This window comes from Pollicipes pollicipes, unplaced genomic scaffold (assembly GCF_011947565.3).
Source record: "Pollicipes pollicipes isolate AB1234 unplaced genomic scaffold, Ppol_2.1 Scaffold_3087;HRSCAF=3621_pilon_pilon_pilon, whole genome shotgun sequence".
NCBI lineage: Eukaryota > Metazoa > Arthropoda > Thecostraca > Pollicipedomorpha > Pollicipedidae > Pollicipes > Pollicipes pollicipes.
The window spans coordinates 42,677,888-42,749,106 of NW_023596225.1; the positions used below are offsets into that span (position 1 = coordinate 42,677,888).

At 53.9% G+C, this 71,219-nt stretch overlaps 2 protein-coding genes across 2 annotated transcripts; both read left to right on the plus strand.

The window, feature by feature from the left end:
- Positions 1-11,518: 11,518 nt before the first annotated feature.
- On the plus strand, positions 11,519-43,314 carry LOC119090199 (AT-rich interactive domain-containing protein 5B). Its single transcript, XM_037212987.1, has 10 exons — positions 11,519-11,591; positions 13,316-13,573; positions 35,384-35,588; positions 37,642-37,723; positions 38,728-38,882; positions 40,154-40,266; positions 40,648-40,843; positions 41,518-41,668; positions 42,653-42,833; positions 42,979-43,314. Exons 1-10 carry the CDS (start codon positions 11,571-11,573, stop codon positions 43,312-43,314), a joined length of 1,698 nt encoding a protein of 565 aa, XP_037068882.1. The 5' UTR covers positions 11,519-11,570.
- A 21,863-nt stretch (positions 43,315-65,177) lies between these two features.
- Positions 65,178-66,063, plus strand: LOC119090200 (uncharacterized). Its single transcript, XM_037212988.1, has 2 exons — positions 65,178-65,717; positions 66,037-66,063. The coding sequence occupies exons 1-2, from the start codon at positions 65,178-65,180 to the stop codon at positions 66,061-66,063; spliced, it is 567 nt and encodes a 188-aa protein (XP_037068883.1).
- The last annotated feature ends 5,156 nt before the right edge of the window (positions 66,064-71,219 follow it).

Sequence of the window (71,219 nt, forward strand, 5' to 3'; positions counted from 1 at the left end):
AGTTCTCCTGTTGTATATTCTTAAAGTGCGTGATACTTGTGGCGGCCTCGTTTCATTTGTGAGGCATTTCCACCCGTTCCACCTCTCCCACCCCTCAGCCTGACCTCTGACTGGCCTGCGGAGTAAGACGCCCATCCAACACGGCGATGGCTGGGCGCGCCAGTCCATCCATAGCGAGGCGCCTGATATACATTTTATTACCCCGAACGTGAGTGACGTTCTATCTCCCAAAACGACGACAGGTTTTGCAAAAACTAAACTTATTCCTTTACAGCTGTAGCGCATCACAAATGTTTCGCATCGCGTTAAGGATGCCAGCGTTTTCTTCATACGAGCAAAGTATATGCAACCCAAGTATTCTGCATACAACAGCGCTGTTAACATCAACAACTTCTATATTGATAACGGTAAGGAAAAATATAATCCCAACAGAAATTATCCGTATTCACCCGCAAGTGAAACAACGCGAAGCATCCCTTCTGAAAGTATTGCGGTTTACAAAAACACTGCGAAGTCAAAGCGCTGCATACTTTGGCTGCAAACGAGTGGAGGGCGTCTAACCCAGGTAGGCGTTTTAACCCACTCCGGGCTTATACCAGAGGAGTCAACTGGCATCAGCCCAGTGTTGAGTAGGGTCAGTAGCCGTAATACATAAAGCGGCATTTCAAATAATGGTATGACCTTGTTGTAGATCAGGTGCGTGACAAGCATTTGCTCCAGGAAACGGTGGCAAATTTATCCTCAGGGGCTTTGACGCAGTACAGATTCTGATGGGGAAGAAACAGGATCCTTCATGCTAACGTGATGCGTTTGCCGACAAAAAAGGAATGAATTTAGCCCGAAATCTTCTTTAATCGAGGGCTTATTTGACGAAATACTCTTGAGTCAAATGCGCATTGGACGAACTATGCCTTAATCAAGTACCAATTAACCGGAACGTTCCTTGGCCGAATACTCACTACCGAAACGTGTTTTGGGTGAACGCTAATTTGCCGATCTTATCTATTGTTAATCAGCTGAACATTCTCTATTAGAATGCCTATGCATCGAAATATCGTTGTTGGACTGGAAATGGAGACCCCTTCTCCTCGCCCCGTATGCGGTTTTTCGCTGCCATCCTGCGAGGGGGGGGGGGGGGTGGAGCTCAGCATTCCCCTTGGGATCTCAGAAACCAAGAAAGCTAAATCGACGGGAATCCACTAAAATCACGGACGTTGCTGGAAAGCTCTCGCCAAAACCGCATCAGATGGATATTACCGGAAAATGGCGAATGTAACTTTTAACGAGTTAAATCGGCTCCACTGTTCTAGTCACCGCAAAAATCTAAGCATGCAATGGCAATACAGAAAACATAAATGCTTAGCTCTTGAAAACCTCTGTCAGATGGGCTCTGGTGGACATCGACGGGTGACATTTAGCACGCACCCGGGTGGCCGGATGAGCACCCTTCGCTCGGGTGGGGGTCAATTTGACCCCTATGAGATCTCAGAAACTGACGAAGCTAGACACATCGAATTCACAGGGTGTGTGTTAGCCTGTACGTGAACCCACTTGTGTCAAAATTTAAGGTTCTTGGGTCATGACCTTCGGGTCAAATAAGGTAAAACAAAAACGCTAGCTTTGTGTCCAGTGTCCACAGAACCTAGATAATCATTCTAAGCAGAAGGTCACTGGTGCTCATTTAAGTTCAGTGACATTGTTTGACCTTTCAAAGGTCATGGTGATCATGGTGATCATACAAGACAGTTTCGGGTTTTGCATTTGAATCAGCGTGAAAGATTTCCCAAGACAGTATGTTCAAAAAAGGAATGTTAATCTGGGTCATTTTAGGTCAAAAGCCTACCCTGAACCCTGGAAAGTTCATGGAAGATGTAGAATGCGATTTCTGTCATCAGTCAATTCGAAATGAGCACCGGAAACTACTCCATACAGCAAGCTCCAGGGTACCAAAACAGGCTGGTTTTGACCTTGCCCGACCTTCATACCTAACCCCAGGTGAATGGAATTAAATAATTCAATTGTTATATTTTCTAAGAACACTCTCAGAGATGTATGACTTCTCTAACACTCGGTACTTGCATCAGATTGAACGATTCCCTACAAGTTGTCTTCGCTAAATCTATGGTCTGACTTTGACCTGCCATCGGCCAGCGGCCTTGTCAGATACACAAAAGTTGTTGATTCCAAACTGTCTACTATTAAATTATCTAAAACTACCCAAAATTTGGTACGATTACGTCGCGCCGTTTCAAAAACTATTCCGGAAAAAAATACTTCGAGTCCATTTGGCCCTTACCCGAACGAGCGTTAATGTGTCAATATAGGTAAAAAAAGTGTTGGCTACTGCTTCATGGACTCGACAAGCTATATAAATAACAACGCTAACTAAACCAAATCAAATTATTGATGTCAGTGGTAATAGGCACCGGCTGCACCCCACCAGCCCTTTCCCGTCATTGCGTAGCACAATTTTAGACCGCTCTCACGGTCTTGAGCATTTGAGAACTTGAACTTGAGCACTTCAGAGAGTCTCCTGTAGCTCAATTTCTATCCCACCAAAATGAATTCAGCAACTTAATTATTGGACTAATTTAAGTTGGCACAATTATCATCTGTTCACATTTTGACATAAGACAGTCGGTAAATTAACCGTTCTGTGACTTTCCATCGCTCCCCCTGCCATCCACCTAAATCTCGCATGGCAAAATTGCGTATTCGGTTAAATATTAGTTTGACTTAACTGCATTATAAAGCAGTTTATTGTTTGCTTGTTTCAAAACGGCTCGTAGAAAATGCGGTTCTGGTCGGCAGGTGGTTCGATTTTCCGAGTGCCTGACTGCGGCCGGAGGTAGAATGGTGGTTGGTTGTGGATCTGCGTCATGTCCAATGAGGATCTATCTTGCTTGCCACGTCCAAAATATTTTTGCTGCCGAAGCTGTTCGGTACAGTACCACATAAAGACACACCTCAACACGCGCACGTCCACGCACAGATTGCGGTGGTGTTGACGGACAAGGCCGTTTGTTAATACCAAAAATGTCAGCGCCTGACCTAAACAAGCGACTTCATTCTAAATGACAGTTAATCATTGTGTGTATTCTGAAGGAGAATAAGGGTCTGTTCAAAGTATATGAACTGTAGTTCAAAGGACATCTTTCTTGGCATTGCAGTCACCGGATGCAATGCACTGTCGGGTGGGAAACAATACCAGAAATTTTTCTTCCGCCATGTTTTCACTCGCGTTTAACGTTTACCGGACATTGTGAGTGGTGCGGCCTGCCGCCGCACTGGCTTCGGTGTAACCGGCGGCCGCTCTGGACTCGGTGCGATCGACAGAGCTGTCCCTGCTCCGGTGAAGCCGGGCTTCGGTGTAACCGGCGGCCGCCCTGGACTCGGTGCGATCGACAGAGCTGTCCCTGCTCCGGTGAGGCCGAGCTTCGGTGTAACCGGCGGCCGCCCTGGACTCGGTGCGATCGACAGAGCTGTCCCTGCTCCGGTGAGGCCGGGCTTCGGTGTAACCGGCGGCCGCCCTGGACTCGGTGCGATCGACAGAGCTGTCCCTGCTCCGGTGGGGCCGGGCTTCAGTGTAACCGGCGGCCGCCCTGGACTCGGTGCGATCGACAGAGCTATCCCTGCTCCGGTGAGGCCGGGCTTCGGTGTAACCGGAGGCCGCTCTAGACTCGGTGCAATCGACAGAGCTGTCCCTGCTCCGGTGGGGCCGGGCTTCGTCAGGTGGGCCGAGCCTCGTCTTACATGCGGTGGGACCAGCCGCAGCGCTGGCTCTGGTGGGGTCGACCGCCGCGTCGTCCCCGGTAAGATCGCCCGCAGCGCGGGCACCAGTGCGGTTGATCGTCGCGTCGTCCCCGGTAAGATCGCCTGCAGCACGAGCTCCAGTGCGGTGGACCGCCGCGTCGTACCTGGTAAGATCGCCCGCGGCGCTGGCACCAGTGCAGTCGACCGCCGCGTCGTCCCCGGTAAGATCGCTCGTGGCGCTGGCTCCATTGCGGTCGACTACCGCGCTGTAGCTCTGGTGGAGCCGGCCGCTGCGCGGTCGCTGGTGACCGGCCGCTGGGCTGACTCCGGTGAGCCAGGTCGTTGCCGTGGCTCTGGCGAGTGGCTGGTGCGACCATCCCCCATGGCTGGCCCTGCTTGGGCGATGCCAAAAGATGTGCCAACCTAAACAACATGCACACAGCGATATGGTACATAAATCGCAGGACGGCACAGTATCACCTTATCGCCCCTATCGCCTCTGATATTGAAGGTTGTGTGTTTTATCAGGCATTAATTGAACCAGCGCCGCGTCATTAATTGTCGTCTAGGGACCCGTGCACCATCTAGAGCCGTCAACAAAAGGCTGGTAGGGACAACAGACGGTGTAAGCTTCCAGATTGGGAGTGCTTTAGATTCCAGATTGGGACGGAGAAAAAGCACCTAATGAACAGAACGTCAAAAACGAAAATGAAAAAGAGTTAAGAGGCTTTAAGCGACCTTTTCTTTTGTACGATGACAATGACACCAGGCGTGTAGCAGTTTGGTTAAACCGAAAGGAAACTATAGGTCCGAATAAAAGCTTTTAAAATCCTATGAAAAGGGCCACCCTGATGCAAATACGTATCAAATACCAACGCCACAACACAGGCTGCTAATGCCGATCAAATACTACGCTTCATAATAGTTCACTTCGACATCACAAGCAGAATGCAACGCCCTTATGGACATAACGAAGCCACTCTTGGAACAACTCATGGTCAAATAGACCCTTCAAGGAGGGCGCAGTAAAACGTGCTCGGCCTCGTCATACGCGAATACGACGGCTCTTCAATCCTTGCGTTCAGCCATTTGTTGCTGACGTTATGGCGTATACCAACCACCGTAGTACAGAAACACCGTGCGACATCTTAGACCACAGAGCAAACCCTGGGTCGTTCAGGTGATTGTGCGTCATCACGGTCTCAAGCTAATATATGCCGCCGCATAACACTTCTTGGTAAGTCAGTCTGCCGCAAAGTGCACCAGACGTCGTAATAAACCTCGCCGCAAATACACCGTACATAGACGTGGAGTTAAACTGACGTCACTGGGAAACCGAATCTGGCATTACTGTACACCATTTCCAGTCTAATGCAAAGTCAATGGAGTTTGAGCTTGCGCTTTCCGTCGCCTCGTGTCGATTTGTAACATGCATCGTGCACTGGCGTATGAAGTAGCCATACGGCTTTCCCAGCCCGATGTCAAAGGGGCGCCAATTAGGGATCATTTAGAAGATCGTACGTTGTCTTTGGTCCAGCGCCAACGTAGCGCTTTCGCGCCAATGTATCGCAGGGTTGTCGGGTTAACCAGACTGAATATTCATGGTCCATGAAAGTCAAACGGCCAAATCCCCCACCGTGGCGCTGGGCTGTCTTCACACATCATGAAGAGTCTTGCCAAAATTTCACGCTAACGCATGGCTAACCCAACACGCTTCGGAATGCGAATATAAATGTCTCGTGGAAACCACGGACATCTTTGATCATCCAGCGGTCCCTGTGCCATTTCAAGCTCCAGCAGGCCACTTGGTCGTTACGAATCACCTTTCGTCTGTCGGATCACGTCAGGCCGTATCAGGGCCCGTCCCCTCCCGGAACTCTTCCAGGGACGGTACCCTCTTGGGCCCACTGGACGTCTAACGGCCTCCTAATGCCAGTGTCGGGAAGCCCAATGGCCGTCTCGGGCGCTCCAAGGGTGTTTTCCAGGGATGCTGCGAAATCGGAGAGCGTTACACATCTCAGGGTAATAACCGCGACCGTCCACCGGCTCCCTGGCCGCCTTGGACCCCCGCTCGTTACGGGTTTATTGCTCGCCGTAGTCTGTTGACCATCCCGGGCCCCAAACAGCGCCACAGCCAATTATGTTCTCCTGGTCTCGATAATGTTTCGGGGTTTTCACTGTCTTCAAGCTACATAGATGAGACAATAGCAATAGCCTTATCTCTCGAAGAAAATCCAGGAGAACGGAGATAAAGATGCGTTAATATTTCGGCAAAATGCCTTTATCGGAGCAGTAGCAGGAGTGCCATTGTGCTATTCCAGTAGCGCTTCTGCTTTGTTTCGATAAAGGCATGTTGCCGAAATATCAACGCACCTATACCTCCATTCTCTTGGATCTTCTCAGAGCAGCAAGGCTATTACTAGTGTTTTATCTATGTCAATAATGTTCCTCGCAAATGCACTTAACAACTTGCGTAACGTCTTCAAGCCACTTGAACGTTTGGAAGCCACTGGGTAGACTTAGGTGTTCCGTCACCATCCTCGGACTTCTCGTGTTGCCGGGACTCCTCGAGAGCCCAGAGCCATCTTGTCCATTGGTTACTGACCTGGCACATGGCCGGAGGAGGCGAGCCTGTGCCTAAGAACCCACAGACTTCCCAGGCCACTGCGGTGGTCTTCTCAGGAGGCAGCAGCGGGAGGCCCGCCACACTGACGGACTTCCCAATCTAACTCCATCCCTCTCCGCCCAGTGCTTCCGTCATCGACGTTGCTTCAGGCGCCAGTCCTTGTCGACAGAGCGCCAAAATAGCCGCCAGCGTTCAGCTGACGCGCCGCCGGCCGCAGCGGTGACGTCAGTGCCGGCAGCTGGTAATTGGAGCGAGCGCGGTCCGGGACCGATCGGCGGGGATGAGCTATTTCCAATCCCACTGCGGCAGACCGGTGCCTTCGCACCTAAACAACGGGTGCCTTGGCACGCACCACTCGCAGCCGGCTTGCCTGAATGATGTGGTCACTGCCCGCCAGTTGTTCCTCAAGCTCGTGGCGCTCCTGCATCATACGATGCGGCAGCGATGCGCTCATAATTTGAGGAGGGGAAAGTCTTCGGTCAGGGCGCTTGGCATAACTGTGGCCGGCGGCCAAATGCAAGGGGAAATCCGGTTTTGGGGTGAGTTAGGTCAACCTTATCGGCTCCGCCCCTCGCCCTCCTCGACCGATCTTGGGAAGTGGCACACCTGCCTGACTCCGAGCAAGCTGGCACTGTGCTTGCTTTTGCCTTGTTTGCTGATAGCGGCGCTGCGCGTTGAAACGTGAGCGTTCCGGGGTTTTGCGCTCTCTGGAGCGGCCCATGATAGAGGTGTCCATGACCACGATTGACAGGTCACGTCCACGTTTGTCAGTACAATGTGCAACACAGCGAAGTACGTAGCAGTAAAGCATCGAGAGCAATTGCGAGGGCCGAAGCAAAATTGACGATTTATTACGATCTGTAAAAGCCTGGGTACCAGGCAAACGATACATGATTGCACCAGTTTTATTTCATTGTTACCATTCGTTCTCCGAGTCTGAAAAGCCCTGAACTAACACGCCATCAAAGCACGAAGACTGATTCTATCTCCATGTAAAAAACGAAGACTTGGTCCATCCCTGTGAAATCGCGAAGGCTGGTTCCATCTGTTCGGTAGCTGCGACTTAACACATTCCAGGTCAGCTCAACAATGATGCGAGACGGTCCTGTTTCAGCATACCGAGAACAACATTAACAGCGACGGCTATTAAATCAACCATCGCCATGTCATAAACACCCATCGTCATGTCATGCACACCCACCGTCACGTCATGAACACCCATCGTCACGCCACAGTAAACGGTGCCACGCATGCACTTCTCGAGCTGGCGAACGCTGGAGCATCGAGGATTCAGCATTGCCGCCAAAGCGCGGTCCGGGAAGCGCCCCCAGTGGAGGAGCCGGTCAAGTGAGCGTCAAGATCAAGTTCTGAGGTAAGAGACCTTCAGGTTTCTGTATTCATGAAGTACATCCGGGTTTTCACTGCGCGTGCTGAGTCGTGATGCCGCCGGCCGGGATCTCAGGCCGGGGACCCCAGCAGCAGGTTTGTGGCGTCTCTCCTTTCCGGCCAGCAGGGAACCCTCCTCAAAGAGTCGAGAAGGGGCGTCTTTCAACGGGGTCCTCCTTGAAGGCTGGCAAGGGCCTCTGGTTCAAGTTAGCCCGGGCCGTTTTTAGCCGTCAGCGCGAAGGCCACTTTGTACGCCGACAGAAGCCCATTTAGGGGCCAACAGGGGGCCCTACGTACATGCTGCAGAGTCCGTCCCACTCCGTCGACCTTCTCCGTCGACGTTCTCCCTCTGAACTCTTTCGGTTCCCTCTTATTTCAGGTCAAGTCTGGGTCGCTCAGAGCTACGAGTTGACGGGAAACACACAGTTTCGAAAAGCACGCACCCCTCTTACTGGACAAAAACGGCTTGAAGCACTGAATCAAAACAAACATTCACTGAGACAGATGGGCCAGCGCGAACAATAGTGACTGCTCGTTTCGCACACTTTGTGGCACCCTCCATTCAGCCAAGTGGATGCTGCTCTCCGCGCGACTAACTTTTTGGGGAATGGGTCTTTCGAAAATCCGATACACATATTTTGAAGGCTGTCGTCTTCCGACAAATGATGTATTTCATTTTGCAGGTTGCTTGGTTGCTCTTTTGGTTGCTCTTCTTGTTGTTGCTCTTGCTTAGTTGCTCTTCACGCCTCCGTAATTCCGCTCATTTATGCTCGTAACACGGACTCAGCTGGAAGCGCATACCACCTGATGGCAATTTCGTATGGTAGCACTTAAGTAAATTTAGTTTTTGTAGTTTTAGAACACTTAGTTTCAGTCCACCTGCTTGGTTCAGACCAACGGTAAAGCCGAAATGTGTGAACATTACAGGTGTTCATGCATGATTTATTGGGGCTAAAAAGTGTTTTACAATGCTAATTTTTAAGTTTTCCTTCAATCCCTCGCAAAAGTTCATGCTTAAAGAGAGAGCGTTCCCCATTTTTATGAGGGTTTGAACTGAAATAGCCATCTTGAAGACCTTTCGGTGCTGTTACCAATCCTGCCCTTCTGAAGACCTTAGCCCCTCTAGTGTGTGAGCAACACGCCCCCAAAAATGGGAAAAGGTATATCGGCGAAAGTATTTCAGAATCATCCTGGCATTCATGACGCCATGATAACATCACTGAAATCCTGGAATCTCAAAGTCATGCAGCGAGCACGGCCGATGCAAATATACCTATCGAGGCGTTCATACGGTTCGTGAGCCCGATTTCCAAGTATGACGGCCGTCAATCGGCTCGCAATCAATGTTGTGCAAGGCACGATGACGTGATCAAACCATAACACATTGAGGAGCATATTTACTGAACATATAATTGTGCTATCCAGGGCAGTCTTTCCCGCGTAAAAAGCATACCAATAGTTATTAGTGAGAGGGCCTTTTTCATCATATCTGATGCATTCTTCAGTGTCTTCAAATGTGCAATATTCCCTTTAACAATCCTTTTTGGGTGCTCTGTCCCCCAATGCAGCTTCACTTATGTACCGCCCATTATGCTACTTTTAAAGGAGTCATATTTTTCTCCGCGTGCCGCACGGAGCGCCATCTGAGAATTCACGTACATTAGCGCCACCTAGCAGAAGAAATGAACATGGACTAGTAGCGCCCTCTACAACAGGCCAGAGTGAACGAACAAAGACCTGTTGGTCACAAGCACACTAAAACTTATCTATTTCAGCTTCAGTGGCGCAGAACCGTGATCATATTGCACCAGCACCAACCCTTTATGTCAGTTTCATGCACAATAATCAAACACATAATCATGTGATCTTATAGCAATAACAAGTGTCTTGAAATAGAAGTTTGTGCTTGCTTCTACAACACATCATTAACTGAAGAAGTTCACACAAACCTAGTGGTTGCAGCACACATATATTTTGCTAAACCAGATTTGGGCACAATGTGCCTGCTATACAGCACATTCCACTTGCACCCTGAAAGTACCACTCAAGCAGTTTTAACCCCTCAACAAATAATTTTGCATCTAGCCCCTCAGTTTGACCTCACAAATAGACATTCCATGGTACATATGCTTATCAGCAGCTCTCACTGATGTAACATGATCCAACACCACAACACATCACAAGAAGGCAATTATGATAATTTTCAGAGATCCCAACATATATTGCCCACACCCAGTGAAACATTTTGGCAAGATGCAACCACATGCTGCAGCCATGGGGAAAAAGTCATCCAAACATCCAGCAGCATGAAGAAATGATGGTGCATGCAAGCAAATATTGATCTAGCTCTAAAGATCATGTTCACATGATAAAGAAGTTACCATATGCAACTTGCATGATGACATTAATCATGGTTGGTTTTTTGGCAGGTCAATTACATGGTGAAAGGTGTTGAACATTAATTCTTTATTTTCCCACTTCCAAAGCAGTTACTTGTACTTGATCACAACACCAGCCTTACCCATACTGCCTCACAGACACATGGTATAGTTACCTCTAAACATCTTGGTGATGCACCAATGTCATGAAATGTGCCAAATATGCTATAAATTTACTTTATTGCAGCAAAGCTTCTTATGAACAGCTAGAACCAGCCTCCAACCACCCCAGCTAGCAGATGCATGGCAGACTTGCCTCTAACCTATTAATGATGAATGAATGCTACAAAATATGCAAAATAGGCTAAAAAAATCATGAATTTTAAATGTGCATGCTGCCTTTATATTCCAGAACATGTGATGCAAGACATTAGTATATTATTAATGCACATGGGAATGGGTAGCACTGGACACAACATAACCTCAAAGTTTACAGGCTCACAAAAAATGGACATAACTCTGATGAATGCTTGGGTCATCTAATGTCTTGACTCAATGAAGATACAATCTGTTACATTTTGGAGCTCGGACTGTATAATATTAAGGTTTGCAATATATGTGATAAAATATCACATCCTTGAGTATTGTAAATTTTCCTGGGGATAAAGACAAGTTAAGACAAGGCAAGTAATTCGGTCAATGCTTCATGTTTTATCAGTGATTTTGCTGACTGATCTTTCTACTCCTAACTGCATTCCAACATCTGCCTGTTTTAGCTCATTTTGGAGCGCGGCAATCCCGCACGGCTATCAAAAATTGATCAGCGTCCACTATCAGCCGACCTGAAGAATGGCCAAATATTTACGTTGCCTAATCATGCAAGTCTCTGAATTACAGTATCTTCTAAGCACCAATACAGCAAAACAAACACGTTTTTTGTCTGCTGAAACTTCAAGCGGTCAGGCGTAAGGTATCTAGGAGATGCTAACACCCGCCCAGTGATTCACAGCAGCGTTACCACTGATTTTGTACACGTCGCACGTGCGCCGAAATCATACATCTGTCTTTCAAGGTGGGCAGACGAAAGATGTTACACTCGGTCTAAAACAATTTGACATTTCAGAATTTTAATGACAAAAATGTAACAAATCATCGTAAAGTGACGCAGGAAATCGGAGGCCAATGTTTGAATTGTAACTAGGCAGTGTAATGAAAACGCTGTTTGTAGACGAATAATTTATGCAAGTGATACTTTTGTCGAATGATGTTGCGATTTCAGCAGTCTTATCACTAGTGCCATCTACTGTGCATTTATTGAACTAGTGGTTCTCGCGTGACGTCATGTAATTACAGTAAATAGAACCGGGGAGCGTGCGCTCGCGCCGATTGTGCTATGTGGGCGACTCTGCATTGAAATTGATTTTAAAATGTCAAATCAGCACATACAGGTAAGAGTTCACGTTCATTCGATAGCTTAAGTCTCAGGGTATGATTTGACGTTATTTCCTTTTATTTTTGGTGGTCGTAGTGGAAGACATGGGCGAAAATATTCTGCAGGTGTTTCCAGCTTACAGTTTTGCCCTCGACTTCACTGGACCTGAGAAGCGGGAGAGCGGGGAATTCGCACGGCGCCTGGGGAAAGTCGGCGGGGAAAGGCGGTGTGCGCATATTTGCAGTAATGTTTTTGAGTGAATTTTAATTTTGTTTGCGACAAAGGAGCTGAATGTCATTGTAGATGTTTTGTGTGATTTGATTGGCTGATAGCCTAGTTAAATATAACACGTCCTTTGATGACATCGTGCCTGAGGCTTTCATTATTGATCGGCATTTGGCGGTACTGGACCTGTGGTCCCAGAATGCAGCTTATTGCATCGTTTTAACTTTGAGGGGTTGAAATGAGATTATTTGAATGTGTTGGTGTCATTGGCTGCTGTTCGATCGTGACGCATTCTCGCCGAAACTCTCGAGGACAAAGAACCACATCGTCAGTGATGGCGTAGAAGGATATCAGCGGCGGACCCAGGGGCGCGTTTTAGTGGGAGTGAGTGCTCGCTGAGTTGATAATTTCGCTACTGGCGTAATCTTTTCTTGGATATGATGCATTTAGGGCATTGACGTACTTTTGGGTTTTAAACAGATTTTAATCGTGACATTTCACATGATGCTCTTAAGAGCTGTACGGTCACCGCGATGAATTATAAGTGCATGACAGTTAATGTCAAGCTTTGCGAGATTCGTTTTGTTTTCCGGTAAGTTACACATGTGTCCCCTCTACGTATAGAGAGTCGTTATCTTACGTCATCTGTGAATTCCGTTTGCTGAGTAATAGCCAGGGTGGTGACGAAACAAAACGAAACAATCTCAGAGCTGACGTTAGCAGAGTGCGCCGTAACGAATTGCGAACCGGCGCCATCGACTTCATTGGCCGTTGGGCTACATTCCAAATACGTCCCGAGCGCTACAGCTCGAGGTCAACGTTTGTTCATTGTAGGAATTATGAAAGCCGCCCTTCCAAGACATGTCGAATTGTTCGCGGAACTGAACCGAAACTGTATTCAGACAACTTGCATTGACGGGAGGTGAGGACGAAACGAGAAATGGCGATAGCCGCCGTGTCCGCTGGAACGATGACACCACAAGAGAGGCGATGCAACATGACTCGCTTGTCTCCGAATGCTCAGTGCCGATGTGTGCTTAGCGTCCGAACTCAAAGTGCGGTGCTCCTGACGTCCGCCCACAATTCGCACGCCGAGGACAGGCAGCGTGAACCCCTCGCCCTCTGCCGGGATGATACTGACCATTGTGAGCCCCGTCGGAGGGCCACATTGGAGTGGCGCCGCATACTTCCCGACGGGATTCGCGTGCCGCGCTGCCGAGAACTCCGGTGGCGTTGCCATGCCAATGACCTTGGCAGTTGGTTGCGACTATTAATAATACATTCTGGGCTCAGTATTAGTCGGGGAAGTCGTTCGTCCTCGTGGGTCGTCTCGGGTTGGATGTTGTGGCGCCCGGGGTCACCTGGGCCTGACGGGTGCCGGGGCGCGCGTGGGCCCGCTACGCCCTGAGCAGATGACCGTCGAGTACCGTGCGCGGCGACTTTTCCGTCCCCATTGAGCGTGACCAGACCGGCCCGTGTGAGCCGGCGTTCGACGACCTCTCCCTGTCGCCGCAGGTGGTGGGGGCCTCGTGCGGCCAGCACGGCTCCTACGTCTTCTACAAGGCGTTCAGCTTCGCCTGCGCCGGGCGGCGGCGCGTGCTGGCGCTGGGCGAGTTCTTCTTCGTGAAGCTGTGGACGGGCCAGGATCAGGTGTGCCTGGGTGAGCTGCAGCTGATCTTCGAAGAGGGCGGCAGCGGCGAGCGGCTGGCCTGCTTGCGGCTCTACTTCCTGCCCGAGCACACGCCCGACGGCAGGCTCGAATGCCACGGCCAGGTAGGCATTGATCCCGGGCCGGCCGCCCGCCCGGCCGCCCGTCCTGCCGGCCCCTGACGCCGCCCCTGGGTGGTGTTCCGGCGCAGCCAGGTGGGCGGTTCGGGTGCTTGGGAAGTGCAATGTGCCGTGCAAGATATTGATGTTTTGTTTCTGGTGCCTGTCGATATGTCTACTCTCTGAAAAAGAGTATCCTGTTATGTACATGTTTATGCACTAACAAGACGATTTTGGACGGATTGTGATATTTGTACACGATGTTAGAATAACTCAGGAGGCGTCGAAGCTCGAGTCCATGTTTAGAATAGGAGCGATGGCACTCTACGTAGCATTCGCTTAAAAAAAAACTTTAAAAAATCGCCTTTTATGGACTGCAAGATACCATGCCAGCATTATCTTGTCAGCCACTACCGTTGCTGCATCAGAAATCAATAGGTCCGCCATCCACGTACAGGGACTATCGCTGCCAGGCGCACCGAGTTTGCATTATTTCATGTTTAATTGTAACGCAGTGGTGCGTTGTATTGCCCTCTATTTGTTCTTACTTCTCGGCATGCATTTATTTTTTGTAATTTCAAACTGCCAAATTGTCATTTCATTATTGATGTCTATTTCCCCCTTCTCAAGACCGCTGCCGGTAATATCTGGAGCGCCGTATGCAGTCAAGTTTGGCGGGCTGTTAAGTTCGCGTTGGGAGTTTAACTGAATATTGACGCATTACGTGCTTGTATTTGTAGTGTCATTTGGCGTTTGGACATTTTAAGATAGTATCTTCAAATGGAAACAGCTTTTCAAAAAAAGACAACTTATGCTTGTTTCCAATTTGAATCGACCCCGGTTGTGTGGAGACCAAACTGATTCGGCGAGTTACACTGTAACAGACGGCCGGCGCGCCAGAATTCCGGAATGGCCATTGGTGTGGTACCGAACAGAGATGCCATGGAAAATATTACGTTTTTAAAAAAATAGTCTAAAACAGAAGCGGAAGCTTCGTGATTTTTCTTATTTTGAATTTGTGCCCGGCATTTCATCAGGGAAAAAAGGTAGACGTCACCGCAGGGAACGTCTCACGGGCATTGACCTCCCTTTTTTAGGAATGTTGTAACAAACACTGATCTGCCCGCAGTAGGAAGCAAGGATGGTTTCCTTATCGCTATATGTTTGCATATATTGTTACAACGTTGTATTTGTCTAAGGAGGGAGCGGCCTGGGTAAGGGCATCAACGAGGACAATAGAGGTTCGTCGCCGCCTCAACCTGGGATGATTGGACCCGTAAAAAAATATTTGCACCTCAGAAGAATACAAGGCCGTGTTGTTTGAAGTGTTTAATGTGGTCTTGATCTTAATCAGCATTAAATGGCTTTCCCCTATGTCTTGTGCCGCAGAAGCATTTATTTTAGCTTTGTTACTGAAATCTGTTCGGTTACCAAGCTTGCAAGCGTCAGTTGGTTGCATAGTTCCGATTCGAGCTGACTCGGTTGTATGGAGAACATAAATATTGAATTCACTAATGAAATTCGTAACATATTGGCTGACAGTTCGGAGACGCGTTTTTCGTAAGTGTGATCTGAGCTATCCGCTCTCGGGATCCATGATTTATGCGGTCCCATGTCCGGCGCCGATACCGTACGCGCGCTTTGCTCGTCATTTTTTCTCGTCTCGTTGGTGGCAGAACAGCGTTTTTTTATTCAGGAAGCTTTCGGCTCAGCTATCGACGGCCAACTGTCAGATTACAAGTCCTGAAGTGCGAAGTACCTTATCGTTCGCTAGTCCTGAAATTCGTGAAGCTTATGCCGGACACGACCTGGCGTGCTACGCCACCTTAAAATGGTTGCGCTTGCCATGTACAGCTGCGCACATTACGCGTTGTAAACACGCCGCCGGCCCACGTGTGCCGAGGGGAGTTCCGTTTCTGCGGTCACGCACAGTCGTCACTTGCGGCTGCGAGAGCGTGCCGTGACCTCGACCCGGCGCGGGCGGCGTCGGCGGCGGGGCTGCCGGCCGGCCCGGCGTGTCGTGTGCCGACAGCGGCGGTCCGGGCAGCGCGTACCTCGCGCTGCCGGGCGCCGCTGGGGCGCCGGTGTGCCGGGCGGCCGGGCCTCGGCTCCGAGCGGCCGGTGCCGGGGCTCACCGGCGGTCGCCCGCGCGGCGACGGCGCCGTGCTTCCTCCACCAGCCGCCAGGTGTCTCGCCCGCCATATTGGCCTGCCGGAGATCGTAGGGACACAGGGCAGGGGTGGGGGCGGCAAGGATGGATGGTTATGGGTAATGAGATTTGTAATTGCTTTGTGGCGGTTCGGGTCATAACATCAGGGGTAGTGATTTCGGAATGGAAATGGAAGGTAAACGCTATTTAGCACATTTAAGAGAAACTGCGTTTACTTTACGTACTTAAAGCATGTTTGCATGAAATTGAATCCATATAATTACAAAGATTTGAAATTCAACGCTAAGCTCTACGGATTGGTTGCAATCTTATACAACTCACCGTATTATTTTATGCTAATTTAGATATGTCGATCAATTATGGGAAGGAAGACATGACAAGCTTAACTAAAATGGGGGAAATATAAACCACGCACTCATTTCAGACAACATACGCTATACTTCAAGCACGTCGAAAAACCTGCCACTGTGTCTGAGCTCATGGCAAGCCATCCCGCGGATCGCCAAAACCATCACACATCAACATCAGAATAGCTGTCGGTTTTGTGCCTCCGAGTGCTGTTTGACTCAGCCGTCACATCTGGTCTCGGTTAGCAGCGCTGTCGACGACAAATGAAATGGGCGCGGGAAATTAATCCGCGATAGGAGCGTTGGCCGCGCGGCCCTGTTTAACGGCCCGGGGAGCGGCCGCGGCGGTCGGTCGTCGCCGCCCGTGTCGAGCGGGCCGGCGCCCGATGACTCCGTCGATATCGCCATATCGCGAGTGCAGGGATGGGTTGCCGGATGTGGATAGCCCTGGTGCTTGTATACGGCGGCGATGGCGGGACGTTATCGCTGAGCTCTTCCAGCGCGTCCGACCGGATGAAGCGGTTTGACCTCATGGAGCGGTTCGTTTGACGGCGCTGGGCGGCTTGTCCGACCGGAGGGGTCAAGTGTGACATTTTGTGGTTTGATGGCGTGGTTATGGCATGCGGTACGACAAAACACGGGGTACAGGTATGACATTCTGCTACGAGGCGAGCCGGCCCGGTGGGTGTGTGACCTGCCTGTCGGCATGGTCCGGCCCGCCCCAGCGGAGTTAGATGTAGTCTGGCCATCTGCTGTCCCCAACATCCTGCTTCTGGCCGCTGTGTGAGGCTCAGGCGGGGCGCAGAGGTTTGATCACGTGGTCGCCATGTTGATTTTGAAGGACATTTACATTGCTGATAAACACAGTCATTCCGAATAGCTCAGCTCGCCGAATGACTAAGCAGCCGTCCCGATAGCTCAGTCGGACAGTCAGAACGCCTACCTTCCGGTTCACCCGCCGGTGGTAGGGCAGGTTCAAACTACTTTAGGCACTTGTTCTTTATTTCTGATTGCGATGACATGCGTTCCGTGGCAGCGACTACGCGAAAGAGCAGGTGTCTGCGCCTTATGCGTTCGCCGCAAAACTATGCCTCGACCCAAAATTTCACGGCCGGAAAGTGGGACGGGGCCTCACGCAACACGCATTGCCAAGCGTGGGCGATGGTCCCAGAAATGCATCCAATCAAAAGGTTTGGACTCATCCCAAGCAAGTGGGCCGCGCAAGCGGATTAGGATTCCAGGTACCTGCTAAGTAAAAGATGCTGCCCATACCTAGAAGCCTCCGCCCACGTTGCGAAGACCACTTAAGCAGATAGATTTCCGTCGGCCTTTTGAAGGGAATGTTCCTTCGTTGTAGATCTTGAGGCAAACATCAGATATGATGAAATAAACTTTCTTATGACTGTTGGTGTGCTTTAAGTGAAAGACCGCCCTAGAGAACACAATTTCGCCTTGTAGTAAATATTCACGTCAAAGCATCATTGTTTGTTTGCGTCATGGGACATTTGTATGACGTTGAGGTACTGCCAACCCAGCCGTGCGAAACTGCCACTTGCTTGCGGTACTTCAAACTCGCCGAGAGATGCCAGCACTGGATGGAAATGTTGGCTCGACCAAATATCGTTATGTGTTCGTGTCTTGACCCTTTCTCGCGGTGTTTTGCATATTTATCTGCGAGTTTAAAATGTTTATGGATGTTCACGTACGCGGTCTTGACGCTGTCATGAACTTGTTCAATTTCAAGCCGTAGGTTAGCAATAACTAGCTAGTGAAGAAACTGTGCCCAACTTGCTATGTTATGTGGCACATAACGCGATTCGTGATTGAAATCTACGCAGCTTGCTGAACATTGTATGGGAGCTAATTGACGTCCAGGACGTTTGTAAATCGCACTAATGGACGCCAGATCTGAACAACTGGATGATGCTGTGCTTCCTGGCGTTGACCGCCGCGTGGCGTGCGGAGTGACAACATTTAAACGACGTTGCTATGGCATCATGCACACCTGAATGACCTTAAAATGATATACACGAAATAGTACGCATGTCTTTACGGGTGTGCAGTTTAGAAACTAGTCGGTCATTAGAGGGGAAGGGGGTGGGGGCTTTTAACTTCACTGAATGATCTTCGAAGCGGTTGTTTCAGCTTAAAAGTACACGCAAATGTGGAACAGCTCAAAAACTTACTCCTGCGAAATTGTAGGACCTTATGTGCAATAACAACAATGGGGAGTGTCCCTGAAGCACACACAAAATATGACGTAAATGCATTGCTCGGATTTGCGCTCCAAATTGCGCAGGCAGCTTTTCATCGCAGTACTATTTTCTTTTTCTTTGTAGCCCCAGATTTCATTTCTGCAATAGACGATCTCGGCGCATGCAAGACGTTCAAGGGATATGTTTGGAATTCTATCAGCGCTGCGACTGCTGTACATTCCACCAAGTGAGGTATTCATCGTGGCCTCCATGAATTTCAGCGGAAATTCACGTCAATCACGCTCAAAATTTGACATAAAATTGGCATAACGTAAAGAAAAATGCTTTTATGAACACCAACAATCTGGGTTTTGATACACCTGAAGTGTGATTTTCAGAATGTACTCTGCTGTTTATGGGCATAAATGACGTTAGTAGAAATGAACGTTTATGTGGCACAGCAGACAGCGTAATCCACTTTGCGAGAAGTGCATTGGGGAAAGTCTAAACATATGCGTCACTAGGTCCAGTGGTATGTCGCTGCTGTGTATCTGCTGTGTAAACACAGCCTTGCAGCGCATTGAACATCCTAGTAAACGGTGTTTACCAAGGCCAAAATGCCCAAAGCCACTGCGCTAAACATCATTAGAAAAGTGAACGCCGTAGCATGGCGCTTCTTTGAATTTGTTTGATAATGACGTCACATCTGTTTATCTTTTTCCTAAACAGAATATTTCAAGCTGTCATGATCATATATCATATCAACTATACGAGCATTACGTTTTTTCTCAACAGAACATTTCAAGCTCTCATACGGTCATGACATATCAACTGCACAGGCATTTTGGCTGGGTGATGTATTGCGGGCAGTACGCAAAGCACACGTTGAGAAAAGCAAAGCAAATAGAAGCGTTGTTTGCATATATTGGACGGGATTCCAGTGGCGTTTGTCCCTTTAGAGCGGGGTAGTCCAAATAAAAATTCCGAGGTTTTCAGAAGTATTGCAAGGGAGGTGGTACTACCAAGAACCTATCTTATATTGCCAACCGAAGCGGGTGTTACCGACAAAGTGGAACACGGCTGATGTAAACTGTGCGATAAAAATGCATAAAGTAGCATACCTCCTCTACCTAGTCCGGCGTGCTGAGCCTCTAAGTGGCATACAGTGCTGCGGCACGGCCGCCCGGTTGGACCAACGTTGGTCATTTGCCAGTCGATCTTTCCGCACCGTTGGACCAAATGATGCGCCCGCTCAAGGACTCGAACCCACCGTCGCTGGGTGACAAGCCCACCATCCTGCACCCAAAACACGGAGGCGGTAGCGGCTTACACCATCAAAACTGACCTGTATGTATGCATTATGTAGCACGCTGCATGGTGAATGTATTTTACTTGCACGTTACGTAGTGCCACACGTTGGACTGTGGCTGAGCCTGAAAGTGAGACAGCGACACTCAATTACAGGGTGTGACATACTTCCGGTACAACTATGTTGGGATGGTGATTAACATGAGTGTAAATAATTGTGCGCGGAAAGTAAAATGAAAGGTTAATTCTATGTGGAGGCGTGCTGGTGAAACATGTATATTTTAGCGGCATCTGGTACCGCAGCAATGCGTTTTGAGGCCATTTGGAGACGAATTATGCATCAGATTACGGCATTCCAGTGGGGAAATGAAAGAGCCCCCCTGCAAGTCCAGCGCCTTGGGTACGCAACGGAGTAGGTCTAAGGTTGTTTTGCATGTGAATATATGATTTTCGATATTCATGCTTTGTATTCGTACCCAGTGTGCTCCACATGAATAAAAGGACCCAAACGATACAGTTCGGTGACCTCATTTGGTCTCTCAAAGAACATGAAGATACTCCGAACCTCTTCAGTCAGGTTTAGACCTTTCTGTGGCTCATCTCTCCGTATGCCGTGACCTGCGACCGCGTTTGAGTATGGCAGGCACTCTTAAGGTGATCTTGGAATCACAGGCGAACTTTCCCGCCAGCGTTTCAGAACAAATTGCCCATTTCGTACGCTATCTTTTCGTCGGTGGGCGTTTTGAAACGAGAGCCCGGATACAAGTTGTGAATTCGCCACAGATGAGCATTATGACTGTTCCTGAAATAATTAAGGTTTATCAGTGAAGCGTCACGATCTTGCCGCGTTGACAGAAGGAAGGCCTCATCAGCATGAGGGAGTTCAACTTCCCTAAACTTAAAAATAGTTATTAAAAAAGAAACGGAGTACTGCCTTGCATCGATGATGTTATTCATTCGTATAATGACAGAAGTATACAGATAAGTGACTTCGTTTCTATTCTTTCCTGTATATGCACCGATGGACTCTCAGAGAAATACCACCTCAATGGGCTTTTGCGCCGATAAAGTCCGGCATGTGACAATGGAACCGTTGAAGACACGAATGAAATGAAGAGATCTAAATCCCCACAATGTGTTTGAGATGTTGGTAGATATATGCGACGTATTCCAGAATAACGGCAATGGTCTGATGCTTATTCATTTACTTTGGTGTCTATTGGCTGGTGTTTATTTACTTCAGATGGGTATGGTAATGTACTTAAGTTTTTGGTCGGCCGGTGCTTATTTTTTACTTTTTTCGTAAGGGTCCGCGCGGTCCGGCCGTCACGCGCCGCTGTCGCGAGTGAGCTGCCATCTATCGGCGGACCCTTTAAAAAAGGTCGCAGGTCACGGCGTACGGAGAGATGAGCCACAGAAAGGTCTAAACCTGACAGAAGCATTGTTTATAGAAATGTAATCGAGTCCTTTCGTTCGTCCCTGATTGCCTGGGGTGACGTGACAGTCATGCTAGCGCCAGACGGTTCATTGTCCCCTCCTCGGGCCGGCAGTGGGCCCAGCTGCGCGGCGTGGGAATAACTTCGACGCCACCCCTCCCCGACCACACGTGATCCCTCCTTGAAAGCTGAGTCGACCCCGATTTGGTGACAATTCTCGCCGATAGATGGCAGCTCACTCGCGACAGCCGGACCGCGCGGACCCTTACGAAAAAAAGTATGTTGGTCCGTTGCGTTTCCCGCGCATCGTCTGTTGGGCGGCGATGCCAGGTGCCGGCAGCGGCTCGGGCCGCCGGCGGCAGCGCTCGGCAGGGCGTTGTCTGGCCGCGTGGTGCCGCCGATCGATACCGAATGAAGTCGACTGCTCGGAGGCCGCTGACGAGTTTAGCTCGTCGCTGGTTTTGGTGCTCAGTTCCGGCGCCCGGTGGGAGCGGGGAGTCAGCGCGGATGTTCGTTTCAGGCGGCCTTTTGTTTGGTGTTTTTTTCTTCTATTATATGTGTGACAGGTGGGAGGGGACGCACACAGGTGATGTCCATTCCGTGATATTTTTTTCGAAATTGTTTGAAGGTTAACAGTTTGTACCCTGCAAATATGACATCAAAAACGGACTTGGCTAAGTGGATGAAAGATGTTAGAAACGTGTATTCTGACATTTCAATGGGCGCTAGAAATTTATGACAAGCGGATCTGGCAGCAGAGAGATGAAATGTGAGCGAGCCGAATTGTTATATTCCCTAGGCCCTGTCATGATGGGTTTAGTCTTGACTAAAATGTCCTCCAGTGACGTCGATTCGAATTCATTTCGGGGGGGGGGGGGCGTATCCATTCCCCCCAATGTTGACTTGTTCCCTCCCAATGGTGGCTGTGCCCCATCCTCCACTATTCTTCTCGCATGTGAGAATAATTGAGGAAATAGTCCAATAACACAGCGCTGATCATGTTGGCTGCCGAAATAGAGAACTTTTTGATGAGTGATACCACAATGAAAGAATGATAGTAACCTTCAGCCATAAAAAGAGGGCTAAATCCGTCGGAAACCATGCTGCTGCCGGAGCTTTAGCTGTCGGGCTATTACCCCCCCCCCCCCCCTGCACTTTGCCTAAATCGACATCTCTGCTGTCTCCAATTTCCATTGGCTTTCGACAACTGGTATTCGTTGCATCCCTTGGAGATGAGTCAGAATGACATCGACATTCTGTCACCATGATAACGGTTATGTTGATCTCCCAAAAATGGTGCAAGCCACAACTGATACTTCCCTTACGCGAAAAGACCGTATACATTTCCTTATGCAACAAGACCGTAAGCTGGATGATCGGTTACTTCTCTTCATTGTAATGCAAGATATTCACGTTTGTTTATGAGACTGTCATAACTTTTCCACTTCGTTAATTTTTATTCCAGAAGATTTTTATTCCCGAAAACCATACGCGTAGTCGACACGACCGGCTTGCAACTTTCAATTTTCGGAGAGGTCACGCACGCTGGATCTTTTTATGCGACGTGTTCCATGATTACGTTTGATGATTATGATGACTTTATACGACTTTTCGCAACTTGTTTATTCCCCATCCCGTCAGGATCATCGCAGCTGTATTACGACGGCGTAATCACGCGAGCAGGATACTTAAATAAAATTGAGCATCCGTAAAATTATCTTTCCATCGAGGATTGCTCACGTGACGGCCGTCCACGGCGCTGGATCTGCCACGACAACGAATGCATTGACAGGCGACCGATGTCATCTGCCCCGATTGTACAGGTGTCTGCGGGGCCATGGCGGCACTTATAGGTCAGCACTTCACCATGGCTTGTCCCCCAACTGAAGCGGCGATCGTCTGCCGCGCCAGCGTGCTGTTAGACAATTGTAATCAGCAGGATCGTAATCAGCTGTAATCCCTGCATTCGTGGGGAATGCAGGAACGAAGCTAGTGTCTACAGCCATGTAGTGCTTACTGTGGCCATGTCGCCATGGCTGGTTCAGATGTGCAGAACTGCACATGGCTGTGTCTGGTACGAGACTATGTCGGTTTGTCCGTGTTTTCCTTGCCCTCGACACGTCGACCCGCGTCCGTATTGATTTGTCTTTATATCCTGTTCTAGGAATGCCGTCCAACATTGATTTATGTAATGCACACTGTCGTGTCTAATAAGCTGACATTGCTTGCTCTCTCTCTCTCTCTCTCTCTCTCAGGAGAGTAGGAAGGAGAGAGCGAGAGAAATGAGAGAGAGAGGAGGCTGAGGAGAGAGGCGAGACAGTAGAGAGAGAGAGAGATGAGAGGAGAGAGATCTGAGATAGAGAAGAGGAGAGAGAGAGAGAGAGAGAACCGATAGAGAGAAAGACGAGAGAGACGAGCGCGAGATGAGAGAGAGAGAGAGAGAGAGAGAGAAGAGAGAGAGGAGGAGAGAGAGAGAGAGCGAGAGAGAGGAGAGAGCGATCCAGAGCTCTCTCTGCTAGTCGGCGAGCGACGCGCGATCGCTATATTCTATACGTCTCTCTCCATCTCTCGAGCTATGATTCTCCGTGCTCTCGGTCTCTCTGCGGAGGCTCTAGCGATCTGCTATAGATAATAGAGCTCTATCTCTCTCTATCTCGTCTCTACTCTCAGCTCCTCTCTACATCTCTCTCTCTATCTCGCTCTAGCTTCTCGATCTATTTTCTTCTATCTACTATCTCTTCTCTCTCTCTCTCTCTCTCTCTTCTCTCTCTCTCTCTCTCTCTCTCTCTCTCTCTATCTCTCTCTCTCTCTCTCTCTCTCTCTCTCTCTCTCTCTCTCTCCTCTCTCTCTCTCTCTCTCTCTCTCTCTCTCTCTCTCTCTCTCTCTCTCTCTCTCTCTCTCTCTCTCTCTCTCTCTCTCTCTCTCTCTCTCTCTCTCTCTCTCTCTCTCTCTCTCTCTCGCTCTCTCGCGCTCTCGCTTTCTCGCTCTCTCGCTCTCGCTCTCTCTCCCTTTCTCTCTTTCTTGCTCTCTTTTTATCGTCTCTGTCTCCATCCTTTCTAAGCGATATTTCTCGCCTCTGTTCTCCGTCTTCTTTGCCCCGTTTTCTGATCTTTTCTCGTCTTTTGTCGTGTTTTTTTCAAGCCCTGTGCTTTTGTCCGTCCTCCATTTCCGTCTTGGTTTTGCGTTTCCTCCCGTTAGTAAGGAGTGAGTGGCCCGAGTACCACTCGGATTCCTAGCGGAACCGCGGTAAAGGATCCGTGCCGGAGTAACACCGGGTGGAGGGCGGTATGTGCCGCCGGTGGCCGCGACTGCTGCAGGAGGGCGACTAACACGCCGTTGAGGGCGGGGGGAGGGGGTCGCTGACCTTGTGCCGTTGCTGGGCCATTGATTCGGCCGGGCTGAGGGGGAATGCGACCCGGGCCGGCGGCGGTGCCGCGTTCAGATCATGACCACAGCGATCTCCGCCACCGTTGACGGAGATTGGAGTTTGGATCGGGAATGGATGGGGGCGAGGACGCAGTGTAATGCTCCGAATTGGTTGGCCAAGGTGGTGACAAATGCCCGCGAGAGGCAAATGATCGTATGCGTTGAATGGACACCCTACTGGCATGGACGCCCTTGTCGTGTTTTAAGCGGTTCTGTCCGCTCTGCTAGCATATGTACTGACCCTCAGTAGGTGATAAGAACCAAAAACTCGACAAAAGCAAAAATGGATGGGAAATCGGTCCATCTCCCCCTCGCCTCCCCACTGAAGTGCATTAGACTCCACTCGAGCGCCCCCTTCGAGTTGAAATTTGACAGTGCACATTCATGTGTAACCAATTGATGGTGCAGCGTGGTTATCTCAAATTATCCGTCAATGAGTTATGTGTTGAATTAGAAATGGTTGTTTTCGCCCAGATTTTTGTCGGATTGCTCATCGCCATCACTTCAGAGCATCCCTTCGGAAGCACATTCACTTCGTCTCTCCGTGGTTCTGGCGAAGAAGTTCATTACTCAGAGCAAAATAACAGTCACTTTTTCGTACTTGGGTGTGCTGTTCGCAACGTTTCAGTCTAGTCTGAACACGGCGGTGAGGGCGTAGTAAGTATTAGCTTTATGCTTCGTTGGCCAGGAGCAGCGGCGAAGCGTCGTCTCCGCGGATTGGGCGGCGCTGCGCCAGTTGTCTGCCGGCCGCCCATTGGTCCGCGATTGGTTGGCACCGGCGGATGGAGTCGGCGAGGCATGACATGAGGTGCACGGCCTTGGCTTTGGAATCTGATGCAGATGAATCGCTTGTCGCCTGTCGCCGGTGTCCCAGGTGCACATTTTGGTGATGGTGACGACACTTGTGTGCTCATTGCAGAGGGTTCTGTAGTGAGCGCGGAGGCTTACGCTCTGTTTAAAGGACATTCATTTACTGGAACCGTCAGACCTGGAACATTTAAATAACTTATGAAAGGATAAGTTGGTTGGGCCTGAAAACTTCATAGTGTGGGTGTTAGTTAGTGCGGATTGTCGATTTTCGTCGACATTTGAATCAGCACGCCAAATGCGGCAGCGGCCGAGTGACGCACGGAGACTTCCGGTGCTGCAGCGGTAACCATGCAAACGTAATGCCCCTAACCTGGCTGGGGGTGGGGGTGTGGCTGGAATAGGGAAGCCTCACATCTGGAGCGGGTTCAGTCATGCTCACGGTAAGTACTGCGGGAATTCATGTGCCAGCGGCTTGTCACCATATATGGTTTGGTTTTGTGGCTTTACGATTCCGTGAGATGGTCGTTTTTTAAAGATTTGGTCCGGCCCTTATGACTGGATGAATTTGTGGGATCAGGGCAGACACTGAGTAGTGCTGTTGCTTGAGCTGTGACCTCGCCATTTGACTGCAAAGTTCCAGGTCAACGGCAGAGACCTGCAGCCAAAGTTCAACGTGCCGCAATGCTCGGCACGATCCGTCCTGCCCTTTGACGTCACCTGACCTTCAGCGCGGCCGCTGCTGCCGGCTACAGACCTTAATCAGGCGCAAATAGCGAGCGCCTAAAGCGGCTCGAACCCACCTCGCTACGGTTGGGTAGATCCGAAGGCAGGCGCTGTAACCTACTGAGCTGCCCGGGTAACCAGTTCAACACGCATGAACTCATTATGCCGCCTCAATTGAAACTGGGCCGCTTATAGGTGGTTCAGGTCGAAGGTGAGCTTAATTCGTCATCATGCGATTTGATGGACTCAGAAAAGCTTTGGTAGTTGAATTATGAGTCGAAGCGAAGTGGCTCAAAAAAGTTGTTCGAAACAGTTCTTGATTCAGGCAGGTCTGTGTTTGTCAAATCAGTTGCTGACTGATTCACGGAAAGAGTGACTGAGTCGTGAGCCGAGCCAAACCTGCTGCTATGTCATGCGATGGAAGCAAATCCAAAGTGAAAGCGCTCAATGCCACCTTGCCATTGGACAATAACTGCGCCAGTTTGGGGTACAGGGACAGCGTAACTGGCATGTGCATTGCTCCTGGCTGAAAGGTCAAATTGAACAAATACCGTACCGTCATGGGAGTGGCCGAAGCCACACACTATAAGTTGCATGGCAGCAGGCAAATATGGTGCCGCACGCCTCAGTCAGTGGTTGGCTCCAGTTCTAAACTACATAAATTGAGAAAGAAGGCCCTGTCTTACAGCATTCTCCACGCGGCATGCATTTGTTTAAAACCATACCAGATGCTACGGTGTTGGTTAATACATTTTCAAGGATGCAAGGCATGCTGGTTGTAACGAAGCAATTAAGTCTTCTTTTGTGAGGACATGATGTACTGCTATAATGGACTGTGGTCCATGTTTTTTGCAGCCCGTACTTGATGCGTCGGAATTGGTAAGAAAACAATCAGCCGCGTAAAATTGCATTGTCGTATCACGATTATCTGATCCTGAATGGAACATCACACAAGCATACGGCTTTTCGCTTGTTTTTCGCGTTTTAGACTTATATGTCGTGTTTGAGACCGATTCAGGTGGTGAACCTGGATCCATGCTGATTCATTTGGTTCAGGCTGTGAATCGGAGCCGCTCTGGCGTGCCGTGCGGCCAGCTGGTGCGCCAGGACGGTGGCGAACTTCCGTGTTCCCTCCGGCTCCTCCGCGCGGGCGCCGTCCTCCTCCAATCCGACCACCGTCCTCCGATCCGGTCACTGTCCTCTTCCGATCTAGCCACTGTCCTCCGATCCGGTCACCGTCCTCCTCCGATCCGGCCACCGTCCTCCGATTTGGCCGCCGTCCTCCTCCGATCCGGCCACCGTCCTCCTCCGATCCGGCTACCGTCCTCCGATCCGGCCACCGTCCTCCTCCGATCCGGCTACCGTCCTCCTGCGATCCGATCACCGGGCTATCTGTGCTCGGCGCCATGCTTTTCCTCGGTGTGAGGACATGCCGCTCCTCGGCGTGCATCGATTGGTGTGGACCAGCGGCCGGGCTGCTGCTGGGAGCCGGTCGCGGCGGACAGGGACTGACGTCTCGGTGCTCTGTCTACCCGACCGGGCGGCGAAACTGGATGGGGAGCTGTAACCACTACTGGAGGCCGGCGAGTGGTGTCGCAGCCTCTGTCCGAACCACCCCCCGGGCGGGGTACTGGGGGTCAGGGTGAGGGTGGTGACGTCACAGCACGTTGGCGATTGACCTGCCTCGTTGGGGTCAGGGGTAGTGACGTCACAACACACTGACGACTGACGTTACCCGCCTCGTCAGGTTTTGAAGCCGACGGAGTGTGAAATTGTACGATGGACGCTGGCAGTCCATGGTGTGACAACGCAGTCCAAGTCCACGCAGGTGGATTTGTAAGCTAGTGACCAAGTGGGGGATAATCCACCAACCCGTGGGAAGACCTGTCCCGCAGTTGGACGATGTTTGACCTGTCTACGTCCCGGCCCTGGTTTAAGCCCGGCGGACGCTGCAGGACACTTCTCTGTCTTAGGCGTGGCTAGTGGTGTTTGACATGCCTGTCGGTCGCACCCTGGAATGCAAAATTATGTTTTCGTGTTGGATTTTACGTGATTTTTCTCGATCTACCACAATTCAGGAGATAACGCCCTGCATCACGTGACCAGTGAGAATTCGAAGCCGGCTGCGTGAACGCTTCTCAAAGCCATAGCCGCCAGCAGGTGCATACTTGTGCGCCGATCAGGTTTGTGTAACAAGCTTTGTCTTGTACGGTTTCTTGTCCCAGTGCCTTCGGGTCGTAAATCCATACTTGTGGTCGATTCCGATCCCGATCCCCAATGCATTACGTCCATTCTTCCTCCGAATTCGAACAACGTCTCACGACATCGGGTCAGCTCCGATTCCGAGTCGGGAAGACGAGGTCCGACTCCGGAGTCGGCGCCGGTGAAAGGAATCCCGATGGAAACGTTTGGTGGGATAAAGACGGTCAATTGGCAACCGGCCAAGATATCCAAGGAGAGGGAGGAGAATGTGTGGTGTGTGGAGGCAAACGTGTTATTCCACGACATAGCGCGGCACGTTTGTCTCCACACGTTTTTGTTACACGTTTTGACACATGTATTCGGCAATAGATTGACGGTTAAGCTGGCATTGTTCCACTTTGCTCCACTGAGGCAGCAGGGCCAGGGGTCTCAGCAGGCTGTGCATAACGAGCACTCCGATTCGAAAGCCACCTACGCAAGACGTGGGTCGCGTTAATCAAATGTCTGGTTGATTCACATCTGGTCAGAGCGCACTCCGGACGGTCGCCCGGGCCGGGGACTGGGCAAAACAACCGCGCAAACAGGCGTGAGAACAACATCCGGTCTGTGGGGCCCGGCGATGGATCGTGACGTCATCGCGGGGGACGTCAGGGGATCGTGACGTCATCGCGGGAGGCGTCTGGGGATCGTGACATCATCTCGGGAGACTGGTGATTGTGACGTCATCGCGGGAGACGTCTGGGGATCGTGACGTCATCGCGGGAGGCGTCTGGAGTGTGACGTCATCGCGAGAGGCGTTTTGGGATTGTGACGCCATCACGGAAAGCGTCTGGGAATTGTGACGTCATTGCGGAAGGTGTCTGGGGTTCGTGACATTGCGGGAGGCGCCCGGAGGTCGGTACTGGAAACACACGCCCGTGCATGTGAGAACAAACTCGGCCCAGAACCCGGCATCGGCGTGGCACGAGTTACATCACACAGGTGGTTCTCGCATGCCGAGCCTGTTAGTGTTCTGGCTACGCGTTTATAGTCACACTGCTGTCCACCATCTCATTTTCAGTCCGGCTGCGTTGATAAAGGATTTCCAGCCTGGACGTGTCGACTACGGCGTCGGTATCTGCAGGACACGGCGTTGAATTGTTTCATTGTTGCCACTTCGCTTCACACAGGTTTCGACGAACGAGTGGCTTACCTTGACATTCTGATACGTCTGTCATTATTTATATTTATTTATGTTGGTTTATTTATAGATTTATTGAGGTGATTTATTTATACGTTAGGAAGTTTATTTAGAAGTCACACACCACAGCATAGTGCAAGCTAGCGTGGCTTCTGCCAAGCTGGTATGGGGCTTTGGCGCTCTCTCGCTGCAGCTCGGCTGATTCGACTCCATAATCCACGCCCACATTCTCGTCGCAAACAAGAACGGCCAGAGCCGTGTCCCGAGAAGATAAGTGGCTGCCATAAATAAGCGTATTTAAGTGTTGTCTTCCTTTGTTTTTCAATGTAATTAGCAAACCTCCATGTGTTTGTACTGTCATCAGCCAATTAGCGCAATATTCTCTGGGCCAACTTGGTCAGAGGTTCTTTTCCCTCCGGGCTGCTTTGTTTTAGGCCGAGCCTCCTTGTCCAAAATGAGAGGGTGGACTCTTTAGCTACGGACCGACCGGAAGCTGCCCACCTGAATCAGCTCATTCGGGAAGATGCGCGTCCATGGCGCGTGTGCGAAGACTAGTCTGGCTGCACGCTGTCGGGGTGCTGACACACGCTGTCAGGGTGCTGACGTTCACTGTCAGGGGCTGACATATGTACCCGGCGTGCTTGGGACACCTGGGGCGCCGACGTTCCGGCCGCCCCCGGCTCGGGGCACGCTGGCCGCGCTCATCGGACGGGAGCCTCCTCCGACGCGCCGGTCGGAGCGCCCGGGGCCTCCTACCCAGCGCGAGCCTGGGGAGGACCGGCAGCCGCGGCGTTTACCCGAGGTCACGCCTCGCTGGCCTGTTACGTCGAAATGGCAGCCATAACCACTGCAGCTGCGGCATTTCTGGGGGTCGCGCTCCTTCGTAATCGGCCGCTGTGCTGCTGGACGCGTGACACAGCTGCCAGGTCCGGCGCAGAGTCTCAGGAGGGGGAGGGGGGGGGGGGGGGCTGGCAGGAAGCCAGTGACGTCAGACCTGCGGCAATCCAAAACACTCGCGACGGACGCATCGGATGTTCCGCTGGCGGTCTGGCGGTGCCTGCGGGCACGAATGTCACACCACCGGGCTGTCAAAGGTCAGCAGGCGCTCAGATGAAAGGCCGCCGCAAGTTGATTGGATTTGTTTCTGGGTTTAATCATGTTGTGTTGAACGCGTTGAACTGTGGAATGAGATGTTGGCGTCGCGTAATCGAACGGCTCGCGCGGCGTCTTTGAGGTGTCCGGCTCTTCACTTCTAACGCTATTGGATGAACCTTTATAGCAGTTCCCACGTGCCTGTTCGAAAACGTGGAAGATTCGTGTCGAACTCCCACATGTCCGCCTGCACGTTCCACGCATGTCTGAAGCGTTGCGACAAATTGAACAGCCGCGTGCTAGTGAATAATCTGTAATGTTACTCATCGGCGCAGAGCAACGACGCAAATGTTCGTATGTCCGGGGAAAAGGAAGCATTCAGTGCAGGGGTGCAGTTTCCTTATCAGTCAGGGGCTTTCCCCCAACTTGGGCACAAGCTTCCCCGGCCTCAAGAAGGAAGTGGGTCAAATATGGGAAAAACCTATTTGTCGGGGTGTTGTGGGGTAAGCTTGTTTCGTTTTTCCCAGTACAGTCTCCCAACTTATTTTGCGGAACTAAAACCATGGTCTGTGAGGACTGAGGCAGAAAAATCACTGAAAGGAAAGCTGCTGTAATCATAATTACTACTTATCTTGTGCTATGTCCACCGCACTTACACTAGGGCTGGCTAGATATTTGCGAGACTGCACACCTTTGCATGTGATGACCTTGAGAGATTCTTCTTAATACAAAACTAGTTGTTTCATTTCCTGTGTTTTCGCGGTATCGAATTGTGGGTTGTGTTTACGTTGTTCGGGAAGACGGGGCCAAGTACATCAATGATAAATGTATAAATTGAGAAACAGTTTATGGGACCAAGTCAGTAGGCAAATTTGAAAGGCAGCTTTGCCAAGTAATCATCATCTATTTGAACCGTCCGAGAGAATGGCCATATTTGGACACCGGGGACTGAAAAGTGTCATGTTTACAGTTATAAAAACTGGCATTTATAAGGAAAGAGGAATTAAAAGACCCAGCGAACTGTCTTCAAGCTTCATAAATGGACCTAAACATGACAGCAGCATATTTTTGCCTATACGTACCGTACAGAGTGAAGCCAGCTGCACCGCCTTTTGCTTAATGAGGTTTATGAATGAATGTACTGCGATTATTGTGACATGCGTATGCATCCCCTAAACATATCGCCGCCCAAAATAAAAAAGTTCCTTCCGTAGTTCGCGTTCGCTCCTCGGAAGCACGTCTGGCTACATCAATCTGGATCGCAGTTAACCGCGCTGACGCTTTGCAGTTTTCGAAATAGATGGAGGGAAATTTATTGGGAAAGTCAGGTAATTTGTGGCATTGTTCAACAAACGATTCCTGTTCCTGATTGCCGTTTGTATCGCTACGCCTGTTTCTCATATGATTTGCGTCACGCTTAGCGTTTGTTTCCCTGGTCGCTCTGCCAAGAAAACATCTCGTGTCTCCCAGCTCGTTTCACACGCCGGCAAACGTCGGCGCGGGCACTCGCCGCCGCCTGGCTGCCATGTTTTGCTGAGTATCACGTGCGGTGCTCCCCCCCCCTCCCCCATGCCGGCCGTCCTCCTCCGTGGCCGGGCGCTGTCAGCTGCCCCTGGCGGAGCAGGAGGGTCGATCGATCCTCGAGCCGGGGCGCTGGAGCCCATCCGAGGCGGCCGGCTCTGGCCCGCGGCGCTCCTCGCCAACACACGTGGTCAGGTCGACGGAGCGGCCGCCCGTCGCGGCGTGACCTTGATCGCTCGTGTCGTTTGCTGTTGCTTGTGACCTGTTTTCTTAACGCGAAATTATTGATTGGTGTACGTCGTTGTTGAGGTTTACCGTGAAGTACGTGCTGAAAGCTACGAGTTCTCACTAACTCTCCCTGTAGATAAATACAGTCGTAAGTAAAATTGCTTGCTTTAGCTGTACCTGTTTCCAGCTCACATGTTAGCAGCGGCGCCCGATGCGGGCCGCTTTAACAAAGTGGTCCCAGGTGGTTGCCAGACGAAAAATGTTTCCACAATCTTAGATACTCCGAAATGAGATCAGGGACCCGACCACGAACTCAAATTAGCTGACATGCTGGTTCTGAAGTGGTTCTTCTCGGACTTCGGGTGTGGATCCAGCAGTAATGGAAGTGAGCTGCGCATCAGCGAAGGAACAGGAACAGGAAAGGCGACGAGTTTTCTCCATCGCAGCTTGTTTTCCTTCGGTGTTGGGCCATTTTTTGCGGTGCTCGGCGCCGAGTCGATGTTTGGCCCGTAAACCGAGGTGCCGTGCGTCCGTCACACGTGCCACCCTCCGTCACGTGCGCCACGTGCGGGCTGTCGCCGGCGTCGCTCGGGAGGGGCTCATGGCCGGTCAACTGCTGGCTTCCGGTGGGCAGTGTGTCGCCGCCGCCGCGGCAGGGCTCGGCGCGCCGTGTGCCGGTCGGTCGGATAATGCCTCCAGCTGTCGTTGGTGGGTCTCTGGGTTTGGGCAGGTCGCGGACACGCTAACCGCAGCCGGCCCGGTCAGTTATGGGGGACAGCTTTTGCGGAAGTGGAGACACAGGTGCACGGGTGTGTCGCTTTTGGTGACAGGTTTTGCTGCGCGATGGGAGGCTGGACTGACAGACTGGACAGACTGACAGACTGACAGACTACAGACTGCAGACTGACAATCGCTCGCGGCCTCGCCCGGTCCCGGGTCCACTGGCCGACGACCGTGGACTGCCGGTTTCGTTGGGCCATCAAGCCGAGGCCCGCAGGCTGCACAGAGAGAACGGACCGCTTGCATAGTTTAAAAGTGAAAGGAGGGGGGGGGGGGGGGCGCAATGTAGGGCAAACAGCTGGTCTCCAGTTAACGGTTCCATTTCGCGGATTTGCTTGTGTGGCTGAATGTGCCGATTTGTTCCGCTTCGATGGGCCGGTGCCGGCGGCCCGATCTGACTCCATCTTTTTGATGATCTGGTCCAGGCGGAGGGCCAGCGTCGGGATAGGGAATTCCCCGCTGTATTTCCCGGCGGAAGATTTACGTTAAACCGGCTGGTTTCGTCCGATGCAAACAGGGAAAAGTCACTTAAAGCGCCTCATCTGGTTCGTTGCCAAGCACTTAAAGAGGACGAGTACACACAGCTCGTGACAAACATACACGACGCACAGATCCGGCTGGCGCGCGCGCTGTTGCGTGACATTTATTATTTCCGTACCCTTGGAAATTGGACAGGAGTGATGACTGAGTTACTGGCGCTGCAGCATTCCGCACATCTCGGCTCGAACAGGGCTCGGACTGATCAACGCTGGGAAGGGCTACCTGACCCATCTGCCTTGCCGCAGATGCGGAGAGCACCCGCCGTCCGGTACCGTCCGGGTCGAGGCGTCCTGTAGGTCCGTGTCTGACCTGGGCCCGCCGCCGAAACGGGCCATCTCTACCGCGGACCTGCCGGGCCTCCAGTTTGACCCGTTGACACACGCTGCGGACGCGGCCGGGCGGCGCGCGACCTCTGGACTGGGGCGGGCCAGTTGGCCGGTCGCCAGCCTCAGACTGGAGCTTGTCAGCGGAGCTGTGCTGGCTCCCGGCGCAGGGACGCCATCGGCAGGCAGGGAAGCGGCCCGCGACGAATCCGCGTGGAGTGACGTCACGTTAACGGGCCGGGGCAGCTGACGCCGTGCTCCTATACTCACGCACTCTGTAGATGGTCTGCGGGCTTGCTTGAGGCAGTTGGCTCATAGCGATCTGCTCCCGGCTGTTTTGCGCTGCTGGGTGCGCTGGAGCCGAATGGGGATGAGTCGCGGCTCGGGTGCGATCGGGTCGCGGTGCGTCGGGTCGGCGGATCCGGCGGTCCGCTGCAGTGTGACCGTCTGACGTGACGACGGCCTGACGTCGACAGAGCCCCGGGGGCTGACGCGGGCCGCCGCGCGGCCGACCTCGCAGCGCCCCGGGCGTCGCGGGGTCGGCTTACTGGCTCGCCCGTGGCGCGGCGGCAGGGCCGACGGCGGACGGTCGCGCGGCGCCGGTGTCCGCCGCTCTGTCCGGCTCTGTGCACGGCTCCCTGACGTGGCGACCGCCGCACACACCGGGCGGGGCGCAGCGGCAGTAGGCGCCGGCGGCGGAGACCGCCAGGGTGTCGGCGCCGGCGGCTGGGGGGTCCGCTCGGACGGCGGCGGCGGCGGCGGCGCGCTCTCAGCCTCTCGACGCCAGAGATGTGCCGCGGAAGACTTATGCTGCTGTGATTTGGATCTGGACCCCGACAGCTTCCAGACTCATGCTTGGTATCGCTTGAGCAGAGTCGATTCGGGCATCGGGTCACGATTATGGCGCGTTTGGAGTCGACTGCTAATTCGGCCGGGGAAAATTTGGCGAGATGCCATGATCGATTCCAACGAAATTGATCTGATCGGAATGCATTGTGCTAACAGCTTTTAGAAAGTTTGCTCGTTGTGTGAGATGCATCAAAACCCACACAGGTCGTGTACATATACAGGTTTGCATACCACCGTACTACTATTTGCTGTTCTTACATTTATGTTTGAATAAACCCGCCGGTTGTTTGATTGATTCAACCCCGACAGTAACTCACTGAAAAGTTAGATGGATGTATTCAGATCTGACTCAGTGAAAACAGTTGGTTCTGAAGTCAATCCGAAGTCTACCAGAGTCGGGCACATTTTTGACCCTCCCCCCCCCCTCTCGCCGACCTGTCTCTCCTCCACTCGAGTACCATCGTTGTTTCAGGGACGCGTATGGTTGAACCACGTGGTGTTTGTCTGCATGCTGCACAAGCTGGGCTTGACCATCCGCCGGCTCGTCCTAATAACCTCAGGACAACAGCCCCAGCAGCCACTGGCCCGGCCGTTCCGCAGTGCAGAGATCGCCGGTTCTCGCGGTCATCCCAGTGGCCCAGAGAAGCGGCACCACTGTAGCTGACGCCGCCCCTCCCCGCCGGCAGGATGAGGTGCTGGCCGTGCAGGAGAAGCTGACGGTGCGACTGGAGGACCTGGCCGATGTGGTGGTGCGCGTGCCGCGCTGGGCGGCCGGCTGGCCGGCGGGCGGCGGCCACAACCCGGCCGGCCCGGCCGCCGCCTTCTGCTCGACGGCCGCCGCCTCCGGCCGGCTGGCCATGGCCGACGTGGAGCGCGCCAAGCGGAGCCTCGGTGAGCGTACCTGGGGCCTCGGCGGGGCGGCTCGGGGCAGGAGAGGTGCGGCAGCTCTGGCTCGGGGCGGGAGAGGGGGCGGCAGCAATGGCTCGGGGCGGGAGAGGGGCGGCAGCAATCGCTCGGGGCGGGACCGTCGGCTCGGGGCGGGAGAGGAGGTAGCAGCCTCCTCGGGGCGGGAGAGGGGCGGCAGCTGCGGCTCGGGGCGAAAACAGAGGCGGCAGCGCCGGCTCCAGGCGGGAGAGGAGGCGTGGGCGCCGTCTCGGGGTGGAAGAGGGGCGGCAGCGCCGCCGGCGCCTGCCGATTCGCTGGGAATGGGCAGACGCGGGCTTTTTCGGGCCGGGTTGGAGTTAAGCCGTGAACACATGTAAGCTGTCAGCTACGGCGGAAAGCACCGAGCTAAGCTCTGGGGCTTGCAAACGGATAGCGTGCACATCCGATGCCTGTACAGAATCTGCCGTTAAAACTCGGCGCGCGCCGGGCCTCTGTCGCGCCCCTCGCCTGCGCCGTATGTGCAACGCTGTCGTTTTCCCTGTCCGTTCGCGGTACGTTACATTGATACGAGCGGCGTGTCGGCGCTGTTGTGCAGCTGGCGCGCTCACCTTTCACATCGTTATGCGGGGCGAGTACCGGGTCAAGTAGTGCATATGTATGCCGGCCTGCAGCGCGGCAGTGTCGGCAGACATGTCGGGCACGGCGTCGCCACAAAGAAACTGTCGCGATGGCCCAAGGGCCCGTGGTGTTTGGCACTGGCCGTTTGTGTGAACTGCGAGGTGAGAAAAATTGCCTGATTCACGTGTTCACGAGCCGTTTGGCGTAGTCATGCTAATGGTCGGAAACTCGGCGTCGGCTTGGAATTTCCCTTTGGTCTGGAGCTGTGCAGTGCGCAGTCACTCGTGAACAGCCGAGAAGAGGAAAGAGAGAGAGAGAAGGAGGGCGCCGCGCTGCCGGTTCTCGACGGCTGGGTCCGTCATCCGCGGCCGCTCGTGGCGGCCGTGCTGCTACGGCTGACTTCGACCGTCGCACGTACGAGCGCCACTGGAGGCTGGACTTGTGGTAGGGGGACCGGGCCAGCCATTCAAACGCATGCGTCGCCGGCCTTACCCTCAATCCCAAGGCCACTCGAACGGAGATCGTAATTCATTGCTCGTCCGGGCTGCAGCTTGATGGGTGAGACAATACACCCCTGGCAGTGGACGGGAAGAACATTCAGGGCGGCAGTGCGGGCTGAAAGCTGAACTTCCGGTGGCTGGTAAAGAGGCCAGCTACGTGTTTTAACAACGTGTGTCACGATGGGGCGCTACAGCTGTCACAGACCAGTTATCCCGTTCGCGGGCTCCGTAGCCGATCCGCCGAGCCCGGAGCCAGGATGAGGCGTGTCTCGGCCGCGAGCTGACACTGGCCCGGCGCGACCCCGCGATCTCTGGCCGATCCGTGGTCTGTACTGGTCAGAGAGGGTGGCCGTGCCGCCACCGCCGCCGCCGCCGCCGCCGCCGCCGCCGCCGCCGCCGCGTGACCGGCTGCCTGCGTCGACTGCGGGCGCACCATCCCCTCTGCGCGTCCCCAATGCTGTTTCGTGATGGGCTGTTGATGGTTGGTTGATGATTGTGGATGATGTTGTTGATGGTGGTTGTGATGTCTCAAGCGTGACGCGCCGTCAACCGTGGTGTGATGTGCTTCGTGACGTGATGCCCGCCAGTCCCGCCTCTGCGCCTGGGTGACGGCGGCGGCGGCGGCGGCGACGACGGCGGAGAGTGTCCTCTCTGGCGTCGCCTCCGCTGTGGAGCGGCGCGTTCGCCGGGGCTCGTCCGCACCGCCGCGGGGCATCCCGTGCCGCGTGAAATCGACCTAACAATCCGCCACGTGACGCGTCCCACACGGAGGTGCGCCGAGTGGGCCGCGGCGTGGCTGACAGGGCGGCGAAGCGCGGCCACGAGCGCCTCGGCCGCGCCGTGTCGGCGCAGCCCGAGCTGCAAGTCACGCCGTCGTGCCGCGGAGGCGCGCGCCTCTCGCCGGGCCGCCGCCGTCTGACCGGGCGCCGCGTCCGTTGCAGGCGACACCGTTGACCCGGACGAGCCGTGTGCGCTGGTGCTCAGCTACGACCGCTACTGCCGGCTGCGCGGCCTCATGAAACGGTGGGACCAGCGGAAGGGAGGGGTGAAAGGGTGTGGGGGGGGGGGGGGCAACGCTGACACGGGTCGGCGGGAGCGGCGGAGGATCGGGAGTGTGTGCGTGAGAGGGAGTGGGAGGGGGGGGGGGGGGCAGCCGGAACCGGGTGCTGGTCGTGCTTGCGAGCGAAATCTATGCTGAAGTCGCGGCACGTCTCGTAGGTTTTTCAATGTCAACTTCCAGTGTGGACCTGTCGTTGTATGTCGTCTTCTGCTCAGTGCTTCCTGCCCTGCGGCAGGGCTACGGCGTACTGTGTTACTGTTCCCTTTTCAAGCGTTATAAGAAACATTTGAGCAGAGCGCCACATGTGTATGCAAATGCGCAGCTTGTTCACCTGTAATATCATCATTCCAACCGTCGATAAACGAGGGAGGATTGATACCCTGTTATCGGCATCAACTGCCATTGTCGTGCCGTTACTGTGGATTCCCAAAAGATTACACGTGGCGGAACAAACCAAAACCGGTTTGCGAGGCTGACACTCGCGCGGCCGCCTCGCTTCACTGTGTATGTGGAAAGTCACGTTTCTTCGAATGCTGGAGATTTTACGACTAATTGATGTGTAATGGCGCTGTGGCAGTGTTGAGCCTGCAGTACCGCCGTGTGTGGACATGATAAGCCCACAGATCTTTTGGTTGAGTCTGTCGGCAATGCTGCGGATTTTGACATGCCTTCAGAGCAATACGTCATATTGCTTTGCTGTGCAGCTGCCGAAGCCATTGACGCTGCGAAGCAAAGTACCGGACACACTATTAAGCGTCCATGTCACTAGTAAGCCAGCTACGAGCGTTATCCAAAACCTGACATGCCGTGAGTTCGTCTCGTTAGCATCCCAAGATTATTCCCGAGCCTGTGCTGATGATCATCACGATGCGATTTCGTGTCTGTCCGCTGTCGGTCTGAAGTCGGCCATTGGCCGAGTTTGCGTCAGTCCCGGCCCGTGCACAGGCCCTGTCCGGCTCCGTTTCAGGCTGGAGTCGGTGAACCCGCGGGTGTACACACACGCGCTGGTGCGCGCCCTCGGCGGCCAGCAGATCCCCAGCCGCAACACGCGCCTGCTCTACTGCCGGGACGTGTTCGACTACCCCGAGCTGGACAGCCACGAGGTCTTCTGCAACCACCTGGGTACGTGGGCCGGTGTTGGGGCCCGCCTCGGCCAAGCTGACCTCCCGCGAGACGGCCTGCGGTACGTGGGCCGGTGTTGGGCCCGCCTCGGCCACGCTGACCTCCCGCGAGACGGCGGGGCCCGCCTCGGCCACGCTGGTCTCCTCCGAGACGGCCTGCGGTACGTGGGCCGGTGTTGGAGCCCGCCTCGGCCACGCTGGTCTCCCCCGAGACGGCCTGCGGTACGTGGGCCGGTGTTGGAGCCCGCCTCAGCCACGCTGGTCTCCCCCGAGACGGCCTGCGGTACGTGGGCCGGTGTTGGGGCCCGCCTCGGCCACGCTGGTCTGCCCCGAGACGGCCTGCCAAGCCGGCCGCAGTGAGTCATGCGCCCGGACTGTACACGTGCGCCGGCTTGCCAGGGATCATGACGGAGTTATGACCGGCCGAACGGTTTAAGGCAACCGGTGTGGAGAGGGTGGCGCGAACAGCGGCCGGCGGTGTGGGGAGGGTGACGTGGACACCGGCCGCCGGTGTGGAGAGGGTGTCATGGACAGCGGCAACCGGTGTGGGGAGGGTGGCGTGGACACCGGCCGCCGGTGTGCAGCGATTCACGCAGGTTTGCTGGGCTGGGAGGGTTATCTATCTTATCTGGTGTTTGGTTGGACTCGCCCGCTCGGTGACGAACCGTCGTGGCATGTTGGTTTGAGCCGTGATTTACGTTGTGATGCAGCGGGGAGAGAATCAACGACGTCTCACCAGCGTCCAAATAACTCGTGCTGCTGAAGGCCGCAGCAGACGCCGCCTGGCTTGTCCCGGCCTCTCGGTATCGGCCATCCTGCCCACGTGGCCCAGCAGTTTGTTCGGCCACGCGGCGCCTCCAGGCCACCTGTCCATATCCCCTCCTCCCTGCGCCGGTCGTGGACAGGCGCGCCGCTCGCCGCGCCGTCTGGTGGCGGGCCGGCCTCCGCCGTCCTGCGCCGACCTCGGCCTGACCTGCGCCGTCTGGTGGCAGGCCGGTCTCCGCCGTCCAGCCCGGACCCTGGCCTGACCCACGCCGTCTGGTGGCAGGCCGGTCTCCGCCGTCCAGCCCTGGCCTCGGCCTGACCCACGTCGTCTGGTGGCGGGCCGGCCTCCGCCATCCAGCCCCGACACCGGCCTGACCCGCGCCGTCTGGTGGCGGGCCGGCCTCTGCCGTCCAGCCCAGGCCCCGGCCTGACCTGCGCCGTCTGGTGGCGGGCCGGCCTCCGCCGTCCAGCCCCGGCCTCAGCCTGACCTGCGCCGCTCCGTTTCAGCGCCGAAGCTGCGCGGCCGCAGTCGGAAGAAGGCACGTCGCGACGGCTCGTCGCCCAGCTCCGAGTCCACCTCCGACACGGAGAGCAGCCTGCCGAAGATGCCGACTGCGGCGGTGAGGCGACCGGCCGGCCCGGCTGACTGTCCGGCTGTGCGGTCGGGCGGTGGTGCTGCGGCCAGCGGAGGGTGATGGAGGGCGACTGTGCACCTGGTGGCGAGGGTGGACTGTATGGGACCGGTGGGGGCTAGGCGAGAGGCGATGTGAGGTTTCGGGCGCTCCCCAGTCTAACCCCTGGCATCCCCTCGTCACTGAGCGACCACAGGTGGGTCCGTGCCTCGCCCTCTCCCCCAGCCTGACCCACAGTGCCGCAATGTGCCGCCAGCAGCGAGCGCCTCTGGCCGTCCGTCGCACCCCTGCTCGCCGTGTCCCCGCCGGCCTGACCTCGGTGTGCACACCCCCAGCCTGACCCTCGGCGCCGGCTCCCTGTGTCGACAGGCGCACGTGACGCTGGAGGCGGGCTCCCTGCGCCGCAAGCCGACCCTGATGCGTGGCCTTATGCCCAGCGGCAAGCAGCCCCACCAGCTCAAGTCGTGGCGCTGGGGCGAGAAGGAGCTCCTCCAGCGGCTGCACCACTTCATGAACCAGCGCGGCACGCCCATCAAGAGCATGCCCATCTGGGGGCTCCAGAACCGTTAGTGCACCGGCCCCGGCCTCGGCACGGGTCGCGCTCCTCTGCCCGCCATATTGGGGCCGCCGATCTCTGGCGCGTTGTCTGGTGCACTGTCTTCCTCTGCACATTGCATACTGCGCAGTACACACTGCACAGTCTGCACTGTCAGTATGGCTTTTGTAACTCATATTGGGAGAAAACGGAGCTGCCATGAACCTCATCCTTCATAACTTATGTAGCGGACCTCCGTGACCCCGCGGACTCGAGCTGCTGTCTGAGGTGTGTGACCTTTGTCCGGGGCAGCTGACGTATCGGACCCGGTCGACGGTGTGCACGCTGCTACAGGGCTATTTCGTAGAGGATCCCCATGTCTTAGGGCCTGTTTGCAACGGATTAGTGATGTCCTGATCAAGAGCACCCAGCTCCCGGCAAATCCGTACTGCTCACCTGCTGTTCTTCGTCACGCGATCGTAATTGCCCGTTGGAACTGACCAATACGGTCCGGGTCCGCAGCATCCACCCCATTTGCCTGTTGAGATAAGGTGGTTTGCTTTTTCATACGTCATCCTCTCACACTGGTAGTATGTTGTGTTGCCGTGAGCCGGCCTGTGCCCCTGTCGTCGGCTCGGTCGTGTTGTTCATCTCGTGCGGGGGCCGGCCGGGCGGTTACCAGTCGGCACGCACGCTCGTTGCAGTGAGCCTGTTCCGACTGTACCGGCGCGTCCAGCAGCTGGGTGGCTACCAGTCCGTGTGCGCGCGCCGCCTCTGGAAGCAGGTGTTTGACGAGATGGGCGGCAGTCCGCACAACACGGCCGCCGGCACGTGCACCCGGCGCTGCTACGAGAGGTGCGTCTCTGCCGCCGGCCGGCCGGGCCACGCTCCGGCTCAGGCCACCTAGGGGGGGGGGGGGGCGGGGGAGGAAGGGCGGGTGACGGTCGGATCCGGATTGGGATCCGACCGCCATCAGGACGTAGATGTTGCCAAATGTCCTGCACATTTGTGCTGAAGTCAGCGGGCCTGTGATGTTCCGGTCAGTGCCGACGGCGGCGTGCCGTGTTGTCCATATCGGCCACTGTCATCCCTTCCTCCCGCCCCCCTCCCCCACACCCCCCGCCGACTGTTCATTGTTGCTTTGTCTTTGTCTTAGCGAGCTCCCTGTGAAATTTCTCACAAGCCGGAGGAGCAGTTCAACCCACGCGCCCTCTTTTGTCTTGTCTCCCACTGGGAAGAAATCGCTCATCGCAGTCATCGCTCGCTCATCTATATCTCTTGCTCTCAAAATCTCAGCAGCGGCTGATGTGCGGATCGTAACAGCTGTATTTAATGCGCAGTCGGGTGTTGATGGATGCCAGACGTAAATAAACAGAACAAGTTACATCACTCTCATAAATGGCATATACGAGGGGCACCGTTCTTTTTGTCAGACAAGAGAGACTAATGTTTTTAACATGTTTACATTATCGCGGCGCATAGGCTCTATTACATATCCCTCAGCCTGCGTTTGCTTCCGCCACAGCTACGTCCCCCTCTCCTTGTTGCCTTCCCACGGCCGCGGGGCTGCTTAGGCGTCCGCTAGTTTTGCAATCCCACAACTCTACAGGTGAGGTTTGGGCCTACTTCCTTCCCGGTAGGGCAGCGTGAGTTATCTTGTGCTATGTATTTGGTCATTTCGTACCGTCATCGGGCTGTCAGTAGATGTTGGTACGAAGAAATGTTCGCCACGCATGACTACCCGTGAGGTGGGTCCAGTTTGTTGCCGATCCTCTCGTCCCGTGAAGGCCTCGGCGGAGGTGATGCGTGTGACGCTGAGCCGGCGCTGTCGCGTTGCAGGCTGTGTCTGCCGTTCGAGCGGTACGACCGCGGCCTGCCGGAGCCGATGGCCGAGCAGCGACCTCGCCTGTCGGCCGGGCCGGCGCCGCGACCGCCGGGCCAGCCGCCGGCCGCCGGCACGTCCGTGCTGTCGGCGCTGGCGCAGACACGGCCCTCTATCACCATCACGCCGCTGCCGCGCGCCGGGCCTGCCGCCGCCGCGCGCCGCGCCGCGCACCGCGCTGCCAGCCGCGCCGCCCGCCGAGATCGAGGTGATCGACTTGACGTCCGGAGGCCCGGAGCCGGAGCGGCCGCGCGCGCCGCCGGCGGCGCGGCCGCTGCTCAAGCCCACCCGCATCGGCTCCATCACCATCACACCGGTGGGGAAGGCGCCATCGCCGGCCGCGGCGCCGCTGGGCTCGGTCGAGCAGCTGATGGCGCTGCATATGGCGAGCACGTCGCTGCCGCCGCAGATGCTGCAGTACATGGCCGGCTTCCCGGCAGTCGGCAAGGCGTCCGGCCTGGAGCAGCTGCACCGCGCCCAGCAGCAGATGGCGCTGCAGAGTCTGATGGCGCAGCGCATGACCATGATGCCCAGTATGCCCGGCATGACCAAGGAGCAGGCGCAGGCCAACATCGAGGCCTACCAGCGCATGCTGCAGGGCAACTTCAACAAGTCGTGAGCGGGAGGCGCTGCATTGGGGCGGAAGCGCTATCTCGTGGTGGTTTTGTGAAGCTTGGCTTCTGTGAAGAGGCGCCGGATCTTTGGGGGCGCTGGCGCTCATACATCCGGTCGTTAGTTCCATGCACTGAACTCAAAACCCGGGCCCGAACCTAGCTTTGTTCTGGGGCGCTGCAGCACGCGTCGAGGTAAAGGGCAAAGCCCCATTGTCGCGAAGTGGCTGACACGTGCCAGGTGGTGGAGAAGCCAGTACAAACAAGGATCGTTACGTAGCGGTCGCGTGTTACGGTTGTCAGCGCCCTCTTCCAGCCGGACGGGCCGGGGGTGCCGGGGGGAGGGGGAGGGGCGGGGGTAAGCCTGTGGCTGCGTCGAAGCCCGTTATCTGCCCGGTGATGACCTCCAGAAGCGGGGACTCGTTCTCCGCGGCGAGCAGTCTCGGGGGCGGCGGCGGCGCCGGCTCCGGACTGCGGGGTCTCGTGGAGAGCAACCGGCGCTATCGGCGACGCGTCCCTCATTTCCGGATCGCAGGGCGGCCGAACCTCGGCGCTGTGCCGAGCTCGGCCGTTACGTTTGTTACCTGCGTGAGGACAGCCGACACGGACGGTCGCAGCAGATCACTTTAACTGTGCGGGCGGTCGCTATGAAGTCCTTAACGCGGCAGCGGGCCGCGACGTTCTGCCGCGTCTGTCGGAGCGGCGGAGACGAGGTCCCCGGTTTTGCGGGCATCGTTTCGTTGTGGGCGGCTTGTTGCTGATGTTTTGCTACTTGAAGTGTAAGATAGGCCGACTGTGTGCGCGTGGAACCGAACAAACCCAGAAGCTTTTGTAGAATACGTTTACTCGTCCCTTGCATGAGCCGCGCTGCTGGCCGGCGTGTGTATGTGTGTGTCTGCAGGTGCGTGCAGGCGCGCCGCGATTGGTCGGCTGCTCCGCAGGTGCGGGCAGGCGCGCCGCGATTGGTCGGCTGCTCCGCCGCTGGTCCTGGTCTGGGCACCTCGCCGCCGGCGGGGAGGCGCGCCTGTGAGGCCGGGGTGGGGACGCCCCCTGCGCAGTGCACCCCTTGCTAGACTCTCGCAGCCGTCTTGGACGGGTGGGTGGCCAGCAGACAGCTTGCCTATTCTCGCCATGTACAGTTCACTCGCCGCGGCCATCAAACTCGTGATTGTCTTTCATCATCGCCGAACATGTGGGAGTCTTGTACAAAAATAAAGACACGAAAGCTTGAACTCGGTCGTTGTCCCTTCTGCAAACTGCTTCGCGACCCCCACCTACGATGGGGCGCCGAGTGGCGCCTCGCGACCCTCGCCTGCGATGGAGCGCTGAATAGCGCCTCGCGACCCCCGCCTGCGATGAGGTGCTGAGTGGCGCTTCGCGGAGGGGTGCCTCGCGACCGTCACCTGCGATTGGGCGCTGAGTGGCGCTTCGCGACCCCCGCCTGCGATGGGGCGTTGAGGGGTGCCTCGCGACCCCCGTCTGCGATGGGGCGCTGAGTGGCGCCTCGCGACCCCCGTCTGCGATGGGGCGCTGGGTGACGCCTCGCGACCCCCGCCTGCGATGGGGCGCTGGGTGGCTGGCCGACCGATGTAGCTCAGCGTCGGGAGCTAGCGCCTCAGGCGCGGCGTCGCCTTTTCCAGTCGAGCTGCGGCCATCCGTCACAGCCGACATCAGGCGCCCTTTCATGAAGGAAGACCCGCCCTGTTGGCATTGACCACATCGGCGAATGCTCCCCGTCCGTAGTTACGTAACGTTGCCCGCGGCGGTTCTTGCGGGCCGCGCTGATGAAGGAAGTCTGGACCCGCCGCTACGCCCGGCTTCAGGGAGATAAACCGAGAGCTTCGTGGCTCCAGTTGGCCGCAGGACTTCTGCGGTGCGACGCGGGCCCTCGGCCAAGTTCAGCAGGGGGGGGGGGGGGAGGGGGGGGGGGGATGCAACTCTGCCGCTCGGCCCACAGACGCAATCATCAACTTTTGATGGCACAGATGCTGGTTCACGCTGGAGGCGGCATTGAATTGTGCAGGTGCTGACAAGCACATTCCGTCTCTTCCTGTCCACATCGCCTTACCGTTCACCTGGATTCTTTTGCGACTGCGGCCCGTGGTGTTTTCGGTCTTCTGCTCTCGTTTGCCTGTTCTTTTTGCTGTTTTTCTTTGAGGGGTCGAAGGACCCGCAAGGCCGGTCAGAGGTCATTTTTAGTATTTAAAGGCCCGGGTAGAGGGCATAAGGTTCTGAAGAATGGGCTGTAGGTCACATAAAAAATCGCGGTCCGTAGGATTGTGACTTGAAATACCCGTCAGTGTCCATGTTGTACGGTTTGAGAGTCCTCCGACAATGCGAGTGCTTAGCTCGGCCAGAGATCATGAATGCCGAACAGTTGGCTCCCTGTCAGTCTGAACCCGGGGTCCCATTTTCTTAAGCAGGAACAATATCTGGGGCCATGATTTGCATCGGTCTGGGCCCCTACAACAGTGCCTGGGGCCCTTTGTCGGTCAGGGGTCCACACTGCAATAGGAGATCATGTCTTGGCTAGCAGCTCATAGTCGATCACGGATTTTGTTTGAGGAGGTCCGAAGAGGGACAGGAGGATCTCTCGGAACCAAAGATCAAGGGCCCGATTGGACTCGGACCTGGCCGCAGTCCGTCGGACCCTGCAGTGCCATGATCTGAAATGTCAGAGGGCTTCTGTCAGATCCCTTTTGTTAGGGTTCTCTATGCCTATTATATAGGGCCTTGACACGACGCCGAAATGTCGGTTCCACGTCCGTCTGAGCCCTTGGGGCCCATTCCCCAAGCAGGAACGAGGCCGGGGCCCGCGATTTGCAATGTTTGGGGTCACTGACACAACGGGGGGCTCCTGTGTTGGTCAGGGGCCGCAGAGCCTAACAGGGTCGTGTGGTGACAAGTGGCCGGAGTCGGTCAGGAGCGATGTTTGACAGGGCCCGAAAAGGGGCCTAGGGTCTCTGGAAACCAAACATCGGGGGCCCGATTGGAAGGCTGATGTGTGGCTGTAAGTCACATCAGGGCCCCGATTGGAAGACTGAGAGCTGGCTGTAAGTCACATCAAGGCCCCGATTGGAAGGCTGAGGGCTGGCTGCAAGTCACATCAAGGCCCCGATTGGAAGGCTGAGGGCTGGCTGCAAGTCACATTAAGGACTCCGCTCGCAGGGCAGTGATCTCAAATGTCAGTGCGAGAGCCTCTTGCACCGCTTGGGGACCCCGGGGAGGGAGCATTCCTTTGTTTCGACCAAGGATCACCAACATTGAACAGTCGGCTCCGTGTCAGGCTGATCTCTGGGGGCTCATTTCCCAAGCAGGGGCACGGCCGAGCCCGCGGTTTACATTGATCGGGGCTCCTGCAGCAATGTGGGGCTCCTGTTTTGTTTAGGGATCCACAGTGCCGAACACGGTAGTCTGTGTCAACAAGGGGCCTCGCGTCGGTCAGAAAAATATGTGCTTAACAGGGACGGGGACGGGACTCCGAATGACAAAGGCCTCTTGCGTTGGTCGGGACCCTCTGACAATAAAAGGAAACATGACAGTTAATGATGATTGTCCACATTGATGCAATAGAAGGGTCCTGTGCCAGTCAGGGCCACCAGTACCGACCGGCGGGCCCTTGAGCACGACTCCGGCATGGGGCCGTGAAGCCGAACTGGGGTCTATGTGCCAATTATAGGACCACCTGCGGCGATGAGGAATGTTGTTGCGTCAATGCGGGCTTCTGTGTCGATCCGGGGACAATTGCGGTCTGTGCAGCTCGGAAGGCCTACGGCATCGGGAGGGGACCAATATGATATAACGCAGTCCTCTAACGGCCTCCGGTCGGCCAGGGGATGCCGTCCCGTGTCGCCAGGGTGACTGCCGGAGGACACCACACGGTGGGACGGAATGTCCCTTCAGCCCTTGACCGGGAACAATAATGTGCCACCTAGTGTTCTACTCAAGGGGGGCCATTTCCGTACATGAGGGGTCTCATTAGTGTTGAAAAGAGTGCATCAAGATGAACTGAAAAGCGAACGAGACCATCTTTGTCTGCTCGAGAACGCTTATTGTTATGCAGAATCCACTTGCGAAACAAATTATCAAAAGTTTGAGGCTGCGGGCACGCAATCTCGTAAGCAAGGACAGCGACAGCCTGGGTTGCAGCTTCCGTAAAACTGAACGGCGAGGGCCTCTGCAAATAAAACCAGCCGACGGGTGCCATGCTCTCGCGAGCATGGCACCCGTCGCCTGGGGCTACCCAGGCGTTATCCCCGTCACCTGGGGTTACCTGGGTACCCATGACACCCGTGGAATAAGGCTTCCGAATGCCTTAGAAAAATAATTCGCACCGTTCAAAGGTTAGGCTGGGCGTACGTTTTCATTTACAACTTTGAGGCTGTCCTCTGAACAGTTAACCGGTAAAAGCAACACGGAAAAATAAAGATCCTATCTTTGCTGTTCCAGTTCTACCACCAGATTCCAGCACCGCTTTGTAGTGCTGCCAATCCGTTCAATTCATCAATCTAAAAATCACACGGGTAAACTATACGCCCGGCTGCCATCTGAATGCATGGTTTAAAGTCCTAAAGTATTCAAAGGTGCTTCAGTCAAAGGTGCCATCGTTTTCGTCCATCCGTGAGCCACGGCTTAGTGTAAGTCGTGGGGCTAATGTTGAGCGGCCTGCGGAGACTGCAACGCCTGACGTCGAGGTCTTTCTGCTAAAATTTGCATGCGCGTATGCTCAGAACCACGTCACATAATTTGTATCACTACAAATTCTAACTGAATGCTGGCCATTTCCAGCCAAACATGGCTTGGCTATGTTAATACAGACTGTTGACCCCGTTTGATCTGCGTCCTCAGACCGCTGTACAGAAGCCCAGATAAAATTTTGACAAAGCTTCGGAGTTTTATCGGTTTTGAAAAAAGGCAACGGAGTCATTGTAAAACGAAGAGTGCCGGTGATTTGTTTCATGCAGGCATTTATTGCATGATTCCTTCAGTTGATTGACTATAAAAATCAGGCAGAACTGATCTCGCGGTTCTGACGTTAATTTCAGTTATAGAAGGTGAAGATAAGAAAATATAAAAAGCGCGCCCTCATCAACAAAGGGACCATATTCGACGCTTTTTTCGGAGGGAGGGGGGAGTTAATTCCAGGCCCATTTTCAACCCTGTGCCCCTTCCTCGCTAAGGCCATGGCTGCGCGCCTGTACTGAAATAAAGAGTTCCATCGGTTTGGGAGGCGCTTTGTCAAGTCTTTACTCCCCATCCCAAATTCCATACGCCACCTCTGACTCCATAACCATCCCCACCATGGCGCTGTCCGCCGTCAAATCACAAGCCAAAGCCGTGGTGTGGTCGTGAAGTGGCCCCGGTCATAGCTATCCGAAAACCGGAACCGCCATCCGGAATTATTTTGGATTTAAAGACATTCCCCGCCTAAAAGTGAGCAACCGAAAGAGGGCAAAGACTAAAAGGGCCGTAAGAAAAGCCAAACGTAGCTGTGGCGTTCTTCGATGGCCAGAAATACGAGTCAAACACCACTGAGTCAACTACACTTTAAACTGGACAACACATTTCGGCTTAAGTATGTTTCGTAGATGGCAATGGCCGAGTCAAACCAACTGCAAGGTGTAGATCACGAATATGGCGATTAAAATTTCTGGGTCGGTCTGAATTAGTTTTCATTACCCTGGAGCAATATGGCCCTAACATGCTACCGTATGAAAGCGGATATGGCATATGCCTTGCGCTATATTCTAACTTGAGTGTCGGCTTCGATGTTTTTTACGCAGACACAGTGGCACATAAAAGGCCTTCACCGACTTAACGCGATTCCTCTCCGTTTGCCGCTTGTACACGGTTCCTGGAAAATCCCTCACTACCGTCCTGGAATAAAGAAGTCTGCTAGCATCGACCAGCTCCATTTACCCAACAAACGTTCCTCCTAATGGTACAGTGTCAGATGGCGAACACGGGTAAACATGTCCGACACCAGCGCGAATGGAGTATATGTGTAGACCTAAACAGAGCTATGATGGAGAAGCTCATCTTGTTTTTAATAGATGTTGGGCTTGGACTTTGAATGCTTCGATTTCGTTTTATGACTTCGAGACTTCAGACCAAACTAAAGCCATCCGATCCGAGTGATGTCCCATTACACCATTTTTCCATGTCAAATAACCACGTTTTAACAGCAAGGATGACGAAGTCAATGCATAGCATATTATCGAGACAACGAAAACCACACACACTATCTGCGTTGCGTTCCAACCAGCTTTAAATCTCCTCCATTGCAAAAAAAAAATTACAACAATGCTTCTCGCGTTGGTCCCCCACGGAGCACTGGGCCACGGTATTCACATGTTAACACCAAAAGGAGCTACTTGTGAACGCATATGTAAAAGATAATGCTATCCGAAGCTGAATAAAATGCACAGGAGAAGCACATATTTCGAACCAAGAAACACCGATTTTATAGAAGAGCAAGGCACGATTATCGACATCCAAGGTAAAGATGATAAAGGTCCGCAGGTATCATTGCGATATCATCCGACCTACAACTTCAAATTGTCACATATCATTTTAACAGTGCATACGTACCGCAGAACGCTCCAATAATTATTTTGGTACCGGATTCGTTACCTCACATGACCTATGCCGCGGTCATATAAACCCTGTAACAAGGTCACGAATTGGTTACATGTTCAACCCACTTTGGCAAACCGTATCTTGAAAAAAGAGCCAATCAACAGCTTTGAATGTCATCTTGGTGATCAGAGTGTATAACTTAGCAATCTTTGGACATGTTTTCTCGAAAACATTTGGAATAATTAGAACACGCGAACGCAATAACTGGGGACATTTCATTTAGCAATCTCATGTAACAAAGGTCACATCTGCGTTATTGTTCAACTTGATGTCATTTCTGGGCGCTTCAAATTATTACAAAAGGAGGTTCCAGACACAAACGACCTGCTTGAAATCCTGCGCTGCTGTGCAATCACTTCTGGCACGTCGTCTACTGGGCGATCACTTGCAAACGAGGTCATCAACCACCAACAAAAGTGCAAGACCGTTATCAAAATAAACTCCCTGTGGATTTCAAGGCACAGTGCCACAACCGGATGCCAGAGAGCTGAAAGGACAGCCAAGGGCACTTCTTCACTACATTTTCGTGCTGGGCGCCCGCCGGCCTCGAGTCGATTCAGCCGTCGTCACGACAGGCCGTTTCAAAACATTGGCAGGAACAGTGGACTCAGCCCGCTCCCATGACCGAAGGGCTTCACGTCAAACCACGTATACAGGGTGGGACATTTTAAGACATGCAGTGCATTACTGAAGAGACATCACCACAAGATTTTGTATCGGACGTATCTTTTTTTGTTGCTTATGGGCATGCCTCTCTTGTCCATAACTGTTTTCATGGGTGAGGTGCTCGCCCGTAACGCACGTCTTGAGGATGCGCGTCAGCAGTCTATCACATCTTACCCAAATGCCAGGAATTTTATCAATAAAGGTGTTCTATAACAACTTTGTCTTTCCAAGGGAGAGTGATGCCCGCGCTACACACGTTGCAAAGCGGTGAACACCAAAACATTACGAGTCTTTCTCCTTTCTGAGAAAAACAAAATTCCTCGACAGATGCTGTCTGTTACAAGCATGTGATGTGCTCATGAAGTCATTTGATGAATTCATATGGCTGCTTTCTCGAGGTAAAAGCAAGCAATGGTCCAGACGCACCGAAGTGCCTCATCCCGAATAAATGAGACGGAACTCTCATCCACGCGGCACTGCATACGTAACGCCAGGCAGCCGAGAACGCGAGAACTAAGCCCGTAACGGAAACTTCAAATATAGTCAGCATGCAGTAACGTGACGTTGACGTGTTGACAATGACGTGGCTGACAACGTGACGTCCTGAAGCCCGCCCTGAGGTCACCGTCCGTATGACCCTACCGCGCGGCCGCCTCCGTCTTGTTGACCTGTGCGGCTGTTGTCTCGGGCTGGCGACGGCTCAGGCTGAGCAGGGCTGCCCTGAGGCCACCGTCCGTATGACCCGACCGCGCGGCCGCCTCCGTCTTGTTGACCTGTGCGGCTGTTGTCTCGGGCTGCCGACGGCTCAGGCTGAGCGGGGCTGCCCTGAGGCCACCGTCCGTATGACCCGACCGCGCGGCCGCCTCCGTCTTGTTGACCTGTGCGGCTGTTGTCTCGGGCTGGCGACGGCTCAGGCTGAGCAGGGCTGCCCTGAGGCCACCGTCCGTATGACCCGACCGCGGGGCCGCCTCCGTCTTGTTGACCTGTGAGGCTGTTGTCTCGGGCTGGCGACGGCTCAGGCTGAGCAGGGCCACCCATCAATTAAGCGCACTACAAGCTTAGGGTTTTAAAGGAGTTAAAATCCTAAAACGAGCGCAACCCGGTCACAATTAGCAACAGAACGCTCAGGAACGTTAGAACTAAAATGAATGAGGACACCGCAGTTGACAGATGGCTATCAGCAGAAACTGTCGGGTGCTGCGGCAACGCTTTTTAACTGGTCATCCTCTGTATATGCGCAGCTTTCGCACTCACTAGTCTCAATATTTTCCAAGCGAGTTCGGCAGCATCGGCCACGCTATGGTTTGCTTTGCCACATCGCCCAAAGCGTGAGTCATACGGTGTCATTCACATTCATTTATTCGTGTCACGTCATTCACAACGTGACCGTAGTGTTTAGTTTTACGTCACATGACTCTTGCTGCATGACCTGTTTCCCCGACACCGTCAACGCAGCGGTGAAAAAATATGATCTGTCACCGAACAATTTCAAAAAGTGTAGGTTGTCACCTATGGTCAAATAAATAAATGAAAACTACATCATGCTATGCGAACACCTTTAACTCTCTCCACGGATGAGGCCTTAGAGGCCCCAAAGGTTTTCCCAGAACGCCATCTGAATAGTTTTGGGCAAGGTGCTGAAATTTTGATCATTCGATTCTGGATCGTGCTTACACACGCCGCGTAGATTTGAAGTTCCATTCCTGACAGCTCATGATACGTGATCCTTCTTCCCTCCGTCTCCTCTGTCCCGAGGGTATGTCGGTGATATGCTCAAAAATCTAAACTAACCCCGAATCTGACTCAATTTCCTTTCATAGAGGAAACTGAGTAAGAACTACAATCGTGCTCGCAGAAAAGATGCACATCAAAGAGTTTTTTCTATGCTGCTTTCGATAGTCGTTTAGTAATCTCTTTACAAGGTGCATCCAACCTTTTTGTGCTTTTCTCTTATTGTTGGATCAAAGGTATGCGATTTGATCAGGACTATCAGTTTTCTCGAAATGCTATGAAAAGCTCAGGATTTCGATTTGAAGTAGCCGCTCGTGCAGGAGGAATCTCATTCGACCCTCTGCTCATCACTATGAAAGTAATGCAATTCATTTGCCCAGATTTTTCCATGTGTGGGTTTTGCAAGTTAACAACACATTAATACGTCAAAATTGTCATGCAATGAATTCTACGAAAGCTCGCAACGTTATGTCTAGGTAATATTATATGCAAACATGAAGTTGATATCCCGCGAATGCAACGAAACGGTACACTTTGGCTTCTATTTATCGCCTATGGCGCTTAGCACAGTGGCTCCTTCCAGGTTGCACTTTGGCTTAGGGAATGGGAGTATCACATGGCTTTAAGTGACGCACTGGCTCAAACAGAGCGTTTCTCGGTAACAGGCCCTTGCCGCCCGCTGGGACAATCACAAACGTTCTTTCATTCGCACCAGTAGAGGTGCGCGCGGCGTTTGTCATGACGACAGCGTGATTTGCTGAAATAATTAAAAAAATAATAAAATAAATAATTGGCCTAGGGCCTAAAAATAATTGCTATTCTCATCATGTCTCGACGGTGTTGCAGTGGCACCACCCAGTGCTTTTATTAAACGAAGTGGTCCTGCGGTTTCATTGGAGTATGTTTGCGAAACATGCCAAAAGGTGAGACACTCGCTTTAACACTCGTATTTATGTCATTCCATTTACTTTTATGGATTTGCTTTTTGTCAGCAAATTACTCGGCTTACTTCAGTTATAACAGACGCATTCTTCGGCATATCTTGCTGTACATTTCACGTCGTCAACATGATAAACATCAGAGTCGTTTTCATCCATGGAGTAGGCCAAACACTCTTCTGAACTTTGTCTTGATAATTGCGGTTCTAACGCTGTTTGCTGTTGTAGGGCCAGGTAAGGCACGGTTTAGCTAGCTAGCTAGCTGAGGGAAGCCTCAGCTTTAGCCTTAGTGGCCAGATTTCATTTTTTTGGAGGCCGAATGATATGAACCATAACGAAAAATATCTTAAAGCTCTGATGGGCCTTCCTAATTTTGTTTTCCCCAATCACGTGGCTTCTTGAGTCATTATATGTAGCCGGATGGGCCGATGCAACAATAACCTTTACCCCTTTGACCTAAAATCACACATGGCAGGTCACACCTGCCTGCGTCCATTAATGTTCACCGGAAAGTTTTCCAACGGCTATCCAGCACCGTTTTCTGCACTGTCGGGAACGCTTGGATATTGGTACAGCTGGAGGAGCTACGAGATGCTAATTCACTTCTGTGCCCTTGTTTGACGTGTCAATAGCCACACTCACCATTGCTTAGTTCACACCTATCTGATGCAGTTTTAAAAGAGCTTTCCATGACCGTTATTACCGCGGCTCCGACAGGCCTGGGTTTTTCAGTTTGTAGGACGGTTAAGGGACGTGTCTTTCTTAAACTGGTTTGGGGACTCGGCGGAAAATGTTGAAGAATGCCACCCAAAAACATAATTTTTTCCCGGTTTCAGCCAGATCAATTTGCTTCCCCGGCGTTGAATTTCAAAAACACTTTTTAAGGTTCTTAGGTTCAAAATTGCCTTTCCGCGGAGGAATTATTCCCATTTCAGGTTGTTGTAAACAGCCTTTTTGAGGAAAGCTTACAACAGGGTGAAATTAACAGAAAAAAAACATATGAATAAATTTTAGTAAGGGATCGTTGAGATAATTGTTTCCAGATTCATTTCGCCCAGTTAGCCCCTCTGGGCCCATATGTATTGAGGGGGCTTAGAGGAGCATTAAGAGGGCGCAGCATTGGGAAATGGGCTCAGCCCCCGGAAGTATGCAAAGTGACACCCCTGTGAGGATCTGTGGCATAATAAGACGCACGTGAAAAGCTCAGGTGGTGCGACTTCAGCACGATGGCCTTCTCCTTGCCACAGTTGTAGACATTCCAGAGACGGACCACATCGATGGGAACGGCCACTTGGCGCCCGCAACCCTGCACCTAATATAAGAAAAGCAATAACGTCTCCAGCAATGCCGTTATAACCAGCTGATGGAGCATTCGCGGCCGGAGTTCACCACGGACAGGCTGACGGCGCCGCTGATCAGAGCGCTGGGCGGCCGGAGTTCGCTACGGACAGGCTGACGGCGCCGCTGATCAGAGCGCTGGGCGGCCGGGTGGCTGTCAGAGGACAGCTGACACCGTGGGAGGCAGCGCCACGCGCTGGTGCCTGATCAGAGCGCTAGCCGCCGGGTGACTGTCACAGGACAGCTGACACCGTGAGAGGCAGCGGCACACGCTGGTGCCTGATCAGAGCGTTAGCCGCCGGGGGGCTGTCACAGGGCAGCTGACACCGTGGGAGGCGGCGGCACGCGCTGGTGCCTGATCGATGTCACCGTCTGGCGTTGCGCAACTGATGCACGGAACCGGGCAGAAAGTCTCTGTTTGCGCTGCTCCTCAAAGACGTCCGCTAGTCAGCCATGTCAGCATGTATGCGGGCGCAGGGCGGGTTTGTCGGCGCGGGGTTCATACACATTGTATGGCCCAGTCCTGCGCTCTCACCAGCGAACTACTGGGACGACGAACTTCGCACATGGGTGCAGCCTGAATCTGACGCTGGTCCGGGCGTGCCATCAATGACTCCCGGTGGTGTGTCAGGGGAACTGGTGTCATCACATGGGTTCGAACGACCGGAATGGTTGTGGGTTCGGGAACCTTGACCTTAGATGCCTGGAGCGTACAACCTTCAGTTGCGGTGATGAGGTACATTCTGTGCATGTGCATACATTGCACGGTGCCCCCTGGAAAACTGGCAAGGAAAAGGAAAGGTAATAATGGAGAAGCCAGAGGGCCGCGTGGATCGCATTGTGTGATTCTGTGAAAACGTGAAATGGCAAAGATAGCAGTATTTGACTTGGGGCAATGACCTCTTATGTTAAAATCGGGTTTGTTTCTTTTGTCATTACGAAGACCCGCACTGCAGCATTATTCTCAATTCCATTAGTTTCCTAAGAAGTTAATTATCATCCGGCGTGACAACAACTAACATCGTTTTCGTGACCCACATTTTGCACATCTACATGTGTGATCAATCGAAGAATTCGCCAAATCTGCTGTGAATATAAAAACACACTAAAAACTTCTCCAAAGCTTTTAAAACCAGGGTCAAAGGGAAGACATGTGTGCTACGTAGCAAATAAATGGATCGATCCGTACTCGATCAATCGGAGGGTATGACCTGTGAAAGGTTGCAACATGAGGTCACACGGGTCATGCCATGTTTGCACAGGCTCCATCCCATCGTCTCGAGAAAAAAACATCGGACACGTCAACGAACAAATAGCTGGATACCGTCTAGCCACTTGAATAAATGCGCCTGTTCATACCCAATTTCAAATGCGCCTGACGTGATTTGGCACAACACTAATGCATTGTCAGGGATGCGTCAGAGGATTATCATCAGATCTCGTCTTAACACTACCATAACCCCCAAACACCCATTACTAACAAAAAGCTTTAAAAAGCTTCAGAAAGCCGCTTTATGGAGCACAATCTCGGCCACATTTATTTAGGTATATGTCTGCATTCATTGCACACGTACACGGAGTACCTACGATCAGTAGCACGAGCAGCAAACTTTCCTAACCAGCCATCACGGCATTAACACCAGCAATAACACGCCATCAACAGCAATATGTCGGCCCGCGGCGGAGCTTACCTCCAGGCCGTTTCCACCGGTGACCTCGGTCCGCCTGATTGCACGCCGCCGGCCCGGGTCGACCTGTCGCGTGATAGCCCGGCCAATGTCGTCCATTTCCCGCCGGCGCGAAGGGAAATTAATGGCGCGTATGAGCGTGGCTGGATCGCGCCGGTGAGCGTGTGCGCCACGGCCGTGCTGTCAGTCGAGCCCGACAGTAACCGATCCGAACCGCGTCGCCGGCCCGTGTCTCCTGAGCTCACTTGCTGAGCTCCTGAGCTCCATCGCCGGCCCGTGTCAGGCCACCGGAAAGCGATAGTCAGCGCGCTGGTGGCTACCGCGTGCGGCCTCGACGGTCTCGTACGTTAGCGGGTGTGGTCTCGTAAGTTAACGGGCTCACAATGCGGCAGTTATCGCTCCTGTGTGCCGGGGTCACACCTTGCTAGCCGACTCTAGCGGCGCTGAATGGTTCACTCCTGCATTCATGGACATCATGTGCCAGGCCCTTATCAGCCTCCTTCCGATCGAGTGCCTCGATCAGGCCGATGGGCGCTCGACCGGCCGTGGCCCGGCCGGCGAGGTGTTGCCCTCCCCCCCCCCCCCCGCCGACGTGGAGGGGATGAGGTCCAGTGGCTGGGCTGCCGGCGCCAGCGGTGGACTCACGGGCGCGACCGCCGGCGGGGCAGTTTGTAGTCCAACTGTCCCTATGGCGACGGACGAGCGGTTCGGGCCGCCGGAAGGGGACCGGGTCAGCTCCACGGCCACATAGCACGTGAGCGCCGCTGCAGGTGTCATTCGACCATTTTGGGTATCGGACCTTTCAGACGGGAACCTTTATAATTGCGGCCAGTGCAAACTCGATTCTGGTTTGGATCCCCGGCGTTTGCAGGCGGTTGATTCTGATCTCCTCTGATCTCCCCGACTCTGGACGGACGAGAAGGGTTTCGTAGTGCCCGCCGAACTGCTGTCGGGAAAATGGTGTGGCTCATTCCCTGAGTTCAATGAGGCTCATCTAAACGACAACGGAAACGCCCAGGCAGCAGCGTTGCATACACTCACACATATCTGAAATCGCTTTGTGACGTGAGTGAGGTTGCACTACAGCACTTGGGACGTTCGTAGCATGGTGAGGAACCGTCAGACTGGGCACGGCGGCGATCTCTCCGACCCTCTGCAGCCCAATTAATTTCACCAGCGGTCGACTGCGCCGGCACAACCTGGCCAGCCGCCTCTTCGCCAATGAGATCCGAGGCCGAATGCGCCGCACTGTAGGCTAAGCGGGCCAACAATCGCTTGAGAGCCCGGCGCCGGTCCGGCGGTCCGGTCGTATCGGCCTCATTGGCTGGCTATCGCGCCCGCCGCCCGGCCTCGCGGGCCGCTGACTGCACTGACGGCGCCTCCCGACCGCGGTGTGCTGCGCCTCGGCCCGCAATCTCCCCCGCCGTGAGATCGCTCCGCCGCGCGCGAGCGGTCGGACCGGGCACCAAGTGGCCATCCGGGCAGAGTTACGCAGCGGTGAGCCGGGCCGCGAAACAGACCAGTGGCGAGCCGCGAAAGAGACCGGTGGCGAGCCACGAAACAGACCGGTGGCGGGCCACGAAACAGACCGGTGGCGGGCCACGAAACAGACCGGTGGCGGGCCGCGAAACAGACCGGTGGCAAGCCGCGAAACGGCGGCAATAAGGGGCTGCCGGCTCTGAGCGCGGCGGGAGGCAGCGACGTCATGGCGCTGGTGTAGGCTGGTAATGGACCTTTGCAGTCCTGGGTATGGGCTGCTGGTGGTTCTGCGTTCCCCGGGTAGGCCCCACGCTCGCCTATTGTCAGCAGCGGGGCGTGTGGTGCTGGGGTCCCCGAGTAGGGCCCACGCTCGCCTTCCGTCAGCGGCGGGGCGGGTGGTGCTGGGGTCTCCGAGTAGTGCCCACGCTCGCCCTTCGTCAGCAGCGGGTCAGGTGGTGCTGGGGTCCCTGCGCTGAGGCGACGTGGACTTGCACCGCCAGCACGTTGCAACAGTACGTTCTTTCGGGCAGGGTGCACTGTAGGTTGAGAGTGTTATAGGTGCATATCATGGCTCTCTTAGTGCCGCTTCGCTCTGTCCTAACCAGAACTCGCCATACCCTGAACGCCTGGTGGTCCATCCCACCCCGGCTGTTTGATGTCCTTATGATATATAGGCATGATCCAATTTTCAAAACAATTTCACCTTTTACATAGACGATACCGTCGGAATAGCGAACGATGCCCTAGACATGTATGTAGGCGCCTGCGTTCACTGCACACCTCGCGTGCATCGACTGGTCTTCGATTTGAGTCCGTTCCACTTACCACGGCGCCTGCGTCCGTATTCACTCGGCCATTGAGTTCGGCGGCGTAATCTGGTCAGACGCCGCAAAAGCGCAAGCATCGCGACTGGCTCATGCATCGCGACATCGGGTAATATCCAGCACATGTATATACTTCGGCTTGATGTGAAGTCGTGTGTATCATCTGACTGCATTTAATACGCGCATTATTCACCCCACACAAATGCTGCACTGACCTAATTCCAGACTCGGGTAGCACGACATTACCTTTTTACACGAGTCTGGGTGGGGGGGGGGGGGGGAAGGGCTAATCGACTTGGTAGTGATTCAACAAATGTATGATATCGCACTCTCTGCTGAACTTCTCGTATGTATTCCATTTCATATGCTCCAGTCCCCTGGGCAAAACGGTCAAAGTGGTACGTTATGTCACTTATTTCATGGTATGAATGAGTTGTGCATTAAAGCTACCCGATGCCATCACTTTTTCAAGAGTGTCTAATATATATGTATAGTAAACACTGAGAAAGTCTGCGATATCTTCATCCGTGAGACAACATAATGAATGTTCCCTCCTCCGCTTTGGTGACTATGTAACAATGCGAATTCAAACGAAAAAGCATGTCATCATTGATCGCATGCACTTATTGGCGACCAAGAATAAATACAAACATTTCCGGCCTCCCAATGATTTTAGAGAACCTCGACGCGCTCTCTGAACTTCAAAACAGTCTTTCAGAAAGCGCTGAAGGGGTCTTCTGGAAAAAACCTACTAAATCACTCGAGGTACTATTGAGACCATCTAGCAGATCAAGTAGCCCTGGCTCAATAAAGGGTTCCAGGAAATTTGGAGGCGTTCAGGTCATCAAAAATCGCTTTGTAGTTCCGGAGACTAGCATAGCCACATGGCTCTTGACATCTTCTGGTGCTTCGAAAGTTACGTACAGTGCTTAAAGGTGATCGACGGTGATAATTGAAAAAGTCACACGATACTCCGAGTTACAAACTCTCTGGTGTGGTACAGGACCTCGCATGGCCATGGGACTTAGACCAGCGACAAATACTAATGTTGCAACACAATAGAACGTAAGGAGTCACTTAAAACACATTTGGGTTCGAAATGATCAAGGGTCTTCAATGTGATCTGCCTGAGTATGGCCAGAATAGCTCCGAACGAAGTGAACAAATGTACTCTAAGCGGCCACGGTACCCTTCTCTCAAGGCCGCCTTTGAGAACTTGCACCGACGGTTCTCTTGGAAGAATCCGGCGGCGCGGTTTTTAAGACCGTACTTTTTCAATGTATGCGATTTGCTTGCTTTGCATTTTTTGCTACATTGTCTCATTTGGGATCAGTTTCTCACTTAATGAAATAATGACGTCGCCACCAGTGGTGTCTAAGGCTTTCCAGAAATATTTATATGTCTTTGAATAACTTCATTATGACTGCAGCATTATTTCCATGCTTATTATATTTTCACATAAAAAAGTCAAAGCGATTTCGTTTATTAAAACAGCGTAAATAACGTTTGGTCAGCTATGTTTTTTTGTGCTCGAACATTCTAGACCAACACTCCAACACGTCAACGTTGTCCTTGTGTTCCGTTGGCAAATGTCGGCCCCCAAAAAACGGTCAGGTGCAGGCTGCCTGTGATGGTAGTTGGGAATGCGCGGATGATTCGTTGGCTGCGTTTTATACGCTGAAGCTCAGACAGAAGTGCTCGATGGTGAGTTGGCGTCGATGGTGAGGTGGCGTCGATGGTGAGTTGGCGTCGATGGTGAGCTGGCGCTGCCCGTCGCCTCAAACTCCATGATGTGCACCGCTGTTTTGCGAATGAGTTTGCATCAGATAAGCTGATGCTAGCTCGTCGCATCCAGTTTATTTGAATTTCAAGTATCTATCTCGTAAATATGTTACGGAAGTAGGATTTTCAAGCGTGCAAGACATTCCGCAATATTCATTATAAATGATGCGTACGCAAATGGCGGTGAAGGGTTAATGGCTTAGGCGATCACCAGCTTGCGATTTCAGACGTGTGATGCCGATCTTGGATGATGAGTGATCATACAGAAATGTTTGTCATGAGGAATGTTCCGAGTGGCCTTTGTATCCACAAACATGACTGCGAGAACAGGAGCATTCAACGCCAAAAGAGGCTCTCCGGTCTTTCAGGAGGTCATGCAAGTGTCGGTTTAGCCTGCAGAGAGCAATATTACACAGAGGCTGTAAAGGGGCGCTACTAAAGGGGGCTGTTAGTCAAGTCTTCTCTAAAGCTTGCGTAGAAGAGGTTGTCTGTAGCGACAAAACCGACTGTATGGCTTCCGAACGCCTCTGAGAGCCGCTGTCATGTTTCTCATGGCACACGATAGGCTACCTTGAATATCAGAAAATCTCGCATGGGGACCGCACGTTTAGCCACTAATCATAGGCTGCATCACTGAAGACCAGCTAATGGTCCCGGTTAAGAACAACACTCATATTGAAACCCGTCGGTGAATTCGTGTGAAACCTGTCTATGCTTTGCACATGCATCTGGCTCTAAAATGTCAGTAGCTGACTGGATGGATTTTGTCCAATCTCATTTTCATGTAACCTCCAACGTTTGATCGTACCGAAGCGTTGTTTTGGACCAAACGTTGCTTCTCATATGAGTGATTTAAACTGGGCGGCTTATTGCCAGGCCTACGGCATGCTTTAACGTCGGCGTTAGGTAACGTAGCGTCTAAAATCTGTGAATAAAAGCATTACAATCCTACGCCACGATTTTAGTGAGAGATGACAAAATGACAAACCGCAGTGCATTGATCAGGTCCGGACCCGCCAACGCCACACGGTCACCCGCGAGGTCTAAACGAATGAGACATTCTCATCAGACGACCTTCCCGCATCGCAAATTAATGATCAAGATGATAAAAGAGATGTAGAGGGCCCGTCGGAGATTGTTTGATCCACCATCGCAAATCGGATTCAGCGCCGCTGATTGGAGGCTGACGAGCTTATGATGCGCATCGGAGAAGGCGTCTTTGTTAAAAATATCGCATACGATGCTGATGGCAAGTTTGCTTTTACTTGTACCCCTCTGTCGCACATTGCCCAGGTAGAAACATCTGCTACCCAAAAGCCGCGATGCCATGAGCTCATGATCTGCTCGTAACTAACCACGCCTAAGGCTTTGAGCTGCATGCTTTAGCAAAACGATTTTGAAGCATGCCATCCCGTCTGTTAGCGAGCAAACGGGCGGTCGCTGCCGGCGCGGCGGCGACGGCGTCTTCGCGATGGTGTGAACGGCCCCTCTGCCGATTGGCCCCCACCATCTGGAGCCCATAAACCCACGTGGGTTTATGGGAACACGCGGGCGGGGACGCACGGTCCCTGCCGAGCAGTCCACGTTCAGGCTCCGACGGCTCGGCTCGACGCGAGCAGTGTCAGCGTTTACGACGACGACGACTTCGGAGTGTGCAATACCGCTCTTCCAACGCCTCTCTTACCCTTACCTTGCAACTCTTTGGCTAATAGAGACTTTTCCTTTTCAACGTCTGTTTTCGAATCAAGTCGATGGTCCTCCGGAAAACTAACGAACTCTTTCGAGCGAACATTCTGGTCCCTCCGGGCCGGATGTAAGTGAACTGGTGAACGGATTACAGCGTTCAGTGACGACGAAACGCGGTGCAATCAGTGATGTCTGACAACCGGTCAGGACAAGACGGTGATGCAAGATCACAACGAAGCAGGACATCCTACCACACCCGGAGTGAGGCAGGTGCCACCACAGCCTCCTCTAGCCCCAGCGAAGCTCGCCGCCAAGCTGCGCTGAGCAAGCTCCATGCGGAACAGGGGCAGCGCGCGGTGGCAGTTAAGGCGGAGCTGGCGCAGCAACAGGCGGAGGCAGAGGCGGAGCTGGTGCGGCAACGGGCGGAGGCAAAGGCAGCTCTCGAAGCTCAGGAGCTGAGGGATGAAGCGGAGCGCCGCCAGCTGGAGCTGGAGCTGCTGGAGCAGGAGGAGCGTGGATCTCTGCACGCCGGCGATGCTGCGTCATTAGTCAGAGGCCCATTGGCAGCTGCAGCTAAGCCGCCCGTGCAGCTGCGTGAGCAACCGCAGTCGGACATCTCAGCCATACGCATCAGGGATTGGCTCTCCCAGCTGCAACCGAACGTGCGACCAGCCAGTGCAGAGCCTGCCAATGTCTCACCTGCACCGGCGCCTCTGCTGCAGCGCCCGACCGGTGCTGAGAGACGGGCGAATCCCCATCTGCCGCGGATAACGCTGGACAAGTTCAGCGGCTCCGCTCTCGAATGGCCGAGATGGGTCGCCCTGTTCAAGGCGTTGGTGCACGACCGCGCCGACCTCACAGACGTTGAGAGGCTGACGCATCTACAAGCACATTTGACCGGGCCAGCAAGGGAGGCGTACGTGGAATGCTTTGTGACGCCAGCCTCTACGGCGCAGCCCTACGTGAGCTAGAAGAGGAATTTGGCGACCCAGCGCGTGTGATCCACGCAACTATGAAAAAGCTCCTCTCGGCACGACCGGCCAGAGATGGTGAACTATCTGCTCTGACCGAGCTGTCACGAAACCTGCGCACTGCAGTGAGCGTCCTGCAGTGTCTACAGTACGGACCAGACCTCGCCGCCGCCACAAACGTCACAGCTGTGGCCGGCAAACTTCCTGCCAGTCTGGCATGGAGATGGGGAGAGTATGTCGTGGAGAACGGCATCACTCGCCCCACTCTTATCGACCTCGACGGGTGGCTGCGTCGGCATGTCGCTGCTGGTCGTGTGGCCTCGACACAGGCGGGCCACAAGCTGTCACCTTAAGTCGAAGGCAACATCCCAGAAGGCCGACCGAGGCGAGTGTTCGTCACAGCGTCAGCTGTAACGGCCGTAAAATCGCAGAAGATTGCGACCATTAACCCGCCGGCGGCCGCGGGACGTGACGCGTGTGCCATGTGCCAAGGTACACACAACATACAGTGCTGTGACGCATTCCTGGCGTTGACGGTGAGCGAGAGGGCAGAGTTTGTCGGCAGAAGCAGACTCTGCTTTAACTGTCTGTCTTGCGGTCACATCAGCGCCAGCTGCCCTCGAGACAAAAGATGCGAAGCCGAGCGTTGTGAGAGACGGCATCACACGCTGCTCCACAATGGCATGCGAGTGTTCCCACGGCGCACTAACACTGACAGCTCGCCGCCGGCTACAGACGCTTAACACGTTGGCACAGTGGCGACTGAGCCACGCAGCCAGGTTCTACTACAAGTAGTGCCCACCGTTGTGCACGGTCCCTCGGGGAGTCACACGACCCACGCTCTCCTGGATCTCGGGAGCCAGGTCACGCTGGTGACCGACAACCTCTGTGACCGGCTGGGTATCTCAGGGCCCTTGGACGGGCTGGTCCTGAGTACCCTAAACGGAAATGAGCGGCTCCAATCACGGCGCGTAAGTTTCTCAGTCCAGCCTGTGGGCAGCGGCGACAAAAGGCACGTTATCGGAGACGCTCAAACGATGTCTACTCTGAATGTGTCGAATCATTCAATGGACTGGTCAGTCGAGAAAAACAGCTGGCCCCATCTCACCGAGCTCGACATTCCGATTACGACCCGCGGCCCGGTGGAAGTGCTGCTGGGCACAGACATGCTCGAACTGATAGTGCCGCGGGAGGTAGTAGAAGGGCCGCCAGGGACGCCGAGCGCGGTGAGGACCCCGCTCGGCTGGACTGTGACCGGCTGCACGCCGCGGCGGTCGATGCACGCACCAGGCGATAAGCGTGTGCACCACGTCCGAGTCAGTGACGAAAGGGGTGCTTTTCTGGACCTTCAAAACCAGGTTAAGCATTTCTGGACGGCAGAGGCCTTCGGCACAAGGTACGAGAAAGGACAGCTGCACTCAGAAGCGGATCAAAGAGCGATGCCCATCCTGGACAACACCACCAAACGGGCCGGCGATCGGTACGAAACCGGTCTCCTGTAGCGCTGCCCCGACGACTGGCCAGCCGCGCCTGCCTGCCTGACAGCCCGCCCCGGAGACGAGGAGGCGGCCGAAATGAGGGTGACAGCGTGCGTCACTGTTCCGGCGGCGCCGGCCATAAACGCCAGCCGGTACTCATCGTGGCTGAGGCTGCTGCGCGTGACAGCATGGGTGCACCGCTTCGCCCACAACAGCCGTGCCAAGACGGATCGACGATTGGGGCCACTGACTGTTCACGAGCTGCGTGACGCTGAACACGTCTGGCTCCGCAACGCCCAGGCAGAGCAGTTCGGGCCCGAAATCGCCGCTCTGCAACAAGGAAGACGACTACCAACCGGCAGCCATCTTCACCAGCTAGCGCCCTTCATGGACTCGAGAGGCCTGCTGCGAGTCGGAGGGCGACTGCGTCATTCCCAGCTCGACTACGAAGCCAAGCATCAGGTAATACTACCTGCGAAGGGAGACGCCACACGGCTGATCGTCACCGACCATCACAAGAAGCTAGCACACGCGGGCGCCGAATACGTCCTGACTCACATCCGGCAGCAGTTCTGGGTCACCTGTGGCCGGGCGGCCGTAAAGCGATACACCCGCGCCTGTATGGTGTGTCGTTAACGGTCAGTTCGGCCCATGCCACCACTGATGGGCGACCTGCCAGCCTTCCGCGTGGGTGACCCGGCCCCAGCGTTCGCTAGAGTGGGCGTGGACTTCTTCGGACCCTTGGCGGTGAAGAGACAGCGTAAAAGGGAGAAGAGATACGGCTGTCTGCTCACCTGCCTGTCCACTCGAGCTGTCCACATCGATCTGGCTCACTCGCTGGGCACCGACTCATTCATCATCGCGATGAGACGCATGATGGCGAGACGCGGCAAGACCAAGCTGGTTTGCTGGGACAACGAAACAAATCTCCGAGCCGGTGAGCGCGAGCTGTGCCAGTCGCTGCAGCGGTGGAACCAGGCCAAGATCGCTGACACGCTGTCACAAGAAGGCGTGGAGTGGAAGTTCAACCCTCCGGCTGCGCCCCACTTCGGCGGCGTGTTCGAGCGTCTGGTGCGCTCAGCCAAACGTGCTCTGTCGACCGTGCTAGGTGACAGGGTTGTGGATGACGAGACGCTTCGGACGGTGGTCACCGAATTCGAGGCGCTCCTCAACGGTCGACCGCTGACGCACGTCGGCACCGATCCCGACGATTATCAGCCACTGACGCCGAACCACTTCCCCATCGGAAGGGCTTCTCCTCAGCTGCCTCCTGGCGTGTTCGAGGATGGTGACCTGTGCCGCCGACGGCACTGGACGCACGCACAGGTGCTGCTAGATCACTTCTGGCGGCGCTGGCGGCGGGAGTATCTTCCCACGGTGACCACGAGAGTTAAGTGGTGCATAGACACGGCCGACATCAAGGTCGGCGAACTCGTGCTGTTGGCGGACGATAGCGTGCCCCGTGGGCATTGGCCAGTGGGACGAGTGGCCTGCGTGCTCCCTGGCGCAGACGGCCGGGTTCGCGTTGTGGACGTGACGACACCCACCGGGCAATATAGGCGGCCTGTCACCCGCCTCTGCCGCTTCGAGCATGACGCAGACGAGCGCTGATGTGACGGGACGATAACTGTGCGCGCCCCGCCTGGTGAGCAGTTTATGGCGGTGCCGTGCGACACCGCCTCACTGTGACCATATGCGCCGCGATACTATAGTTAACAGTTTATTATGTCGTTTGGGATACTGTCATTCTTGCTCGACGCGCGCCGCGAGCGTTCGCGTCGTAGGGTGTAGACGTAGTTATAGTCTTAGTTTATAGCCTCTCATTAGCTCTAAATGTAGCTGGTGCAAAAACGCTCGCCTGCCGCGGACGAACAGTGACCGTTAGTTAGCTGTTGATGTTTATAGTGTTATAGGGATAGTGTTATGTTTATTCGACATGTGTAGTGTTTACGACCTATAGTTTGCTCGCTTGCAGTTAGGGTTTTCCGCGAATGGCGCGAAAAACCGGGCCGGCTATGTTAGCGAGCAAACGGGCCGTCGCTGCCGGCGCGGCGGCGACGGCGTCTCCGCGATGGTGTGAGCGGCCCCTCTGCCGATTGGCCCCCATCATCTGGAGTCCATAAACCTACGTGGGCTTATGGGGACACGCGGGAGGGGACGCACGGTCCCTGCCGAGCAGTCCACGTTCAGACTCCGACGGTGCGGCTCGACGCGAGCCGTGTCAGCGTTTACGACGACGACGACGACGACTTCGGAGCGTGCAACGCCGTTTTTCCAACGCCTCTCTTACCCTTACCTTGCAACTCCTTGGCTAATAGAGACTCTTCCTTTTCAACGTCTGCTTTCGCATCAAGTCGATGGTCCTCCGGAAAACTAACGAACTCTTTCGCACGAACACCGTCCGTATGGCGAGGCGTCACGTCACCGACGGCTGTCCTGCCGGCTTCGCCGTACGGAACAGACGCAGCCGTTTGTGTTCTTCTCACCACTAAACAGAGCTTCGCAGCAACTTCCGAGACCGCGACGAGCACATCCCGGACTGCATCCGGAAGTGGGAGCTTTTAAAGGTCGCATTTCTCCCCACCTGCTGGGCGGCATTCTCTCACCGCGCCTTTTCTTTCCAAGCAGGCGCTTTAAATTCAAGAGCCTTCACCGCCCCCAGAAGCGGCGTCTGCTCGTCTGCCGATCAGGTTATTTCCAATCCACTAACCACATTGGCGGCCGCTGCGCCAGGTTTGACTCGGAGGCGCCACGCCCGGCCGCATTGAGTCATAACGGTTTGTTTGTTGGCGCGCCGGCCGGGCCACGTGGGGCGCCGTTCGTTTTCCGCTCGGCTCGACTCGCCTGCTCGCGTGCCGGCGGCAGATTTACTGACCTGCCCGCCCCTCCCCCTCCCCCACCCCTTCCTCGATCCCCGCGGCGGAACGCCACGGCGATTGGCCATCGCCGGGCCGCGGGCCGCTGCCAGCTGAATAGAGGCTGAGCTCATCTCCGAACCGGGGGCGCGCCGCCTCAGGCTCGGGCGCGCCGCACTGCTGATGGGGGCGTGACCTGGTACTGACCTCGGCGCCTCCTGGCCTGGTGAACATGGCGTACGCTGCGCTTTAATGGGAGTAGGCCTTCGTCGAAGCTTAGTTCAAAAATATGTATCGTGGTGAATTGTCAGGGCCATGTATGTTCAACAGCTGACCCACTGCAGCCATCCCATCGGTGTTATTATGTGTGGCCCACACATAATGGCCCTGTGGGTACAGCTGCATCATCAGCAAGGTATATGAAGCAAGTTTATTTCACTTATTTTCCATCCAATTTATTGTTGCAGGCAATATTAAGTTCACTGGGATGAAAAGCTGAAATGAATAGTATTCACTTGAGCTAAATGGTGAGAGAAATTACCGAAGTGCTTACACTGTCCTGCACACCATGCGATGGCTGTTAACACTTAACTGTTTACCTGGATATGTGGAGACGCTGTCCAGTGCGCCCTACGCTGCTGACGTGAGTGCTCTGCACACCTGTGGATCACTCACGTCGAGTATCACAGGTGAACTATTCTAAACCCTCGCCCTTCGAGGGGGCCTCGAAGTCCAGGCCTTCGCGGTGAGATCTCCTTTATCCAATCCATTTGCCATCCATGTGGCCGTGCATGTACCCACCTGCTACCCACTTCTGTTCAGCTGTACACACCCGGTACACATCCGTCGGCACATTACCAGCACGTTGAAGTTCTTAATCAGGGAAGAGTTCCAGAAAAGTTTACATCTCGACTTACCCTTTCGCGGTTCTGAGTGCAGAACTAGTGTAAAACAAGCTTAGGTTGACTTAAAGCAGCGGACAGCAACAGCTTAAAAGTTATTATAATAATTGGTGTTATATTTCTTTGAGCGTGTACCAGACATTTCGTGAACGTCTCATCCGTGACCATGGCCATGCTCGTCATTTTGCTCAAGTCTGTATGCCACTCAATCGCTGCCCATCGCACCTGGGTACCCATGAATTATTCAGCCCGTGAAGCCGGCATCTTACAAACCCTCCGGTAATATTTCCCCGGAATATCGTCCAAACGATTTCGAACACAGTGCTGAAATTTCGGGTCCTGCATTCACATGTTTTTACCGCAGGTGTTCAAGTTTGAAGGGTTTGATATCAACGCTTGATTACCTGTGACCTTTTCCGCGAATTCATGTCGGCCATATTGCACAGAAAAGTGGCAAATAGCGCTTGTTTCAAGAGAGGTTTTCCGAACTTTCCTTAGTTATATCCCTCTGGTGTGTACTGCTATCGCTTTGATAACTTTGAAATGATCGGGTCATTCAAGGTTGAACTCGTTAGAATTGGATATTTACCAAAATTTCACCCTGGGAAAGTGTGACCACACTTTATTCAACAACACAAGCTTAATAGCACATACTTGGCGGCGTTGAAGGGATCTTGTAACGATGTTTTCCCCATTGATGCGGCTTGTTTAGCATGCCAGATTATAGGCGAAATCTTTTGATATCTAATGGTATTGCTATATCTAATGCCGTCTTCCGCATTGTCGTAGCGTGCTTTGTTCTTGAGACAACAGGAGGGGCCTAAAAAGTGCCGTGTAGTTCAGATTAACCTATCACATGTCACATTCGCAATTTTCCGACAGGGACATACTCAAGCCCCCCCTCCCTTTAGGTACGACTCGTTTCCCTCTTAAATGTAGATCGCTCCCAATAGCAATTACAATTTAGTGCTGATGCGTATTAATTGAATTCCGCGCTCCCCCCTAAGAAAACACTGGTTGCACCCCTCGTTGTGCACTCACGCTTATCCGCTGAAATTTGAGAGCGCTCTCCAATACCGTTTTCCCGTAACTGTAGCTTACTAAACATCGAGATGTTGAGGAGAGTCTCTGAGGCCTCTCGTAGAGCGGCGAAAAAAGCTCTCGAGGGAAGAGGTTAACATTGACAATTATGCAGAGTCTTGTTTGGGCTAACGCTTACCCAGTGATAAACAGGTAACTAATGCCATCTTTAGCATCAATTTTCCTTAATTTGAACGAAGTTAACTGCTCGTAGCAGTGGAAACTCACATGCGTCTTACCATGCATGAGAAGCCCGAGCCGCTGGCCTTTTGAGTCGATCGCTTACCATACCTACCATACCTTTAAACGTTGACACGAGACCCAGAAACCGCTTGTACAATCAAGTGTTTGCTGTTCAACTCAATACACCAGATCTCCAGGCGGTGCTGGTGAGCATCTGAGATTGCGGAGGGAGGTAGCAGGGCCCCTGGACGCTGCTGAGACCCCGGTGCCTTAATCTGAGTGCAGGACCTTGAACCGGGCGCGCGGGTCCGCTAGATGGCTGAGAGCGGAAAAAAAGGCCCAAGGGAGACATTCACCGGCTCGGCAACGAAGCCTGGTCTGCCAAAGTGCTCTGCGCAAATGAACACTGTTAAAAAGTGAGTGGAACATCTTTAGTACCGGAGACCAGCACGACAGGTTTGCGCGTGTTCATGTTTCGACGAAGGTTCATCACAAACGGCATGTAAGGTGACGCTCCCCTCAGAGCCACGCGAGTCACCCACCTAGCGCAAGGTGACACACATTGAAGGGCTCATTTGGGTGGCCCTAGCCGTTGTTCTACATATCGCTCGATTGGGCAATACCGCAAATGTGTTCTACACCCATTAGCCAGCACTTATGACATCAGGTCACGCAGGGTCATCTGCATGGGCATGGTCTGAGTCGCACGCTTGACATGCGACAGTGACAGTGACGGAGCGCAGAGCGGACCGAGCGACATGGTCCAGCGCTTGGTCGTCGTGACCCGAGGTGGAGCAGTTTGGCCTTGTTCGGCTGGGGGGGGGGGGGGGCGCAAAGAATCCTGTGGAGAAATATCATACGGCGGGCGAAAGGACGGCCCGCAGTCAGACTCTGTTGTGTATACCGCGCTTATTGCTGGCTATGGTTGGGTCGATCATATTTAGACATTCACGATTTTATCACCGCCTGAAGATAAAAGTCATTTATTGAGCATGGTGACCTTGGATCCGGCTTAAGGTCACGGACATCAGCGACGAAAAAGGCCATTTTAAAGCAGGCTCCTAACCTATGGAACGATCATCATGAAACATGTAGGCATGTAGCCTTTCATGCGTCATAATCCCTCTGACAGGCTACCCAGAGAGGTTCCAGACCACAGACAGCTTAGAACCTAGGAGCCGTTGTTAGGCGTGATAAGCTTGTGTGGCGCAATGTCAGGTAACACTTTTGCATCGGCGCAGAAGGGTCCATTTCCCTCACAAACAAGCATGGCTGAAGGTCGGTCTCACATCGCGCTATTTTCCCACGCCAGCAATCACGAATAATATCTTTCCAAAACAATTGCAGGTACAGCTTGTCCGTTCTGCAAGTCCGATGAGTGCGGCTCTGTGTTCCCTAGCAACAGTGCACGGAACGGCGACCATTGGTTGACCCGGACTGGCCCGGGCCTCCAGGGCGTAAGTCGACCAAGTCAACCGATACACACACCAGCTGTAACCCAAACTCAGGACGGACAAATATGAAACACCAGACACGCTCATTTTTACCGCCTTTACTGTGTCTTCATGTTGTATGCTGTGTCTGTGACCTCTAGGAAGGATTCAAAAGTTTCTGCAGCGTCTGAACAACGCTGCAAATAGCTGGCATTGCCAGATCAGTTCCCGCCAGCTGTT

Coding starts and splice junctions, on each gene's coding strand:
- LOC119090200 (XM_037212988.1), top strand. CDS start 65,178: ATGCCACCACTGATGGGCGACCTGCCAGCCTTCCGCGTGGGTGACCCG. Junction 65,718..66,036: donor ACGGTCGACCGCTGACGCAC/GTCGGCACCGAT, acceptor TCCCTGGCGCAG/ACGGCCGGGTTCGCGTTGTG.
- LOC119090199 (XM_037212987.1), top strand. CDS start 11,571: ATGTCAAATCAGCACATACAG. Junction 35,589..37,641: donor GCGCGCCAAGCGGAGCCTCG/GTGAGCGTACCT, acceptor CGTCCGTTGCAG/GCGACACCGTTGACCCGGAC. Junction 40,267..40,647: donor CGAAGATGCCGACTGCGGCG/GTGAGGCGACCG, acceptor CTGTGTCGACAG/GCGCACGTGACGCTGGAGGC.